The 67,791-nt window shown below is 39.8% G+C and overlaps 1 pseudogene; it reads right to left on the bottom strand.

Annotated features, from left to right (window-relative positions):
* Positions 1-28,624: 28,624 nt before the first annotated feature.
* Positions 28,625-40,638, bottom strand: LOC101545778 (PHD finger protein 23-like; annotated as a pseudogene).
* Positions 40,639-67,791: the final 27,153 nt, after the last annotated feature.

The following is a 67,791-nucleotide window of genomic DNA, read 5'->3' as shown; positions in this document are numbered from 1 at the left end:
AAAAGTGAGTGAGAGAGAGAGAGTGGGAGTAAGAGAGAGCACTCTGCCTTGCTAATTACTAAACAAGTAGAGACCAATAGTAGTGATATAGGGAACAAAGTGAATAAGGAGCTTGTAAATATGGCCAACTTAATTTTAAAAGTTACCAAGTGCATATATATGCCAAGAAGGTATTGGTTTGGGTATTTCAGGGGTTTTAAGGATGACATAATAAGAGTTGTTCATTTATGAAGTTTATTGCTTGAGTGTGGGAAATTTCTGACCTTGTCTAGCTCTAGCTATCTGGCAGCCTCAGCCACCAGGACTTAACCCATCACAGGAAGCCTGATGGCAAACGTACTTGAAATCCACAGGTACACTGGAGAGTGAAGCATGACTCTCCAAGAAAGAATCTCATTGTAGAACACCAAATTGAAATTGGAAAGAGATTACTAATCCCCTGCACAACACCAGATATACTGAGAATTGGAGGAATTCGTCTGCTGGGAAGAACCCCAAACAAATCAGAGCTTTTTCAAATTTCTGGTGAAGACTTCAAAAGATCTATCATAATGATGTTTACTGAAATGAGGAAATCAGTTGAAGAGAACGTCAACAAGGGCAAAGAAAGTATGAGAAATATTCAAACAGAAAGAATGTAGTTAAAGAATATAGTTGTTGAACTATAAATTACAACAACATCCATTAAAAAGGATGAAGAGAAGAAGAAAAATTTAGAAATGAAGACAATATAAGAGATCTGTGCGTGGGACAACACCAAGAGGAACAATATTCACTTTATAGGAGTTTCAGAAAGATAAGAAAGCAAGAGGAAGAATTCTTAGTTGTACTCAATAATAATGCAGATCTTCTCGCAAACTAACAGAGACCTTGATCTAGGAAGCTCAAAGAGTTCTAAATAAAACAATCCCAAGCATATTCAAACTAAGACATATTGTCATAAAGTAAAAACCAACTAGCCAACTAACCAACCAACCAACCAAAAACAAAATCTTAAAAGCAGTAAGAGAAAAGCAGGGATTTAATCACATATTAGAGAAACTCCATAAAATTCAATGTAAAACACAGTAAACTGGTAGTCTACAAAATCATTACACAAAAATTCGGTACATTTCCGTATACAAAGAATGACTAGAAGGGAAAGAAATTGAGCAAATCATCCCAATTTCTATCTGCATCAAAAAGAATCAAGTCACTAGGAATAAAAAGTAGAGGTGAAAGATATGTATATCAAAAACAGTAAGTTATTAGAAAACAAGAAATTAAAAAATATTTCATATTCACTAGCTAATTTGGAAACTGATGCTGCTACTGTGTATCAGAGCACTTATGTTGCAGTCTAAGGCAATAGGTTTGATCCCTGGTACTAAAGAAAACAAAATAAGACAAAGCAGAAATATGCTCATAGATTGGAAAAATTAGCATTGTTGTAAGGGTATTCTTACCCAAAACATTATGCAAATTTAGTAGAATCCTTGTCAAAATTCCAAGGGCATTCTAAACGAATTTAGGACATACATTACTAAAATTTAGAAAACTACACAATTCTCTGAATAGGCAAAACAATTTTGAGAAAAGAGTATGGGAGATATCATGTTCTTAAACTATACTATAAAGTTTATGGTTTATAAACTGACTTAAACTATATTATAAAGCTATTTTAATATAAGCAGTATGGTATAGAAGTAAATGCAAAGACTCAGACCAATGGATTAGAACTGAGAGTCTAGAAATACACCCTCACATGTGAGGGTGGTAAAATTGTGACAAAGGAGTCAAGAGTTATGAAATAGAAGATGGAAAGCCTCTTTAGACAAATGGTGTTTGGAAACTGGATAACCACTTCAAAAAAATTTAAATTGGATCACTATCTCACACCAAGCACAAAAGTTAACTCACGGGTCAAAGACTTAGATATTGAACCTCAATCCATAAAATATATGAAAGAAAATATAGGAAAAACACTTTATGATATTGACTTCAGTAGTATACTTAGAGATTCCATTCCAATGGCAAGAGAAACAAAAGCAAAAATAGACAAACAAAAATAGCGATTACACCAAACATCTGACAAAAGACTAATATACAGATATAAAAGGAACTCACAAATCATAGCAACCATAAACCAAACTATTCCAACAAAGAACGAGGTGAGGAGCTGACATATACTTCTCCAAAGATAGATAGTGGACATGTGCATGAAAAACTTCATCATCGCAGATGATTAGAGAAATGTAAGTAAAAAAAGACAAGATAGCACTGACACCACTAAGAATGGTGTGAGTTTCAAAATGTCCAGAAACAGCAAAATCTTGTGGGTTTATGGAGAAAAAGGTCCCCCCATTCACTGTTGGAAGAAATATAAACTGGTTCAGTCTTTGTGTGTGTGTGTGTGATTTTTTTTGACATTACTTACTTTATTTGCTAATGTTTGTGAACAATTTCAATTATTAGGAGGAATATCACTGGTCATTGTACTTCCTTATAAGCTTTGATATTTGAAATCATATTTATATAAATTTATTTATTGAGCCAGCGTGAAAACAGTTACAAAGCTTTTGGGTTTAAGTCTCAGTCACACAATTACCCATCCCTTCACCAGTTCACACTTTCCACTACCAAAAACCCCAGTATCCCCCGTTCTACCCCCTTCCCCTACCTTTGTAGCAGATAATTTCCACATTACTCTTTCTCTACTTTGCTTACATTCAATATTTTGACACCAGTCCCACCATTATTATTTGTAATTTTCCCCCAACAGACCTGCTGAAAAGGCAACATTAGACAAATTGTTTTCTATTGCTGATTATGAATAGCATATGATGTTGTGTAGCCATGATAGTTATGTGCGATCTTGGAATTCTGAAATTTTAACAACTAAGTCTAGAGAGATTTCTGCCAAAAGCTGCTGGGTTTTGAGATTCGTTTGTTTGTCTCTGGGATCATGACCATTAAGGATCTTAAGAAGCAGCCAGCCAGAGGGGCCATCATAGGCAGCGTCTCGGGGTCTTGTTGGGGCAGGGGAGGAGAAGGAGCGGCTCCACCCCTATCCCCCTGAGAACCTGCATGTCTTGTCACTGCTCGTCCATACCTGGCTGTCCAATGGGCTCTGAAAGATGGTGGTCACCAGGCCGCAAACGAGAATAGGCAGAGGGATGGCACCTTTTCCCACCTGGGGTGGCCAGGCACCGGTAGCCTAATGCAAAATCTGGTTGCATTTCTGCCAAAAGCCGCTGGGTTCCGAGATTTATTTGTGTGTCTCTGGGATCATGACCATTAAGAAGCTTAAGAAGCAGCCAGAGGGGCTGTTCATAGGTGGCGTCTCACTGGTTCAGTCTTAATGAAAAACAGTAAGATTTCTCAAAAATTAAAACAACCATATAACCCAGGAATCCTATATAACTCCTAGAGTTATAATACCATATAACTCCTAGATATCTTATGGACATGAAACCACATCGATATTTTTTACAGCACAATTTTAATTGCCAAGATCTATAAACAGCCCAAGTTTCTAATAGACAATTGAATAAAGTGTTTTGTGTGTGTGTGTGTGTGTGTGTGTGTGTGAAGGCTATCCATCCATTTGGAATAATGAAGTATTCAATTTTGCTACTACATGGTTGGGACTTTTTTGGTCGGGAGGTCACACCAAGTGAAGTAAGTTAGAAAGAGAATAAGTACAGGATGATCTCAGTCATGTGTGGGAAAGAAGCTAAGGAAAAGGACAATGTCCAAGTAAACTAGAGTTTAACCATAGAATTGAGGTTATCAGTGAGTGAGAGTGGAATGATTGGGGCCACATGACTGTGATGGAGGGATACTAGCACTTTGTCGGTGGATGTAATGGTATGGTATGGTAATTAGTGCTTGTACAGCAAGTTAAGTTATAATAAGCTAAATGGGAACCAAGGAGATTATTAAAACACTTGATGTGCTGATCCATAAATAACATAAAGTATATTTGCAGGAGCAACCAAAAGAAGTAGTGTTTTAAGTGAGTGATTTTGTGGAAATATTGTTGAAGCAAGTGATGTCTAGCTAGCAAACATATTATAGAGCAAAGTCAAGGAATTTCAATTTAATCAAATTGATGATGAGAGGTTTCTAAAGAGTTAAATAGTATAATTATAAACTCAAGATTATCCTTTAGAAAGATCTCTCTGACTGCATGAAGGTAGAAGCAAAAACAATGTTAGGTTGACCAGTAGTAAGATTGTTGCAATAGTTTGGGATGTGATGGTATCAATAAAAATGGGGAGAATTAAGTATTCTCAATTATTATATACTGAATAAAGCTGACAATTCTTTTTTATTTATTTTTTTATTAATTTATTCTTTTATTGAAGCACCATGTGGAAAGTTACAAAGCTTTCAGGTTTAAGTCTCATTTATACAGTGCTCGAACACCCATCCCTTCACCAGTGCACATATTCCACCACCAAGAATCACAGTATACCTCCCCCCACCTCCCCAGACCCCCACCCCGCATGTGTGACTGGTAAATTTCACTTTACTTTCACTTTACTTTGATTACATTCAATATTTCAACAAAAAACTCACTATTATTGATTTGGAGTTTTTCCCCCCTAAAGTCGACTTGCTGAAAAGAAAGAATTTAATAATTTGTTTTCCATTGCTGAGAATGAAGAGATATGAGGTCGAGGGGTCACACTAGCAGCCGCACGGTTTTGGATTTCTGTATTTTAGTATTTTAGTAACTAAGTCTAGAGAAATATCTTCCAGAAATTGCATCATTGTAAGCTTGTACCTCTCAGCTACTTTATATTCTACATATGAGTACAATCTTTCTATGTCTGAAAACTGACAATTCTTGATAATTAGTTGGTAACAGGGAGTTTGGGAGAGAGGAGTCAAGAATACCACCAAGATTCTTTTCCTTGGATAGTAGAGTGCTGATGATCTAGGAAACATTCGTTGAGGAATAGTTTGAGATATAACAAGTTCAGTTTTGTGCATGTTGATTTTGAGTTATCTACTGAAATCCCTGGGGGAGGTATGTGGTTGGCAGTTGGATAAATTTATGATAAAATTGGAGAGAGTCTCTTGCCCTCTCGCCTGACTGTTTTCACCAGGGCCCCTCAGAGGATGTGGGCTTCAGATTCCCTCCCCACCCCGAACAGAGCCCCCGCAGCCGAAGACCTCCAGAGCCCTGCCACAGCCATGTTCAAGCCCCCTCTCCACACATTCGGATGAGCCTCACGCATGAAGGAATGGGCAGAGGAACACAGGTGTGTTGGAACCGGGGCTGAGATCTCCAAGCCTGCTCGAATCGGGACTGGGCCTTTTCCGCCCAGATCCCCCATTTTCTAGTAGCTAGATGATCACACCCAGAAACTGCCCCTGGTGCCGTGTAATCCCACCAACGGCCAACATCCAGAGACTATAAAACCAAGCCCAGGGAAGCAACATCGTATAGCTTAGTTCTCCCTCCGGAAGAACCTGGCAAGCTACCGAGAGTTTCCTGCCCGCATGGGAGAGCCTGGAAAACTCCCTATAGAGTATTCATATGCCAAAACCAGTAACACTGATAGGTCTCATTCTCCTGACACTGAAAGAGCCTCCAATGTGGCACCATTGGAAAGGACGAGTAAAGAGAGGCTTCTAAAATCTCAGGACTAGGACAAATGGAGACATTACTGAGACCACTCGAAAAATTCGACGATCAACATCAACATCATCAATGGGATGATGATGATGATGAACATTTAATTTGGAGATAATGATTTTGGAGACAATAGGTGGCAATTTAATTCATGAAAAAAAAGAGATTTCCCTGGATAAAGTGAGTTGGTGTTGAGTGAGGAGAGATGTCTGAAGATAGGACATGAAGCAATGCAAGCATTTAAAGTCTGGGCAAATAGGCTTCCTCTTCAAGCCCATGTTCTCCATTGAATACATATCTTTCACGATTGTCTCTATGTGTCTTTGCTTGCTGCTTTTTCCCATTTTGGAGAAGACCTAAAGAAACACATGTAGGAATGATATCTGCACATGTATGTTCATTGCAGCACTGTTCATAATAGCCAGAATCTGGAAACAACCTGAGTGCCCAAGAACAGATGAGTCATTGAAGAAACTACAGTACATCTACACAATGAAAAACTATTCAACTGTTAGGAAAGATGAAATCATGAAATTTGCCTATCAGTGGAGGGACACGGAGAGTGTCATGACAAGTGAAATGAGTCAAAAAGAGAAGGACAGACATAGAATGACTGCACTCATTTGTGGAATATAAAAATGACATAATATGAGACTAACACGCAAGGACAGTAGAAACAAGGGCCAAGAAGATTGCTCCACATTTGGAAGCCTGTCTCACAAGCTGGGGAGAGGGCAGCTGGGAGAGGGATCACTAAGTCAATGATGGTTGGAGGGATCGCTCGGGATGGGAGATGTGTGCTGTAAGTATATAAAGGACCAAACATGATGGCCTCTCAGTATCTGTATTGCAAACCATAATGCCCCAAAGTAGAGAGTAAGAAGGAAATTATGTGCCATAGAGGCAAGGGGTGGGGTGGGGGTAGTAGGAGGGATAGTGGGACATTGGTGGTGGAACGTGTGCACTGGTGGAGGGATGAGTGTTTGATCATTGTATGACTGAAACTCAATCATGAAAGCTCTGTAACTATATCTCACGGTAATTCATTAAAAATTTTAAAAAGAAGCTCATGTTTTCCCTTGAATGTGTGTTTTCTCTTTTTCTTTCCTCTTGCAAGTTTTGTTCAATAAAATATTGCTTCACTAAAAGAATTAAAAAATAAGCCTGGTGCTGGAGTGATAGTACAGCAGGTAGGGTGTTTGTCTTGCATGCGGCTGACCTGGGTTCAATTCCCAGCATCCCATATGGTCCCCTGAGCACTGCCATGGGTAATTCCTGAGTGCAGAGCCAGGAGTAACCTGTGTACATAGGAGGTGTGACCCAAAAAGCAAAAAAAAAAATTAAGCCTGGGCAAATAAAAGGATCTGACAAAATAAAATGAAAAGAAAGTTGGCTGTGGGAAATAGAGTTCAAGAAAAATATTACACAACAATTTCAGAAGTCATTTTAAAAGGAATTTTCCAAATGGAAAAAAATTGCCATATTTATATAACAAGAATGAGAGAAGAACGAGTTGAAAAAGGAGAAGAACTGTTGATAGCAGAGCAAGGTCATCCTGGATTGTTATTACATACCAGAGAGATGGGAATTGATGTCTTTACAGCACATGCATGTCAGGAGCATAAAAATAAATTTCATTGAATAAAAAATTGGACTTTGAGACCAGAGAAATAGTACAGTGGTCAAGCTGCTTGCCTTGCACATAGCGGGCCCTGATTCAGAACTTGGCACTGCATATTGTTCATGAGAATCACCATGTATAATCCTTGAACACAAATCCAGAGTAAGCTTGGAGCACTCTTGGGTGTGGCCAAACCAAGCAAAGATACTGTGCTTAAATTCCTTAAATTTTAGGTTACAGCATCCCTGATAGTCATGTTTAATTTAGTTTTTAAGCAATTTATTTATATTTATGATTGAATAATACATCAATAAAATTAAAATATGGTAGATTTTCCTTTCTAGTTGTTTCTGGAGATATGAGGAATGAAAGGGATATTTTTTACTAATTCTCTTAGCACAATAAGCTGAGAAGCTAGACTTAAGTAAAACTGAATATACTAACACATGAGTGATGCCTCTCAAGCAGTGCACAAAGGGCCCAAATGTTATTACCAGTGATTCTCAGCCACCCAGGACAGTAGTTCAATGCTATCAGAGAATGCGGAGTTGCTTGGTTTCCAGGAAATGCCAGACCAACAACTGGCAGTGCTCAGGAGCCTCCAGAGCTATACCTGGGAGTGCTGTGAGGGACAGGTGGTGCCAGGGATGGAAATCAGGTTATGGCACATGTGAGGCATAAGTAGACTGGGGCCAGAGAGATCTGATAGAATGTAGGGCACCTGCCTTGCAGTGGCCGACCTGTATTTGATTACCCCTAGCACAGCCAGCAGTGATTCCTAAACACAGTCAAGAGTAGCCCTGAACACAGGGTTAAAGAAAAAAAATCATAAGAAGGCAAATGAGCAACTAAAAGCTTCAGTTATGTCGCAGAGTGATTAAAAGGTAAAATTTTGCAGACTGGGGAAGACCAATGGCCATATGAACTCACTCATATGAAATCTAAAGATTAAAATAATTAAAGTTCTGCTCTCCAGAGTTGGGGTTGGGAATGGGTAAGTAAAATGGGTGAAGGAGCTCAAGGGAACAAACAAAAAGTTATTAAATAAGTATCCTATGGATGTACTTTATAACAAGATGACTATAGTTTTTTTTAATAAAATTTTTGTTAGTGAATCATCATGAGGTACAGTTACAGACTTAAAAACTTTCATGGTTGCCTTTCAGTCATACAATGATTGAGGACCCATCCATCCACCAGTGCCCGTTTTCTACCACCAATGGTCCCAGCATCCCTCCCACCACCCCCACCCCATCTCCTCCACCCATGGGTTCTTCCCATTTGCTCCATCTCTCCTTTTGGGTGTTGCGGTTTGCAATAAAGGTATTAAGTGGCCATCATGTTCGGTCTATAGTCTACTATCAGCCCGCATCTCCCATCCTGAGCAGACCCTCCTAGCACCCATTACTTGGTGGTCCTTTCTCTATCTGAGCTGCCTTTTCCCCCAGCATGTGAGGCGGACTTCTAAGCTGTGGAGTAATCCTTCTGGTACTTATCTCTACTATTCTTGGATGTTAGTCTCCCATTCTGTTATTTTATATTCCACAAATGAGTGCAATCTTTCTATGTCTGTCCCTCTTTTTCTGACTCCTTTCACTTAACATGATACTTTCCATGTTGATCCACTTATATTCAAACTTCATGACTTCATATTTTCTAAAAGCTGCATAGTATTCCATTGTGCAGATGTACCAAAGTTTCTTTAACCAGTCATCTGTTCTCTAGCACTCGGAGTTTTTTCCAGATTCTGGCTATTGTAAAAAGTGCTGCAATGAACACATAAGTTCAGAAGTCATTTCTACTATACATTTTTGCATCCCTGGGATATATTCCCAGAACTGGTATCTCTGTGTCAAATTGGAGCTCAGTTTCTAATTTTTTGAGAAACATCCATACTGTTTTCCCAAAGGGCTGAACCAGTCGCCATTCTCACCAGCAGTGAAGGAGAATTCCTTTCTCCTACATCTGCGCCAACACCGGTAGCTTTTGTTCTTTTGGATGTGGGCCAAGGATGACTATAGTTAATGATACTGCATTGCATATTTAGAAGTTTCTAAGAGAGTAACTCTTTCTCATCAAAGAGAAAATAATAACTATTTATGGCAATGAATCTTGCTTACATTGATTTTGCTAATGGTTTCACAATATATTCAAGTATTAAGTCATTGTATTTTGCACCTGAAATTAATTTTGTTTTATATCAGCTATACCTCAATTTTCAGAAAGAACATATACTTCAACTGGTTTCAGATTTAATAATTCTACACTTTCATCACAGTGAAATATAAGAAAAGCACTCTTTTCCTGACTGGAGGTTCTTACATACTTGCTTGACAGAATTCTTGCCCATTCCATACATATATGACCTTGCTTGGGGGGAAAAAGATAAAAAATAAGAATGATGTAGGCCACAAACATCATTTGAAAGATTCAGCTGCTTTTCTAGAAAAGTCTGGCAAATATTCTTCATTGACCCATGTGGATATGTAAAAATAGGTTTGTATGTACTTTATGTTATAGGTGTTCAGTAGCATTACAAAGTGGAACTGGGACATGTAGGAAGACTCAAAAATTTCATGAAACAAGTCATATTAACTTGTTGGAATCATAGTAGGACAAGAAACAGTTTCCCACCCTTTGACCCTCTAATTCAGGTCTTAGTAATGATTAAATCTAGGGTTTCTGCTTAGTCCTTCACAGATGACACCGCCAAGATAATCACTCTGCCTCCAACACCATTGACAAACCATCTTCCTCAGCAATTGTCAAGATGCCTGAAATCCTGCCTTGAGGAAAATATTCCATCAAGTATTGAAACTCAACCGCTGATTTTCTTCAAGTATTAAAAACTTGCAGTTTTAAAAACTAAGCAAGTTTTGTTAACTATGCTGGGTAACACCATAGCCTAAAAATTCCTAGCCAGAAAACAATATTCTAGCTTCCTTTTAGATCTCTAAGACAGTAACTGCAGTCACGCTTCATTATTTTCCACTTTCTGGGATATTGCTTACTTTTCTCAATCTCATTTCCTTTCCTTCTTCTGTCTCTCTTTGTTTCTCTGTTTTGGGACTCTGCCTATGTGTTTCTGTCAGTAACTCTCTTATACACACATACATACACACACACACTTGTTAGAAACCCTTGATTCAAGCTTCATCATCCAAGACCTCAATCAAGAGCTGTCAGTGATTATTTGTCAGTTTAGCTGAGCATATAGTAAATATTAAGGAGGACAATGCAGAAACTCTAAGAAACTTGAGGGGATGGTAGTAAATAAAATTGTATCTTGGGTCCAGTGTAAGACATATATTCAGAATCAAGGGTTGTGTATACAAGTAATGATAAGTCAGGCAGTCATATAACCTTTGATTTCAAAACTGAAGTATTTGAATTTCTTGTGTGTGTAGCGTGCTGTGGGGCGGGGTGTCATCTGAAGTGTATAGTGTAACTGAGCTGTTCCATACTGCTTTACCCAAGGGAAAATAATCAGATCTCAAGAATACCACTGAATTGTCTGTGTTTTTAGATTAAAGGAAAATTCCATTTTTATCACTGCTGATGGATAAAGCTCAACATTCCTAAAATAGATACTTTAAGCTGCAAAATTCTAAATCTTTCTCAAATTCATAAAAACAGATAAAATTGGAAACACATAAAGTAGGATTTGAGCATTTTGATGGATTTGAAGCTATGCAAGATATAATCCAGGAAGAGTTAAAAGACAAAAGTTAGACTTTAAAGTGGTTTCTTTTTATGGGGAACTTATGATAACAGGCCTACCATTAAATATGGCACATCCATTTTTTAAAATAAAATGGGAAAACAGGGAATCTAGATAGTGGTTATTTTTTAATATTGGTAGTTTTACGGGAAATTAATTAAAAATTGTGTGCTGGATAAAATAGGAAGTTAGGGGAAAGACCAACTTTGTATCTAGCTTGAAATAATTTATTTGGTTTTATCTTATTTTTTTGGTAAACCATTATAGTAGGTATGCTGAAAGTGAATATTTGGAGAAAACATGTGGTGTGTTTATACAAAGTGAAATGCTGAGTGCCTTTGATTAAAAATTAAACACGGGCCAGGAAAAAGGTTTTACCAAACTCTGGTCTGTGTTGTTCACATATGGCCTAGGCTGTGTGTAATCCTCACATTCAATAGCTACTTTTGGTTTTCAAAGAACAGGGTCATTTTCTCAGCCTACACTTCTCATTAAGTTCCAAACACTTCCCTAGGATATGAAACCTCCCCTTTGTCTTTCACCACTCCTAGTAAAGCCAGCTTGTTCAGACAATACTGAAAGGGGTTCCTCTTTGGTACTCAGACAGGATGTTCCATTGATGTATTTTGCTGGGACAGACCATAAGCATTTGCCTGTTGGTGTCTCATACAAATGTCAACTGTTTCTACCCAGACTGAATTAAATGTTTCATATCAAATCCGTGTGATTTTTTTCAGCATTCTGAAAGAATTTATTGAATATTTAGTTTGTGCAAGGTGCTGGGCTAAGCTCTAGGAGAGGAAGAATGTTGGAGGGAGAGGAGAAATGTCACAGATATATAAAGATAGAAAAATGGTAGCATCTGTCTTTAGCAATAATAACTATTATTTATTATAATGTTGGGCAGTGAGATGAAGCAACAAAAACCCCATAACTACTGGAAAACTTCACTGGGGACTGAGTTTCTCGAATTGTCACAACAGGTGCACTGTATCCAGTAGAAACTTCACTGAGGCCTGAGTTTTCTGGAACTGTTACAACAGGTACACCATATCCGGTAAAACAGGATCTGACAACCATCAATGGCCCAAGAAACCCAACTGAAACAGTGCCCACTTCTTGGCTTCCCCAACCCCTGCTTTTTTTTACTCTATAAATCTTACGCAGTTTTTGCCCACAGCTTGACTTTGTTGGCTCTATGAGAGAACTGCAAACCTTGCCTGGGAACTCTTAATAAACTCTTTTGCGAAATTTTATTCATCTCCTCTCCTCTTATTGGCTCTCTGTCAGGTTTTGCATTTATTGCATATTTTTTTTCTTTTTGGGTCACACCCGGCGATGCACAGGGGTTACTCCTGGTTCTACACTCAGGAATTACTCCTGGTGGTGCTCAGGGGACCATATGGGATGCTGGGAATCTGAACCCGGGTTGGCCACGTGCAAGGCAAACGCCCTACCCGCTGTGCTATCCCTCCAGCCCCCCAGGTTTTGCATTTATTAATAGTTACTCTCTGCCAGGTACTGTGATGATGGCTTTATATTACTGATAAAACTTCAATCTTACCATACGACTATATTCCCTACCTCGACTTTTATGCCTCGAAGACAGGCAACATTGGAAAGAAACAGAATTTGGGACGTTGCAGGGTGGAGAACACCATGAAATAGGTGATTCACATGGGACTATGCAGCAGGGAGTTGTTAGTCTTATCTGAAGCTCAGAGGATATTATAGATTGAAAGTCACCCCGAAGGAAAATTTAGTCTAAAGCAGCATTTCTTACTTGGAGGAGGAGTCTATATGGGTCTTTGTGGGTCCCCATATATTGTAATGGGGCCATAAGTAAAAGTAACTTAAATGGGGGTTGCTGCGTGAGATTAGCAAGCAACTGATGGGGTGGTGGCATTCAAAGAAAGGAAACAGATAGAAGGGCCACCATCAGGAAAATTGTTGAGAACACCTTTCTAAAATGAAAATTGGACTATCTGGGAAGAAAAATATAAGAGAATCTTTTTGTGTGTATCTGACAATGAGGCAATCGTATGGAAAAATCCATTCCAATAAAGCCTAAACTTTTGGATGAATTGGTGAGGGGACGATGGTGCAAGGGTTTGCTTACGGAATCACTCAGAGAATCTCAGGCTTCTACACACAAAATGTGTACTTCAGCTCATACAGATACCTTTCCAGTCCTTAAAAGTTGCTTGTAAAGTTAAGCTGAGGGGCCAGAGAGGTAGTGCAGCATGTAAAGCTGCTTTAAAGGCAAATGAACTGGGTTCAATCTTGGCACAGCATACAGTCCCCTGGTCATGGCCAGGAGTGATCTTTGAGCACAGTGTCAGAAGTAAATTTTGAAGGCTGTAGGATATAAGTAAAAATAAATTTTTAAAAAAAAATTAAAGGGGGCTGGTGCGACAGCACAGTGGGTAGGGTGTTTGCCTTGCACGCGGCCGACCCAGTTTCGATTCCCAGCATCCCATATGGTCCCCTGAGCACCCCCAGGAGTGATTCCTGAGCAGAGCCAGGAGTCAGCCCTGAACATCGCCAGGTGTGACCGAAAAAGCCTAAATAAATAAATAAAATTAAGTGGATCTCAGCTAAAGCCAAAGGAAGAATCAGAGGAAACAAGAAAGCTTGATTTTCCAAGTCAAGTTTGTTTGGTGACTATCTGCTTATACTTGGTGACTTAGAGTAGGTATTAAAGGACTGTGTGGTGAGACCAGAAACAGGACATGAAGCCTAAGATCAAACCAAGGTAGTCCGTCTGACTGGAAATCAATGCAGCTAAAACTTTCTAAGGGTGACTTCCTTAGTGAGTGACTTAGATTATTCTCCATGTTAAGCTTAGTACTACCACCAAGGGAAGTTTAGGCAGATTAGTTCTTTCTCTGCGAATTCCTAAGCTGCATATCTGTACTCAAGAACTTTGGGGAACATCTACTCTGCCTGTTTCTCCAAAACCACCACGCAGAAACGATTGTCGTGCTCTTTGGACTATAATATCTCTAGGCATGTTGCAGTATTACATACAAAATTTCTCTGGGAGAATTTTAAAGTGATCTCAAAGGATTTCCACAGAAAAAATGCTGAAGATCATGAGCTCAGATTTTAAAAAGTCCCTAAAGCAACAAAGAAGTGAGCCTTTATGAGTAGGAGCCTGCAAAAACATACAAAATGTGTAATAAATAAAAATAATACATTAAATACAAGAATAATACGCTTCATTAAAGAAAAGGGAATTTTTGGTGGAAGAAGACCATACCAGGGTACCATATCAGGTCTACTCCTAACTCAGTGCTTGTGTTCACTCCTGGTGGTGCTATTGGTGACTATGTGACTGTGGGGGTTGAATCTGGGTCTTTTGCATGAAGACCATGTACTAAGTCTGCTGAGATTGCTTTCTTGCCCCAGGAAAGGTAATTCAGAGTTGATTAAGAAATAAACTCTGTAGGTGGAGAAATAGAATGGGGTTAAGTTGCTTTCCTTGCATGTGGTTCGAACCCCAGCACTGTATATGGTACCCAAGCACTGCCATTAGTAGTCTCTGCACACTATGGGGTCTGAATCCCACATACAAAATAAAATATAAAATTGAGCAGCAGGTTTTAAATTTTTATTGAATATTTGGTCTTGGCCCTTACCAGTGGTGCTCAGGAGCTATTCCTTGATCAATGCTTAGGTGATTCCTGGTGGTTTTCAGGAGAACATGCAGTGCTGGGATCAACCCCCTTCCCAATGTATCAATAATTTTTGTACTATTCGTATATTTGCATCTTGTACAACTTACTGAGTAATATCATCAACCTGCTTTACAATTCACAAATTATTTTTAGCTGTCTTGTCAAATTCATCAAATAAGATTTTATATTGTACTTAAATAAGCACATTTTTCAATGCTGTATGTGTTAGTTGTTGTTATTGTTGATGTTGGTTGTGGTGTTGGTGATGATGATGCTGGTGCTGGTGGTGGTGGTGGTGGGGTGTGTGTGTGTGTGTATGTGTGTGTGTGTGTGTGTGTGATTTGGACCAAACCAAACAGTACTCAGAAGTTGCTTCTCGTAGTGCCCAGGGAACTATGTGATGTTGGAAATTGAACATGAGTCTTAGATAAGCCTGCTGCTTGGGGATATCTCAGTGGCTAGAGTACATGCTGTGCATACCAAAGGTCTAGTTTCAATTTCTCAAGCACCATCAGGTGTAAACGCAGAGTAGTGAGTTGGCAGTAACTCCTGAGCATCACTGGGTATGGACCAAAAACCAATATATATATATATATATATACATATATATATATTATTAAAGAACTAAGTCTGACAACCAACCTAAGCTATCTCAGCATGTCCACCTTCACATCTCCATCTCTTGCACAACTTAGCCACGTATGCAGTGGCACAACAGCTCAATTTACTGCACCTCCCAACAAATATAATTATACCTCCCATCAGTGGGTGAAGACCAACAGGGAAGGAAAATAGAAACACCCAGAAAAATACCTCAGAGATTCCCAGTAAAGTTAACTACAAAGATTATGGGACTGGAAGATAGTACAGTGAGTAGGGCACTTGCCTTGCACATGGCACACCTGTGTTTGATCTCTGGCATCCCATATGATCCCCTAAGTCTGCCTAGAGTAATTCCTGAGTACATAGCCAAGAGTAAGCCCTGAGTACCAGTGATATGAACCTCAACCAAACCAAATCAAAACAAAGGATTCACTCTCAGCACAGCAGGAACACAGCAAACACAATGAGGAATGTCATGTAGAAATCCACCAAGTTCAAAGAGTAATAGTAGCATGGAAGTACCAAACAACTGTGTAATCTCTCAGAGAATGACTTTAATGACACCATGTTGAGGATGTTTAATAAGCTCAAAAGAATGATGGCACAGTTAGTCATCAAAGTATAAGAAAGTATGAGAGTAGAAATGAGGAAATCATAAATTAAAAGTATAGTAGGTGGTATAAAATTCAAAAGAAGGTCCAAGCCGTAAAATAGAAGCTAAAGATCAGAGAACTCTAAGATGTGATGTATAAAACCTTTAAAAAACAACAGAAAATGGAAAAATAGTGTAAAAGAAATGGGCATCACACCAGAAAACTATGGCATAAGTTTAAGAGGAATAATACAAGTGTTTTCAGTCCCCCTGAAGAACAAGAAAGAAAATTCAACGAAGAATCACTAAAGAAATAATAGACATGAATTTTCCAGAGTTGAGGAGTGCAGGCACCCAAGTCCAAGAGGTCCCATAGAAAATAGACCCAAATAGAAATACACTAAGACATATTGTAATAAGAATGACAAAAGTCAAGGACCAAGGTACTATTGAAAACATCAATACCAAAAATGGAATTTGCCTACAAAGGAAATTCTCTAAGACAAATAGTAGATCTATCAAATGAGACTTTACAAAACTGGATAGAATGGTGGGATATAGTAAAGAGACAAACAAACTCACTGAAATAAACACCTCTCCAAGAACACTTTAGTCAGTTGATTGTCATTCAAATTTGAGGGAACATCTAAGGCTTCAGAAAGATGCAAAATGTAGAGAATTCATAATTCTGAAACCAGTGTTACAAGAATGTAAAAATCAGGGGGAGAAGAAAACAAGAAGTAATGGGTGAACAGGCATCAGGACTTCAGTTATACCAGTGATATGGGTGGTAATATACTATATATCCAATACACAGGCTCAACAAAACCGATAACATGAGATCAAAGCTGCAACCACTGAAACTTTGTAATGTGCCTGTCAAGTAGAAAGATGGGGGATGGGATAGGAGTAAGGGGTGAGAATAGAATATGGGAACACTGGTGCAGGGAAGTTGACACTGTTGGAAGTATGCCTAAAACTCAACTATCAATAACTTTGCAAATCACACTTTTTAAAACATTTTCTTGAATCACCATGAGATAGTTACAAGCTTTCATATTTGGGTTACAATCACACAATGATCAAACACCCATCCCTCCACCAGTGCACATTCCCTACCACCAATATCCCCGGTATACCCCCCTCCCCAACCCTCCCCCTGCCTCCATGGCAGACAATATTCCCCATAGTCTCTCTCTCCTTTTGGTCATTATGGCTTGCAACACAGACACTGAGAGGCCATCATGTTAGGTTCATTATCTACTTTTGGCACGCATCTCGCATCCCGACTGATTCCTCCAGCCATCATTTTCTTAGTGATCCATTCTCTATTCCATCTGCCTTCTCCCCTCTGCTCATGAAGCAGGCTTCCAGATATGGGACAATTCCCCTGGCCATTGTATCTACTGTCTTTGAGTGTCAGGTAAATCACACTTTTTAAATAAAATTTTTTAAAGCCTTCTGATTCTATTGGGGAATAAAGAGCTTCTTTAAAAAACAAGACAAAATTCTTAGCACCTTGTCACTGAGTATAGCATTCACTCATAACACTTATAGTTTCCCTCTACTAGATTAAGATAGACCTGCTTATTTCTAACTTGCCACAGGTTTTTATACTTGACAATAATGAATTAATGTTTCATTTATATTGCAGGTTCTTTGTTCAGGTGAGCTTGTTATGTATTTATAGAGATTTTTATTACAATCTTTTTCTTACTATTGCAGACACAGCATTATATATGATAATATTTTAAACTTAAAACCAATATTTTCTTTTTAGAATAAAACACTTTTTGGGGTGGCCACACCCAGAAGTGCTCAGGGCTTACGTGTGGCTCTGAGTTCAGGGACCACTCCTGGTGATGCTTGGGAGACCCTATGGAGTGATCGGGATAGAACCTGGGTTGGCTGTGTACAAGGCAAATGCCCTGCCCCCTTGTACTATTGCTCTGGCCCCTAGGATAAAACATTTTTTAGCTTTTATAGGACTATTCATATATATATATATATACACACACATATATGCTTTTGGTAAACTTTCTATTGAACACCTATTAATTTTAATTTATATATTTATATATGTAATTTTACATTATATATGTATGTATATATATGTGCGTATAAATATATATACATATATATATATATATATATACACTGATGGACAACCGCCTGAGCAAGCCTTGTCACTGAGCACCTTGTCATTGAGTACAGCATTCACTCATAACACTTATAGTTTCCCTCTACTAGATTAAGAAAGACCTGCTTATTTCTAACTTGCCACAGGTTTTTATACTTGACAATAATGAATTAATGAATATATGTATATATATACATATATATATATATATACATACATACATACACACACACACTGATGGACAACCGTGCGAGCAAGCCTGGTTCCAAAAAGGATTCAGCATGATCGACCATATCCACACAGTGACCAAACTCATTGAAGTTTTGTAAGAGTTCAAGATGCCGCTCTGTCTAACGTTCATCGATTTAAAGAAGGCCTTTGATTCTGTTGAGACTGAAGCAGTCATCAAAGTCCTAGCCAAACAGGGTGTTCAAACTCAGTACATGAGAGCTGTATTGCGGATTCACCACCAGGATCTCACCATTCTAAAAGGAAGTGATCATTGAAGTAAAGAGAGGGGTTTGGCAGGGTGATACCATTTCACCAAAAATCTTCTGTGCCACCCTCGAGAACATCATGCGACAACTGGAATGGAAAGGAATGGGAGTGAAGATAGACGGTCGGCAACTACACCACCTCGCTTCGCTGATGACATCGTTCTAACAACACCAAACGTTAGCCAAGTGGCACAAATGCTGGCAGACTTCGGCTGCGAGTGTGGAAAAGTCGGACTACAGCTGAATCTCAGCAAAACAATGTTCATGAAAAAGAACTAATCGCTGACGTTCCATTTGCTCTCAATGGAACGAACATCTCCAAATGCAGCAGCTATGTGAAGCTGGGTCAAGAACTCAACATGAAGAACAACTTGGCTTCAGAACTGGGTAGGAAAAAGAGAGCAGTGTGGGACACCTTCAAGAGCATCAAAGAAGTGGTTAAGAGGACAAAGAAACTCCGGCTCCAGGCACATCCTTTCGACTCCACCGTTCTTCCTGCACTAACATACGCTTCAGAGACCTGGGCCCTACGAAAACAGGATGAGAACCCTATCCAGGTATCCCAAAGATGAATCGAAAGAGCTATGCTTGGAGTATCACGTTTCACTCAAGTGAGAGAAGGAATCCGGAGTTCCAACCTCCATTGACAATCAAGAATCAGGGATGCTGTCTCATTTGCCAAGGTGTCAAAAATCAGATGGGCCGGACACGTAATGTGATTCAGAGAGGACTGCTGGACTAGAGCTGCTACCGACTGGATTCCATGGGACGTCAAAAGACCTCGTGGCCATCCATCTACGAGATAGTCAGACTTCTTTGTCAAAACCCTGAACGAATGGTTTGAGGCTCTTCGTTTTCCTGGAGTGAGCAGATACCATTGGGCTACACTAGCACGTGACATGGATGAACGGAGATGTTTCTGGCGCCTGCTCAAGCAAATTGAAGATGAACGGGATGACAAGTGATACAAGTGATATATATATATATATATATATATATATATGTATAGATGTGTGTGTATATATATATATGTATGAAAAAATTGGCCACACATGGTAATGTTCATGAGTTTCTCCTAGTTCTCCTAACTCAGAGTCACAACTAGCAGTGCTCAGAGGGTTATATGGGGTGCCAGGGATTAAACCTGGGTCAGCTGCATGCAAAGCAATCACATTACTCACTGTGCTGCCTGTTCAACCCCATATTTTCTTTCAACTTTTAAGAAATTCTCCTCTCTTCACTCTTACTGAATTGTATATTTGTGGGATTTATTTCCTGTAAATTTTAAATGTGTTAGCATATTTAATTATACTATAGTTTTTAAAATTTATGTACCTGTCAAAAAGTAAAAATAAAGATTTTGAAAAACGTTTTTATCAACTTATTGATTCATAATTCTTGGAACTTTAGGAGTTCAGCTTTATTCACCTATATGTGTACAGGTGTTACCACCTCCACAATAAAATTAAGGATGTCACTCATATGTGAGATATTAAGAAAAAAAGTAAGGGAACAACAAATAGTCAAAGGCATCAGAATTGCAGATTTGGTCTACAGAATTATGCTTACCTGGCTGGGGTTGGGGTTTAGAGGTGGGCGTACTAGGAGGGGCCCTTGGGACTCTGGCGGAATGAAGCAGACATTCTAGTGATGGATGTGGTGTTGACAAAGTATTATTAACATTATTGTAAACCACAGCATTGCAATAAAAAAGAAACAAGGTTAATCTCAATAGTTAAAGTACAAAGGAATAAGTATTTCCAGAAGAGAAACTGCATACTACATCCCCATTTTTCAACCCATGGTCTGTGGACTAACGCTGGTCTGTGTTAATTTTCTGGCAGTCTGCCAAAAACTTCTCTTCAACCAAAGCAGTAGCTGATGGAGCACTCGTTAAAAACATTAATTCTATAACATTGGATTTAGTAAAGAAAATACCATCTACATTAGAAAATAAAAATAAATCCTCCTCCTCAATTGTCATAGTTTATTTTTAATGATCTTAGAATTCTCTTTCCTGAAGCTGGAGAGAGCTCAGCAGGCTGAGTACATCTTTTGTATGTAGAAGGCCCCATAAAATCCCCAGCACTGCATTGTCCCTAAGGCAGTTATTAATTTTCATCTTTCATTAAAATATTTTCTTTAGGGGCCAGAAGGTACAGCTGGTAGGGCCATTTGCCTTGCACGCAGACAACCCAATTTTGACCACCAGCACCCCATATGGTGCCCAAAGAACTGTCTGAAGTAACTCCTGTGCAGCACCAGCAGTAACCTTTAGCAGCACCAGAGTGTCACTGTATGTGGCCCCAAAACCAAGAAATAAAAATTGTCTTTCAACACAGCAGTCTGTCTCTCTGTCTCTCTCTCTTTTTTGCTCCTTGGGTCACAACCAGCGATGCACAGGCATTACTCCTGGCTCTACACTCAGGAATTACCCCTTGTGGTGCTCGGGGGACCATATGGGAGGCTGGGAATTGAACCCGGGTTGGCCGCATGCAAGGCAAACGCCCTACCTGCTGTGCTATTGCCCCAGCCCCAGCCTCTTTCTTTCACGTTATCTCTCTCTCACAATTTATTCACTCTCTCTTTCTCTCCATATCTATCTATTTTTACTAAATACCCTTATTCAGGGAATGCATTAGTAAAAAATTTCCAATATCTGACATGAGCTGGAATAGCAGACCTTTCAGAAAGTTTACTTACCTGCTCTCATAGTCTGGGCCAAATAGTACAAGCTTATTTCTCCTTTCCTTTCTCCTACCCTCAATTTACCTGAGAATTTCATCAATTTCATCTGGGTTTTTCATATTTTTCAAGTTTCATCTCTGATTATGATATTCCCACCTCAAGCCCTCATTCATCTTAATACAACTCTATTTACACACTACGAGTTCATTGCGTTCATTGTGGAGACACTGAATAAAAATTAAAATCAAAAGGTGTTCAATAGAAAGTTTAACAAAAGCATATCTCTCATTGTCATGTGAATAATTTTATCATCCATATTAAATAAATGACACCACTGGAAGTCATAGTCTATATTTTATACTTATGCTCTATCAAACCTGATTCCACAAATACTACATACAATGTTTGTGTGTATGTGTATATGTGTTTGTGTTTATGTGTAAAGAGAAGTTTGTTCTTGTTACAAGTTGATATGTAATCGACAAGGATTTGCTGAATGTTTACTATATTTATCTTCTATTCATTGTAGAGAATCCAAAAAAGTACACACAAGGGCTGGAGAGATAGTACAGCAGGTAAGGTGCTTGCCTTGCCAAAAGCTGACATGGGTTTGGTCCCTGTCATCATATGTTCCCCACTGAGGCCACCAAGAGTAATCCATTAGTGTAGAACTATAGGAAAGTCCTGAGCACAGCTGGATATGGCCCCAAACAAACAAACAAAAAACAAACAACAACAACAACAAGACCAAACAGCACAAATAAAAGCATTAAGTAGGGGCTGGAGCAATAGCACAGCGGGTAGGGCGTTTGCCTTGCACGCGGCCGACCCGGGTTCGATTCCCAGCATCCCATATGGTCCCCTGAGTACTGCCAGGAGTGATTCCTGAGTGCAGAGCCAGGAGTAACCCCTGTGCATCGCCAGGTGTGACGCAAAAAAAAAGCATTAAGTAATGCCTATCACAGATTATTATACAGATGCTCATCAATTTACAGTGGGGTCATGTCCTTATGCAAACATCAAAAGAAAATATGGTAAATAGTCAAAAGTACTTTTAATGCCTTTAACCTACCAACATTATTGCTTAGTCCAAACTACCTTTAATGTGCTCAAAGTACATATTAGCATACACACATGTGTATGTGTGCATGTGTGTGTGTGCATGTGTGCCTTTTTTTCCACTGAAAATTCCAGATAAAATTCAATAGGGATGAGTCAAATGAAGGAAATAGCATATTTACATTTGGAGAAGATAAGATAAAATTCCATTAGATGGGTGTTGAACTGGGTCTTCAATATTAGCAGGATTTGACAAGCAGAGATTTAGGGGAAGGGCTAGTGGAAAGTTCCAGATTCCAGGCATGAATGAGTATAGCTAAGGCCTAGGGAACAGAACTTGCTGAGATGCATCAATTTCAGATTTTCATTGATCTTGAAGTAAGAACCAAGTTTAATCAGAGTGACTGAAACACACGAGGGCTTATTTATCTTACGTAATAAACAAGATAGGTGGTAGCTGGTCATTGTTAAACTGCTCAGGAATGCCAACTGATTGTAATTCTCATCACCTTTTCCTCAAAATATCAGAATATCTGCTGAAATATTAAGCTTGGACACAAATCCTAGGGAGTGAGGAAGTGGCTCAAAAGTAAAATGCACACCATCCATACATGAGACCTGGGTTCTGTCCCTGGCACTGCAAACAAATGAACAAACAGCAAAGCATCAACAAAAAACAAATTCCGGGTAATGGGTTGAGGGAAGGTCAAAGACAAAAATAGATTTCCTCAAAGTCTCTCTCTCTGTGACTTCTGCTTATATCCTATTGTCTACCTCTATTTTCAAGACTAGGAAAAGTCGATAATTTTTATCAGGATACATTATTATAATGAAGAAGGAGTGGAGAAGAGACACTGGGGAGGTGGTAATCTCTGCAAAAAAAGAAACTAGTTTGATTTGAGCATTAAGAGTGGGTGTACAAAAGGAAAGAGAGAACAAAAGGGAATGCCCTGCCACAGAGGCGGGGTGGGGATGGGGCAGAGGTGGGGGTGGTGGGAGGGATATTGGGATCATTGGTGGTGGAGAATGGGCATTAGTAGAGGGATGAATACTCAATTATTGTATGACTGAAACGCAAGCTAGAAATTTTTTGAGTCTGTAACTGTACCCCACGGTGATTCACTAATAAAAATTTTTTTAAGAAAAGAGTGGGTGTAAATTAACTAAGCCAGCAAGGGGGGGGAGCTGTGAATTCACTACGGCAGGCCTCAGCACTCTAACTCTTTTGCCATCTGCGTTCCGTAGTCCCACACTGCTTCTCTCAACCGGGGAGGCTGATGGTGAAGGGCGGATGAAGGAAGGAATGACGGCCAAACTGGTTGATCTCAATTGCAGTGTATTCCAATCTCATCTCTCCCAGCTTTTGTCTCCCCCCAGTATTTCTTCTCTCGCAGTCTCTTGTATTTTCTCGTCTAGTATTTCCCCTTTTCTTCTTCCCTGTATTCATCTCCCTGTCTCCTCTATCTCTCTCTCTCTGCTGTCTCTCTGCTGTCTCCATAACTGTCCCTCCTACTGACTCTGAATCTCTTTGCTTCTGCCTGTCTTCCTCCTGCTTATGGTTCCAACTATTCCCTGACTCTCTTTCTCTGTTTTTCTTGATTGAATCCTTTCTATCTTACCCACCCCCACACTCCGATCTACAGTCTTAGTTTATATAGTAATCACGTAGGGTGATGATACAAAGGTGGGGTTGAACATTAACAAATCAACAAAGAGAGGTAAGGCCACTCTTCCAGGAGATTAACTCAAGGACAAAATCTCATCTAAAGAGAGTACTCCAGGTTAGTAGGAGATCCACTCAAGGGCAGGATTCCATCTAGGATGTGTCGCTTTCTTCTTTCCTCAGCTAGTAATCCACTTAAATAGTTGTAGTAAATTTACTTCTAATATTTCTAACAATGTCATTCTGTATGAGCACAGTAAGAGATATATCAAGCTTAAAGTTTGATTCTTCCTGAGGACATCTCACTATATATTCCAGACCACAGTCCTCAGGCCAGGTTAGTCTTCCTAACCACAGCAGGGTACTTACCCAGTTACCTCTTTTAGGTCATGACAGAGTTTGTCTATGATCGTGCTCTTAACTTATACTTAAGTATTATGGCGCTTGTCCTGGCCCATTTTGATGTCAGGGTAGCTCACAGCTTGCTCTGGGTCCATTCAGTCCCTCGTTGGGAGCCTGCTTTTGGGGTGCTAGGGACTAAGGGCAACTGAGTTGAGAAAGCAGATGTGAAGGAGTGAATATTATTCAGAGTCAATTAACTCCCAAATTACAAAAGCATAATATTAGCTGTCTTCCTTTGTCCATACAAAAAGGACATTGCCTTAAGTTTACCTACACAAAAGACATAATTTACAATACAAGTTCAGTGTCCTTAGAAGGATCTGATTTTACAAATTAACAGAATCTGATTAGGGAAAAAGGTGATGAACTGGTTGAGGAGGAGAGCAGAGAAGAGTTTACAGATAAACAAAGGAAAGGGAGTGACTCAGGGGCACTGTGATGGGTGTAACCTGATAAACCGAAGTTCCCTGTGGCAAAGCTGAAAGACAAACCAATGTTATCCTACAAGTGGAGATACTTTTTATTAAATCAAAATTAATTTTAAAAGGAGTATGAATGTCTTGTGTCTGCCATCATTTTTGCTTTCCTATAATTTTCCACTTACTTGGCTATAATGCTATCAATGATAAGGGTGGCAGATAAAATGGGAACACAAAAGTTACTCAGAGTTTTCCCAGAATAGTGAGTGATGCCTGAAGTAAGCCTATGGAGAACTATGTGCTAAGGTGAAGGGTGGCTTGGACAAATGTCCGCAGGTAAGAGGAGGGGAATTCTGGGAATTTCAAGCATTTTCATGCTAGTTGGTGCAAAGTGCAATATGTATAAGGCAACAAAATAAGAGAGGTTGATAGAGATCAGAATGATAAAATGTTGTAAGCAGTGCTCAGGCATTTGGGCTACAACACTAGTATTTTAAAGGTATAACTGACATAATATCAGATTTGAATTGCAACTTAATGAATATCTACTTGTATAGATTGTAAAATGTTCACTATGACATATCACCATACATAGCAACAAATCATTAGCTTTTAAATAAAAAATACCAACACAATATTTTCTTGATTACTTGCTTTAATATCTGCTGCTTCTCCCTATAAGTTTTATAATGGCATCTATAAAACTTATTTATCATATCCATTAATAGTATTCTGGGAACCTAGCACTATGCCAAGTCTTTGAAGTTTATGTAATAAATTTACGTTCTTCATGGAATAAAATGTGGAAACTAAATATCCAAAGGAAAATTTTGATTACAATTCTCTATAATTTAAGAAGAATTTCTTTAAACTATAGCTGCCAGTGATTAAATAACAAGATATTTATTAGGGGAGAAAAGAAAGAAAGAAGGAAGGAAGGAAGGAAGGAAGGTAGGAAGGAAGGAAGGAAGGAAGGAAGGAAGGAAGGAAGGAAGGAAGGAAGGAAGGAAGGAAGGAAGGAAGGAAGGAGAAGGAAGGAAGGAAGGAAGGAAGGAAGGAAGGAAGGAAGGAAGGAAGGAAGGAAGGAAGGAAGGAAGGAAGGAAGGGAGAGAGGGAGGGAGGGAGAGGGAGGGAAGGGAGGAAGAGAGAGAGAAAGAGAGAGAAAGAAAAAGAAAGAAAGAGAGAGAAAGAAAGAGAAAGAAAGAAAGAAAGAAAGAAAGAGAAAGAAAGAAAGAAAGAAAGAAAGAAAGAAAGAAAGAAAGAAAGAAAGAAAGAAAGAAAGAAAGAAAGAAAGAAAGAAAGAAAGAAAGAAAGAAAGAAAGAAAGAAAGAAAGAAAGAAAGAGAAGCAGCAATATACATGTAGTGCTCATTCATAGACAAGGAATTGTGACTGATGCAAGTGCAGCGATGATTTCAGCCGTGTGATTGGAACAGTAGCAACCAGATCTGGAAGGCATACTTTTCCATATTTTAATTTTTGAGATCTGTTTTTGTTTAAATTCATTTGCTCTCCACAGTCCTTCTATAGATTATGAATCTGACTATAATCCAGGACGCTTACAGGTAGCTTTTCAGTCCCAAATGTGCAAACATCACTTACCCTAGTTATCTACCTGCCTGTTCCCTGCCCTTACTGTTTCCCCTTATCCTCTTCCCTGCATTGCTGTTGTTGACAGTGGTGTGATGACCAGGAATCACACATACCTCGCAGAGGTGCTTACACATTAATCTGTGATGCTCACACACAGTCTGGTTGCAGGCTTACTGGGGGGTTGCTGTGTTGCTCACACATATCCTCATGTGGGGTCACGCTTTCTGTACTTAAATTTTGTTTACAGTGCTCTTGGGGGTGAGGGGTCATACTCCTTTAGTTCTGCCTTTAGTTGTGCTATCCATACTCACCACCCGGCTGTGGTGTGGCCAGTAACTATTTGCAGCACTGGCAGTCAGAGAGAGTAAAGCTGCGAGGCTCAAACAGCACCAGGCAGCCCTGGGGATTGAATTCATGGCCTTCTGCTCGGAATGCAGTTGCTCTAAGCCGTTTAGTTATCCCTTAGCTTGCTCACTTAATAGTTTCAAGGATACAATTCTAGCTAGTTGTGTTATCAGAAACTTCTGACTTTCTAGCACATATAAAATCAGATATTCTGTGAGCTATCTGTGCTGTTCTATTCGGGGTAGACAAATAATGTTCTCTGTGCTCTTGAGTTAATTTAGGCGGCTTCATCACCTGTCATGGAGACACAACAAATAAGTGCCAAGGCTTTAAGCCTGGATGATCTGTTGTTTTACATTTTTTTCCTAGAGAACTACATGACACTGCCATTCCATCTTTGAACTGACCATGCTTTTTATAAGGGTCTTCTTAATTCTCCAACCACCCATGGACACAGATGAGAGCTTCCTTGGGGTGAGGTTGATGTGATATTAAATAGGAATTGAAGAAGTATTCCTGGTATAAGTGTAAAGGAAGGATAATCATTCACAATTTTAGAATTTCAGGACCACGCGGCCACTTGGCATCTCATGATATTCATAATAAGCAATAGAAAATAAATCATCTCGCATCTGGCTGTGGCAGGCAGGCTTGAGTGGTGGTGGGAAAATTCGAAATAATGGTGGTAGGAAGGTCTAATGATGGTGCGATTGGTGTTGAAAAATGGAATGCAATCAATAAGATGAACAGCCTTAAGAAAATAAAATTTTAAAAAAAAGAGTAAAGGGAGGAATAAATGAACCTTTTATAACCGAGTTGTAGTCATTCCCAGTCTACTTCTCAGTCTTGCAGTTTCTGAGGCTTTGTCACTCTAAGAGGTCCTGATTGTGAATTCTTGTGTATCCTCACATAAGCACTTACAAGTGATACCAGAAGTGCCAGGACCGGCCTTGTCATCTATCCCAATGCCTGAATTCCTTGCTGAACCAATAGAGAATCTGAATAGTCGAAGCTTTAGAAATGTGAGAAATATGATGCTTTCTACTCAACAAGGAAGACAAAGTCAAAAGGGGGGGAAACTCTAAGATAATGTTTCGTTTCAGCGATTTGGGGGTTGTGCAAGGAACCGGCCCAGTCATATTGCCTGGGGCGGCTCCCAGTGTCTCCAGACAGAAAAGGAAATGACAGCAGCTCTTGAGGAGAATAGAAGGGCAAATAAAGATCTTATTGAGAAGCAGGTAACTTGGCTGAGTTCAAGAAGCCTGTAATGATTCAGAGCTGGCAAGGGTGCTGTCTGGCAGCCCACCTCTCCCTTACAGCTGAGCTCCATGGAATCCACATTGTTCCTTACTCCGAATCTTCAGATGAGGCTTCAGCTTGTGATTGAGCATAAACATGAAGGGCCTCTTTGTTTTTACTTTCTTCTCTTCACAGGCCACATAGCCTTAAGCAACATTGATGATTTGACAATAATATAAGACTACAGTTCTTTCTTTTTAAAGTTCCAGAAAACAACATGGAAACCACTCCTGACGCCCGCCCCCCACCACCGCTGCATATTTGAGCTGCTTTTTTATTCACATGTTGGAGCTTTAACAACATAAATGAGCCATAGTTAAAAGAAACCTTTGAAAAAATTTTTTTTATATTTACACTAGTTTTATAGACAACTGTTTCATTCCATCCCAATTCCAACCTTGGCCCAGAGAGTGAGGGGTGGCAGATATGAGGGACAGATATTAAGTGTGTAGGGACCCAAATAGCCTTCCACCTCCAACTGGAATGGATCCGAGTTCAAGTAGTGAGTCCACAAGGTGGGAAGGGAGGGTAGAAAAGGAACATGAAATACTCATTTCCAAACGAGTCTTCCTTGGGAATTCTTGCCTTGAAATGGAACAAGATCCAAACTCTAGGGGATAAGCCTGAGGACCCCGAGGAACATTTCCCAAGTTACGTTGTCATCTGGACGTTGTGGTCTAGAGATGGCAAGGCCAGGGTTCTCCTGATTTGGGAAGCCCTCCTAACCGCCGGACCTCTGGCCGTAGTTCCTTGCATCTCTTGGCAGTAAAAGAAATCAGGGACATTGGTCTTCTTAATCTTAGCACCGGAGAGGTGGATCCACGTTCCACAAAGGCTGCACTCAATCATTGGCCTCCCTGTAAAGGGCTTTCGGCAGTAACACGTGATGAGATCCCATGAGTCATCACCTGATTCTACCATGATGTCCTCATCCATTACCCGCATCTCTCCTTCACTGGAGCTGGCATCTCCATCTTGGCTTGTTTCAGTGCTGCCTACCTCCTTGTTTTCACCGTTAGTGGGAGGGACTCCTTCAGGGTGGACGGTGGCAGCGATTCTAGGAGCCTCAGGTGGTAAAGGCAGCACAGGGACTGGGGCTTCACTGCCTACGACTGCTGCCATTTCTTCCTCCTCGTCCTCCTCCTCCTCCTCTTCCTCCTCCTCCTCTTCAGAGTCTGTATCACTGGAAGGTGCCCATGGAGGCCCAGGAGGTGGCAGTCTATCTCTCCGATCTGCCTTTTTCAACTTCCGCTTCTTGCTCTTCTTGATTCGAGACCTCTTTTCCCCATCCCCAGGGGCTGGTCAAGGCCTCCGAAGAACCCCAAAGCCAGCTCCCCCTCCTGGCCCCAACTTTCGGTTCTTTTGGTCCTTCTTTCGAGGAGGCTGGGAGAGGTCCCCCTGGGAAAGGGGCACTGGGGTAAGAGAAGCAGGGGGACGGGACGCATGTGTCAGAGATGAGGGGGATAGTGGAGATGTCATTTTAGGTCCATCTAGATCAAAGAGAGAGTCTTTGAGCTTCATGTTCTCAAGTAGGGTAGCACTGTCAGGTGTCTGCAGGTGTGAGAAAGTGGACCTTGGGGGTCCTGGCTGGGTGGGACCAGTCTGAGCTGCCCTTCTCTTAGATGACTTTGCTTTCTTAACAAAGGTCTGGATGGTTGGGAGATCTGAAGGGGCTGAATCCCAGCCATCACTGCAGCACTCTCACCGCGCAATGGAGAGCTGAGGCCAGAGGCTGGCCAGTCACTTTCCTCTTTGCTAAGGGAGATATGACCAGCATACGCCAGGACAAAACTGCAGAATTTGTTGAAATCCTTAATTGCTCTCCTATGTTTCTCTGGTGGCTGAGTCTCTGGCTTAAGGGTCGGAGGTAGATCTCGCTCCACAGAGATCCTGCCTGGGCCCGGTGGTGACTCCAGTCCGCTAGTCGCTGCCACCTCCTCCCTCTCTACCACAGCCTCCCCGAAACCTTTGAAATATTAATGAGGCTCATGGAGAGACAAAATATTATCTTGAACTGTCTCATTCCCACTCCTCATTATGATAAAAGTAGCAAATTATATTTTATTGCAGTTTTAGGGAAATATTATTTCTTCATTATTATTTTTTTGTAGGAGGGAAGACCCAGCAATGTTCTAGGATCCCTAGGGCCACTCCAGGATTTATTTTGTTTCGAGGGATTGAGCCCAAAACCTTGAACAAGTCATTTGTAATACCACTTGAATCACATCCCAACACAAGTAGAGAGAATGACATGCTGATAGATTTGTTTTTGGTTTTTAAGCCACACGTGGCAGTGTTCAGGGGCTTCTTCCAGCTCTGTGCTAGAGGTTTGCTCTGGTGGTGGTTCAGGGGACCGGGTAGTGTGGCAAATCACACTTGGGTCTCCTGCACGTGAAGCATACTCTCAACTGGTTAAACTATCTCTACAGTCCTCAAGGATGCAAAACTGGAAAGCAAGACTTTTCTATTTCTCAGGAATGACTGAGTATTTATTATTATTTATTTTTTGTGCTCTAGAGCCTCTCTTCCCTAAATGCATTCTCTCGCTAGAAAAGAGTAGTCAGCAACTTGTGTTTTACAAAACTATTCTACTTTAGCAGAACTTTTTAGGGTATAAATGATCTCAGTAGGTGAAAAATTATAGGTTTAGAGAAGTGAACAGAAATGGACTCAGATAAGATTTACTATTTATTAATATTTGTTGACTTATTTTAAATTGATTTATTATTTAATTAATTTGTTTAATTGTTTAGTAAAATTAATTTATTATAACAAATAAATTTATTATTAATTAATATTTGTTGACTAAGTATGAAGGTAACTGCTAATCGTTATCAAGTAATTATGATGTGCAAAAATCAGTAATGCTTAACTGATCCTATGAAAAAGATAGAATTGTTATTTTTATTTTTTATTACTGGAGAGATGGAAGAGTCTGGGAAGCTCCCCATGGTGTATTCGATATGCCAAATACAATAATAATAACAAGCCTCATTCCCCTGACCCTGAAAAGAGCCTCCAATCCTTGGGGAAAATGAGTAAGGAGAGGCTGCTAAAATCTAGGGCTGGGACGAATGGAGACATTACTGGTGCCCGCTCAAGTAAATCAATGAACAATGGGATGACAGTGATGACAGTGATACAGTGACTGCTTTCAATGTATATACTCCATACAAGTTATTTACATATATTATTTAATAAGCTATCAGCACTTTTGGCTTAGACATATAACATTTTTAAAGTCATCACTTGGGTAGCAAGTGAAATCAGGTTTCTTGTTGACCTCATATTCTATATTTTAACTTTATCTCATTGTGATTCAATAAAAATGTCCTTGTTGGGGGAATATTAAATAGATAACATTGGTAAAGACATAATGCAAAAATACACAGATACTCGGAATTATGGGTTGGAGCTATAGCACAGTGGTTGGGTTTTTGCCTTTCACAAGACCGACCCGTGTTCGATTCCTCCGCCCTGTCGGAGAGCCCAGCAAGCTACTGAGAGTATGGAGCCTGCACGGCAAAGCCTGGCATATTGGATATGTCAAAAACAGTAACAATAAGTTTCTCAATGAGAGATGTTACTGGTGCCCGCTCGAACAAATCGATGAGCAATGGGATGACAGTGACAGTGATTCTATTGAAATTAAATTTTAACAAAGTTCCTGTGTTGCAAAGAAATCCACAAAGTGTTCAGACAAATACAAGACAATATAATGAATCCCCATGTAGCCATTTTCCAATCTTATCAATTATCAATTCATGGTCAATATTGTTTTATCTAGACTCGAACCAGATGGCATATAACATCAATATACCGTACACATATACTCAATTTTATTTTAAAAATACATTTGTAATTTATCACCGGTTTATAATATTTTAGAATTTTAAAGATATAACTTTACCCTTCCTTCTGTGTATCAGGCTTACTACACACACCACCAAATTTCCAGTGACATCCCACATTCAAAAGAAATCTTTGTATTTCTTCCAAACTTTCATTTTCATTTGTAAAGATTACAATATATATCTTTAAAACATATGCAATTAAGAAAACATGTATAACTATAATACCTCTAACCACTACTTTTATCATCATCAATGTTTGATCCATGTTTATATCCCCCATTAGCTCATAATTTTTTCCTAGATTACTTGAACCATAATCCAAACAATGTCAATATTATATGATAGCACTGTAATATCATTGGAATTTCTTATAATCTGTTTATTTTATCTTTTTTCATTTCACTTATAGAAAGAAATTTAAAAACAATACTCTTAAGCTCATAGATATGCCATGTTAAGTACATCCTAAAAGCTATGTTTTTGGAGGGAATGCACTGTCTCAAATATATTTGTCTTTAGATATAACTCCCTGTTTTTCTGTAGCATAAAAGGCAATCAAACATTAAGAACGGTCTTACAAATGTTTTGCTATTCTTTGAAAACACTGAACAATAAACCATTTTGATTAGCTTGTATTTATTAAATAATAATACTGCAGAAGTCAGCTTTCAAAAACAATCTCCTTACCATCAATGTCTAGAGTTCTAATCAGTAGAGAAGTCTTTTAAGACCTGGTATCTTTAAACATCATAAGTAACCCTTGCCAATCACCAACACTTTATAAAGTCACATTCAGACAACTTAGATGTGTAGATAAGTGCCAGGACAAGCAGAAGAGCCCAAGAAGATCTAGCTCACATATCAGCCTGAACAGAAGTAAAGCAGACTCAGGGAGCAGAGAGAAATCCGAGGAAGCAGACGCTGTCGTGGACCACCTACTGGGGAAAAAAGGCATGTCATAGGGACTTACTTCACAATTTTGCTGTTGACTTGTTTAAGGTAAGCCTGGATGCTTTAAAAATATTTATGAACCAGAATATGTTGCTGAGGCTGACTTTCTCATCAGTGACTGAAGGAAAACACTCAAGGAGCATGTAGACTAACAGTAACGAAAAACAGCTGGTAAGAAGGGCTCAGATTAAGACTCCACATCTGCACTCCAGGTGCCAGAGCTGATGCTAGGGGTGATGTTTCTCCTTTAAATGGTGCTATCTCAGGTCTAGTCATCTGACTGTGTAAAAACAGGAGCTGACACAAGGGAGCTGGAAGGCCCCAAAGCAGCTTATCCCCAAGGGACTCCTCTGTGCAACCTGGGCAACCATTGGAAGAGGTTACCCAGGAAACCACAGAAAGAGGTTCTTTACTCTCCAATGTATGTGTATTTCATACTTCACACAACCACTCTTGCTTACAGGCTGAATCTATTTTGTCATAAGCAACATCTCTGCATTTCTAAAAACATGAGGAGGTGATGGCAGTATGACTCTCTGCAACAACAACAACAACAACAAAACCCCCCTCAGAAACAGACAAAAAAACCTCCCCAAAACCTGTTGGGTTTTAGCTTTACCATCAAGCTAGGCAAATCATTTAACTTCTTGGACATCAGATTTATCAATGGTTAAATGGGGATAAATATTACTCATTCGATGTCATATGATTTGTTATTTACAAGTAAATAATGTACAAGTACATAAAACAGAATGTATAAACAAATCTATGCACTAGTATACATGACCAAAGCATACTTGAGACCTATAAAGCATTATGAATGGATTAGTATAATAGCAATTATATTGCTATTATTAAAGCCCTGACCTCAGCATGACAGTAAATGTATAAAGGGAGCCAATGAGTTTTTAATTTACATTTCCTCATAGAAAAAATACATCACAGTTATTAAATCACCTCAGGAAAATTTCTGAGCAAAGATGAGGCTAAGGAAACAACCAGACCCAGAAAGAAATAAAGATAGAAGCAGAGAAAGGTATTTACTTTGGAAAATCTAAACTTGGTTCTTGAATCTTGAAGTTCATGTTTTTCTACCACATTGTGTTTAAGTTGAACAATGTGACTGAACTTTCTCACTCTGACTAGTGCAGGCTTGGCCTGGAAACAAAGGCAAGTCAGTTCTGAGGCTGAGATTCAAATAAACAAATCACAGGACAGCTGCAAACTGGAAAGCAAATGAGACAGCTACTGGAGTAATCCAACTAATAAAGGCTTCTCTCGCAGCAACACCCCAGAGGCCAAAGAGCTAGAAAGTCTCTTCCTTTTTGGAAAGCAGAGCCTGGAGAACAACTGGAAGGAGTAAGCTCTGTTTATGACTTCCTTTGAACTGATTTTTCCTGGGTAGGCACTGAGTCGAGGAGCAAGTTTTTCAAAGTCAAAAGAATGCTATTTTACCCCAAAGACAGTAGAAACAAGATCCAGGATGACAGGCCCATAGTTCCAACTTGTCTCAAATGATTAGGGGAGAGGGCAGTTAGGATAGAGAAGGGACCACTTTGACAATGATACTTGGAAATGATCACTCTGGGCGCCCCAGAGTGGGGCGGGTGAGAACCCTCCCCACCCCAAGGGACCCAACCCTGGCAGCCGACCTCCACTATCCAACCTCTGCCACGCTACAGACCGCTTTCCACATGCTCGACCGAGCCTCACACATGAGTGAACATATTCCTGGACGGGGCAGCTGCGTCATAAGACACTCTCTACCCATTTTCCATAAAATCATAGAGGGAAATATATTGATATCAATATCAATATCGATATCTATATGCCTCTCGGAGAGTCGGCAAGCTATCAAGATTATTGACCCCACACAGCAGAGCCTAGCAAGCTCCCTGGGGCATATTCGATATGCCAAAAACAGTAACAATAACAGGCCTCATTCTCCTGACCCTGAAAGAGCCTCCAATCGTTGTCAAAGACAAGTAAGGAGAGGCTGCTAAAATCTCAGGGCTGATATGTATGTTACTGGCCTCCGCTCGAGTGAATCGTTGAACAATTGGATGACAGTGATACAGTGATACAGTGATAACTCTGGAGAAGAACTCTGTGTTGAAAGTAGGTAAAGGAACAAAAATGATATCTTTTAGTACCTGTATTGTTGCAAACCATAATGCCAAAAAGGAAAGAGAGAGAGAAGGAGGGGGGGCGAGAGAGAGAGAGATAGAGGAGAGAGAGAGAGAAGAAAATTACCTGCTATAGATGCAGGTTTGGGGATAGGGATGGGAGGGAAACTGGAGACATTGGTGTGATGGGAAATGTACACTGGTGAAGGGATGGGTATTGGAACATTGTATGACTGAAAGGCAATCATGAATAGCTTTCTGTGTACACACAGTTTATCTTCAATGAAAAAGAATGATATTTTTGAAAAAACTATTACGTATAATGGTGAGCTCCCTAAATTAACACAGAGATTTGCTTTCTTTTCCTAAGTGAGCCCATTCACCAGACATTCTTGCCGAAGAACTGAAAGAGATTTGAGAGATTTTAGAGGTTTTCAACAGGAGGACATAGAAGAAATGGGACTGAGGGTGGAGTTAACAATGGTTCCCAATTACCTTTGCCGTGGGTAGCTTTACAAAACTGCTCAAATTCCATTTGGGAAGTGAAAATCAAAACCACAATGAAATTTCAGGTAACACAGGTAAAAATGACCTAAAATAATGAAAGAACTCTATAGAAATATCACAATGCTTAAAGCCTTCCATACAGTTAACCGAAGTTCAATCTCTGGCACTACTTATATTTTCCTAAAAATAACCAGGAGTGATCCCTGATCACTTTTCTTGTTCCTGATCTTAAACAAAAGCTTTAAGCTTTTCCTGTTGACTGCATTAGTTTTGTGTATATGGATTTTACTATGTGTTTATGGGTTGTGTGTATGGCCTTTACTATATTAAGCTCCTATTTCTATTGTGTTGAACATTTATTATAAAATAATAAGCAGATATTGAATCTTGTTAAGCTTTCTTTGCAACTACTGAAATGATCATATATGTTTAGCTTTTCATTTTTGTTTATGTGGCATGTCAAATTAATTGATTTGTGCATGCTCAACCAATCTGTAATCCCTGGAATAAATCCCATTTGGTCATGATATGCCGTTTTAGTGTACTGTTGATTTATTTCAGTTCAGTTTTGTTGGGTATTTTGATATTTATCAGCGGTATTACTCTGTAGTTTACTTTTGTGTATGATGTCACTATTTTTGTTATCATGGTAATAGTGGCCTCACATATATTGTTTGGAGAGATTGTATAGCAGGTGAGGGATCTGCCTTTCACGTGGCCCACCTAGGTTTGATGCCTGCACTCAATATTATACCTTGAGTCCTGTCAGAGTGATCTCTGAGAAGCGCTGAGCAATGCTAAGTGTGACCCAGAAACAAAAAATTAGAAGAAATCAAATATGGCATCTCCCAGGAAACTTTCAAGGGGCTACCTGTATCAGATTCAGATGTGCATATATTTTCTAGTTCTCTTTCTTTCTATTCCATTTTAGGAGTAGAATTGTTGGGTTTTTGTTTTGTTTTGTTTTGTTTTGTTTTGCTTTTTGGGTCACACCCAGCAATGCGCAGGGGTTACTCCTGGCTCTGCACTCAGGAATTACTCCTGGCGGTGCTCAGAGGACCATATGGGATGCTGGGAGTTGAACCCGAGTCGGCCACGTGCAAGGCAAACGCCCTACCCGCTGTGCTATCGCTCCAGCCCTAGGACTAGAATTTTAAGATTGGTGCTGGATTTCAACCTAACACCCCCTCTTTCCCTGGGACAAATTCCATGCACCTTATTATGTTGTAGATATCTGACAGGCTATATCTCCAAACTGTCCAGACTTACAAGGGAAAGATTGAATATTGCAGACTTCTCTTCTAGGCTGCTGTTTGGCAATCCTGTGATTTTTTTTTATTGAATCACAATTACAAAGTTTTCAGTCTAAGTCTCCATTATACAATGCTCAACACCCATCCCATCCCCAGTGGACATTTTCCACCAACAGGAGCTCCCGTATACCTCCTTCCACCCCACCCCCACCCCCTGCCTGTGTAGCTGATAGTTTTCACTTTACTTTGATTACCTTCAATATTTCACAAAAAACTCACTATTATTGTTTGGAGTTTCCCCCCAAAGTCAGACCTGCTAAAAGGAACCATTTCACATTGCTGACAATTAAGAGATATGAGGTCGCACGGCAGCTGTTGCGGCTGCGCGGTTTTGGATTTCTGTATAAAGTCCAGGGAAAATTCTGCCTGAAATTCATCACTGCAAGCTTTTACTTCCCTTTTGTGGAGCTCATAAAATGGAAAAGCCGAGAGAGAGAGAAACCCTTCCCCCCTGGCTCCGCATGGGGCAGTGGCTCAGTTCGCAGTCTAGAGGCATTTCTGCAAGCTGCTGGTGTCCAAAGTAGTTTAGTTGGCCTCTGGGATCATGCTTGTGCAGCAGCGGAAAGCTCCTGTGATCTTTTTAAATGGAGACTCAGACAGGATTATTTATTGAATCCAATTTCCATCTAGACTTTGCTTTGATTATGGAGAATTCTGAACAAATTTTTCTTATGTTCCAGGCAGAGAGATGCGAAGCCTGAGTAATGATCTTTTGAAAAATACAAAACTTAAGAAGAAATTGCCTTTATCCTCAGTTCCCAAAGGCATCAGGAGCACTTTAATTTGAGATGCAAATCCTGAGCTTATTGGAGAAAATGAGTCACTAACTAAATAGACAAATGGAGGCACCATCAGAGAAGGGAAGATTCAGAAAAGGAGAAGCTTACAGAAGAATCTAAAGGTCCTGTTAATAACGTGAAAGTACTAACAAGATTCTAAAGCTTTCCCTGTGGTTACTCCCAGACTAATTTTTATGCATGGAGAAAAATCCAGCCCAAGACATTTTGGAGAAATTGAATGTAAATCCCAGAAGCCATTCTCTGCCTGTTACCTTGGGAGAAGCCCATGTTCTCTCTTGACCACAAGTCTCTCTCTCCTCTCATATCTCTCTAACTATCTTTCAATAAAACTATTTTGACAATATGGACATTCCTCAAAAAATTAGAAATATGACCCATCAATATGATTTATGGAAATATATCCCAGGGATGCAAAAAAGCACAGTAGAAATGACATCTGCATTTGTCTGTTTATTGCAGCACTGTTCACAATAGCCAGAATCTGGAAAAAACCTGAGTACCTGAGAACATATGACTGGTTAAAGAAGCTATGGTACATCTACACAATGGAATACTATGCAGCTGTTAGAAAAGATGGTCATGAAATTTGCTTAAAAGTGGATGGACATAAGTGAAATGAGTCCGAAAGAGAGGGACATACATAGAATTACTGCACTCATTTGTGGAACGTATAATGAAATAATATGAGACTAACACCCAACAACAATAGAGACAAGGGTCAGAAGGATCCCTTCATGGTTTGAAAGCCTGCCTCTTGTGCTAGGGGAGAAGGCAATTGGGATGGAGAAGGGACCACTAAATCAATGATGGTTGGAAGGATCACTCAGGATGGGATATTTGTGCTGTAAGTAGACAAAGGACCAAACATGATGGCCTCTCAGTATCTGTATTGCAAACCATGATGCCCAAAAGTTGAGAGAGAGTAACGAAGGTGTCTGCCACAGAGGCAGGGGATGAGAGGGGTTGGAGGTGGCAGGAGGGATACTGGGGACGCTGTTGGTGGAAACTACATGCTGGCGTTGGGATGGGTATTCAATCATTGTATGACTGAAGCTCAGTCATGAAAGCTTTGTAACTGTATCTCAAGGTGATTCAATAAAAAAAGAAAACTCTTTTGTTTTATTATTTTAGCTGAAATTCATTTTTGTGAGGGAAGGCAATCTGGAACACTTGTGCCAATGTTAATATTGACTTTCACTTTCCTGTAAAGAACAATTTCTTGCTTCAGGCTGAATCTATAGCTTCCTGAGGACTCAGATTGCAGGGTCCAGTTCCACTGCCATGTAGAATAAGTGAAATTCAGGCACAGGTTGATGTTGCCTCATGGTGCTGGTGGGATGGGAGCTTTCTGTGCCATGTGTGCTAGTTGCAGACTTTACCAGTCCTAACCATATCAGGAATTTCCACAAGGTGATTGAGGCGGGTCAACCAAGAGGCAGAAGTACTGCTTAATATCTTCCCACTTCATTCCTGCCACATGCAATTTTAATTTTCTTATCTTCTTCCTATCACCCCAGTTACTTTTGTTTTTGGAGTTCTTTACATAATTTGAATGTCAATATTCATAATTTATTCAATAAATCTATTGCATAAGAGGTTAATTTTTCAGTATCTGACATATAAATACTTTCTCCCATTCCCATTCTATAAAATTGCAGTTAAAGAGATAGATAGGGACCTGGTTATGTATATTAGGAGTAAAATACTGCCTGGAATCTAAACTAGCCCAAAGGCATGATGAACTTTGAAACATAGCACCCATCTGAGGGTAGGAAGATGGGAAATCCATTGAGATGCAGATTTCCAAGCCTCCAGCATCACTGACTCCCCCCTTTTTATTTGCTCTTTTGGGTCACACCCGGTGATGCACAGGTTCTACTCCTGGCTCATGCACTCAGGAATCACTCCTGGGGGTGCTCAGGGGACCATATGGAATGCTGGGAATTGAACCTGGGTCTGCCGCGTGCAAGAAAAACGCCATACACGCTGTGCTGTCGCAACAGTTCCAATTACTGACTCCCTTGATGAGAGGTTCCACCCATGCTAAGAATAAAGACCATGCTAAGAATATGAAAAAAGGATCAACAGCTCCAAGCTCACCTCTTGGAAGCCATCCTAGCAACAGACTTTGGGAGGCAGTTTGGCTAAAATGAGCATAAAAAGATGCCGATTTCCCCATTCTAGGGAAGTGGCCTGCATTTCAGGGAGATAAGTACTTACTTTATGACATGCATTGTCCATCGATTTGGGAAGTGTTCTTGACTCTCTTCACTCTGGAGAAATCCATACCCTATCTTGAGCCCCAAGCTTTTCCATCTCCCTCAGATTTCACTAAGTCAATGTATTTAGATAAGCCTGTATTACTTCACTGACTTGTAACCTGAAATTCTTTATTGTAAGGGTAGGGAACATTTCTGGAAAACCTGGGCAGAGGTTAGGAGTGACTTTCCTCCAAAGAACAATTTCTCACTTCAGCCTGAGTTCATTGCTCCCTGAGAACTTGGAAGCTACCTTGTGGGACTGGTGAACTGGTGGGACACTAGCATTCATGCCATATAGGTGTTCATAGTAGACCTTTACAGTCTTATCCCACCCAAGATGCATTCCCCAGATGGTTAAGTGGCAAGATGGATAATGAGGTGGAAGCACTGTTTTCTTGAGGCTACCTCTCTTACTTCCCACTTCACCCAAGTCACCTATAACAATAGGCTCTTTCACATTAGTTTGTTTTGATGCATGGAAATTTTTTAGTTTAAATGTGTAGTTACATTCTTTGTGGGTAGAAAGATGATGTTCACCAGAATTAGGGTTTCCTAAGTGCCTTATGGATGTGGGCAGGGAAGGGATGACAGCCTCAAAAAGGAACAAACAGGACTCCAGGCTGCTTCATTCGGGGCATCCCAGAAAGGGGGGAATGTGAGGCCTCTCCCTGCCCCAAGGTCCCAGCCCCAGCAGCCAAAAGTCTTCAGAAATCAACGGCTGTCATACTCACTGCCGCTCTCCACACACTCTGGCTGAGCCTCGCCCACAAGTGAATCCACAGAAAACCCAGGTATGTGGGACTTGTGACTGAAAACAAAGGAACCTGGAATAAATGACCTCCCCCCAGGTCCCCCTTTTTCTGGCATCTTGGCAGTCATGCCCACAAGCCACCTCTGGCTGGTGCCAGATAATCTCATCAGCGATCATGATCCAGAGACTCTTTGTCCTTCTCTCTCTAAAGAGAGCATAAAACGACGTACCATAGCTATGCCACCAGACTCTACTTTAGGCTGCTTGATTCAGGGCATCCTGGAGGGTGGCGGGTGAGGCCACTCCCTGCCTCAAGGGACCCAGGCCTGGCAGCTGAAAACCTCCAGAACTCAACTGCTGCCATGCTCACAGCTGTTCTCCACAAGCTTGGGCCGAGCCTCACCCATGAGTGAACCTATTCCTGAACTGCGTGTCTGCGACATATCATATGTCACACCATTTATACTCCAAGAGTAGCGCACCACATTTGATGGGGTTTGAAATAGAAGGTAACAAATCTTAGGGGGAAATATATTTTTACAGATACATGTATGTGTATATACGTATATATACATATATATATATATATACGTACACAAGGCTCAATTCTTAACAAGATATGAGTAATCTCTTATAGAAGGGCTTAATAGCCCCTGGGTGAAATACAACAATCTTTACACACTCTCCTCTAAGGAAAGTTTTTTGGAGCATTTTCAGTGGTTTATTCACAATAAACAGTACAAAATAAATTATTTTGAGTCTGCTTTGGGGCAGGGTTTGGGAGGATGGAAACACCCAAAATATGATGGTGAGAATGTGTAATGGTGGTGGGATTGGTATCTGAATATTAAATGCAATCCAATGCTGTGAACTACTTTATAAAAATAAAATAATTCTTTTAAAAAACAAATAACAAACATGTAATCTCTCAGTACCTGTATTGAAAACCGTAATGCCCAAAAGGAGAGAGAAAAAGAAGGAAAGTGCCTCCCATAGAGGCAACCTGGGGGTAAGGGGAGGAAGGTGGCAGTAGGAAAACTTGAGACATTGGTTGTGGTAAATGTGCAATGGTGGAGACATAGGTGTTGGGACATGATATGACTGAAACCCAACCATGAACAGCTTTGTAATTGTGTATCTCACAGTGATGCAATAATAAAAATTGAGTCTATTACTTTGGCTCAACTGTTACTACTTCCCTTCATATCCACTTCAGTCATTTGGGGAAATTCCTAGGTAATTTTAGGATTGATGAAAATCTGTTATGACCTAGTGCACAGTGTGGACTTTATATGTCACCAGCCTCACAAGGCAGTTGTGATAATGCACAATTGTTCTACTTGGCATGATAAATAATTTCTGGCACCCAATTTCATGGGGAGCCATGGAACACAAGATGAAGAGAGAAATTGCACTTAGCAGGAAAGTCATTCAGTCCTAAATTCTATCTAAGCTTTTCCAGTTCCATTACTTTACCTCACAAAAAAAGAATTAAAGAAGGAGAAAAACAATGAAGTAAAATAATTTTGTTTAAAGAAATTCGTTTTTCTAAACGAGAAATAGTACAGTAATAGGCCAGAGAAATAGTACATGGGGTGGGATGCTTGCTTTGCATGCAGCCGACCCAATTTTGATCCTCAGCCTCCCATATGGTCTGCCAAGCACTGCCAGGATTAATTCCTGAGCACAGAGCCAGGAATAATCCCTGAGAACTGCCAGATGTCGCCCCAACTGCCCTCCCCGCAAAAAAAAGAAAAAAATGTACTTAGAGAAATATGAGGGGAGAGAAAGAAAGGGAGATAGACAGGAAGAGAAACCTAGAGTACACTTTCAGGTGGAGATAAGACTTATCTCCAGAGTGGTAAATGAGCCCACATGCCTTTACAAAGTTAGTTTTATTGTAGGGCTTCTTCCAAACTGCTCAGAGTTCTCTGCATACAGAAAAGTTAATCTGGGTTTTCTAGCAGGGAAAAATGTTTTGGATTCTTCATAGCTCTTCCATATTCTTATCATGACATAAAATTCTCATGTAGTTTCTCCTTTTATGAGAGGGCTCACCCTTGTCTATATGGGTGATTAGCTATCTGGCTCATTTTCAATATCTCCAAATAGCTCAGGATTTGTATCTCAAAGAGTTGGACAATTTCTTCTGAGTTTTATTATATCCCAGCACCACACTCCATCTATCTGCCAGCAACACATTTGTCTACTCTTTGTTTTGCTTGAAAATATATATTATGATACAGAAAATATTATTTTCAGAATACAGTATAGCAGGGAAAAGATGCTTGCCTTACATGTGACTGACTTGGGTTCAACCCCCAGCACCCATATGGTCCCTTGAATTCCAATAGCAGTGACACCTGAACATAGAGTGAGGAGTAAGCCCTGAGTATCTGGGTATGGCCCTCAAACAAACAAACAAACAAAACCCCCAGAAAATGTCATCTTCAACTCTGATGTCATGAAGCTTAATGCCTTATTCTTGTTTTAATGTTTTGAATTGTTTTGAAACATTAAAAAATTGAAAAGAATAAAAATAAGTTCTGACATGAAATTCAAATTCCAATGCTTGCAGTTTTATTAGAACACAGCTGTACTCATTAATTTTTGTACCATATATAGTTGCTTTTGAGCTCTAAGATTAGAATTGAATAGATGCATAGGGATTGAATTGGTTCTCACATCGATTCACATTCTTGCTTAGTGCTCAATAAATTTCAATGAGACATTTTAACTGTACTTCACTTAAGGTGTCATGTCATGCATATCTCCACATTGCAAAATTTTCTTTAATGGAATCAACAGTGCATCTTATTATGTCAAGAACAGAAAATGGACTTTGAAGAAACTGTAGGATGAATGACTTGGTTATCTAATTAGGTGGTTTATTAGTTCATTTGGGCTGCTATAATGAATTACCATACACTATGTGACTTAAACAATAAAAATTAATTTCTGGAGCTGGAGACTGCAACTCAAGTTAAAGGTGAAAACAGGCTAAGTGTCTGGGCAAACTCTCTCCTTGGGTTACAGATAGCTGTCCTTTCAATAAGTACTCGCAAGGCCTCTCCTCTATGCATGCAGATGGAGAGAGATAAGTCTTGCTCTTTCTTCATATAAGGCCACCAATCTTGTTTTTTTTAGCGTTGGTGTAAATTCTTTTTATTTTTTTCTTTTTTAAAAAAATTTTAATGAACCATCGTGAGATACAGTTACAGACTTACACACTTTTGTGATTACATTTCACTCATCTAGTGCCCATCCCTCCACCAGTAGCCATTCTCCACCACCAATGTTCCCAGTATCCCTCCAGACACCCTAGTCCATCTCCTCCAACTCTGTGGTAGCACATTCCCTTTTACTCTCTCTCTCCTTTTGGGTGTTATGGCATCCAATAAAGGTACTAAGTGGCCATCATGTTTGGTCCATAGTCTACTTTCTGCATACATCTCCCATCCTGATGGATCCCTCCAGCCATCATTTATTTAGTGGTTCCTTCTCTATCCCAGCTACCTTTTCCCCCAGCATGTGAGGCCAGATTCCAAGCTGTGTAGCGATGCTCCTGTCCCTTATCTCTACTATCCTTAGGTGTTAGTTTCCCAGTATGTTTCTTTATATTCCACAAATGATTGCAGTCATTCTGTGTCTGTCCCTCTCTTTCTGACTCATTTCACTTAGCATGATACTTAGCATATCGATCCACTTATATGTATTTTCATGATTTTATCTTTTCTAGCACCTACATAGTATTCCATTGTGTATATGTACCAAAGTTTCTTTAACCAGTCATCTGTTCTTTTTTTTTCCAGATTCTGGCTATTGTAAATAATGCTGCAATAAACATACAAGTGCAGATGTCATCTCTACTGTATTTTTCTTTTGCGTCTTCGGGATATATTCCTAGAAGTGGTATTGCTGGGTCAAATGGGAGTTCAATTTCTAGTTTTTTGAGAAATGTGCATATCATTTTCCCAAAAGGCTGGACCTGTCAGCATTCCCAACAGCAGTGAAGAAGAGTCCCTTTCTCCTCACATCCATGCCAACACTGGTTGCTTTTGTTCTTTTGGATATGTGCCAGTCTCTGTGGTGTGAGATGATATCTCATTTTTGTTTTGATATGCATCTCCCTGATGATTAGTGATGAAAAGCATTTTTTCATATGCCTTTTGGCCATTTGGAATTATTCTTTGAGAAAGTTTCTGTTCATTCCATCGCCACATTTTCTGATGGGATTGGATGTTTTCTTCTTGTAGGGTTCAACCAGTACTTTGTATATATTTGATATGAACCCCTTATTAGAATCATATTGGGTGTACATCTTTTCTCATTCTGTAGACTATTTTTGTGTTTTGATTACTGTTTCTCTTGAGGTGCAGAAACTTCTTAGTTTAAGATAGTCCCATTTGTTTATTTCTGTTTCCACTTGCTTCCTTAGTGGTGTATCATCTTTGAAAATTCCTTTAGCTTCGATGTTGTGAAGGGTTTTGCTGACCTTTACTTCAGTGTACCTTATGGATCCTGGTCTTATGTTGAGGTCTTTAATCCATTTTGATCTGTCTTTTGTGCATGGTGTTAGGTAGAAGTCTGAGCCATATTTTTGCAAGTAGCTGTACAGTTTTGCCAGTATCATTTGTTAAAGAGGTTTTCCTTGCTCCACTTTATATTTCTTGCTCCCTTATCAAAGATTAGATGATCATATATATGAGGGTGTGTGTAAGGATATTCAACCCTATTACATTGGTCTGTGGATCTGTCTTTGTTCCAATACCGTGCTATTTTAATTATTACCACTTTGTAGTACAATTTGAGGTTGGGGAAGGTGATACTTCCCATCTTTTTTCCCCCAAAGAATTGTTTTAGATATTCATGGGGACTTGTTGTTTCATATGAATTTATCTTCCTGATTCTATTGAGGTATATTTTGTGGCCTAGCACATGGTCTATCTTTGAAAATGTTCCATGTGCACTGGAAAATAATATATATTTGGGTTTGGGGGGATGAAAAGCCTTGTGTAAATCCATTAGCTCTCTCTCTTCAATTTCTTCCTTCAAAGCCTGACTTCCTTGCTGAATTTTAGTCTTGTTTATCAAGAGGTGATAAGGCAGTGTTGAAGTCTCTGACTACTATTGTATTGCTACCAATGTCTTTCTTGAAGTCTATTAACAGTTGTTTTGAGTATTTTGCTGGTCCCTCATTGGGTTCCTATATGTTTAGGAATGTGATTTCTTTCAGCTGTACATATTCCTTGATTATCAAAAAATGGTCTTTGCTGTCCTTTCTAATCTTTTTCTGCCTGAAATCTATTTTGTTGGATACTAGTTTGGCCACCTCAGCTTTTTTGAGGGAGTTGTTTGCTTGAAGGATTGTTTTCCATCCTTTGACTTTGAGTCTGTGTTTTCTCTGACTGTTCAGTTGTGTTTCTTGAAGGCAGAAGAATGTTGGATTCAGTTTTTTAATCTATTTTGCCACTCTGTGTCTTTAATGGTGCATTTAGACCATTGAAATTGAGAGAGATTACTGTCACGGGGTTTTGTCTAATTGCAATAAGACTATTGTCATTGCCATTTTTCTGTAGAAGTTTGTCTTGCTTGTAGGGGTTTGTCTGGTCTTACAGTAGGCCCTTTAGTTCTTCTTTTGAGGTTGGTTTTGTGTCTATGAAGATCCAAAAATAATGTATCATTCCTTTGAGTTTGTGTGAGAGTCTAGCCAGATAGAAGTATTCTTGGTGAGGTATTCATTTCATTGAGTTTTTCACTATATCCCACCATTGGCTTTGAGCTTGGATGGTTTCCTCTGATAAGCCTGCTGTAAATATAAGGGATGTTCCTTTGTATATGATTTCCTTCTTTGACCTTGCTGCTTGCAGTATTGTGTCACTATCTGTGGTATTCGTGTTTCTGATTATGATATGTCTTGGAGTCTTTTTATTAGGGTCTCTTAGCTGGCACCCTTCAGGCTCCTCTGATCTGGAGGCCTGCATACTCCAGCTCTGGGAACTTCTCACCAATGATATGTTTAACTGTTGCTACTTCATTTGGGTTGCCTCCCTATCCTTCTGGTACTCTGATAATTCTTATATTGTTCATCTTGAATTTATCCCCTAGGTCTCTTATTCATTCCAGTGCCATTTTGAGATCTTTTTCCATTATATGTTGTTGCCTCTATGCTTTCTGCAGCTCATCTTCAAGCTCACTGATTCTGTCTTCAGAAGTTGTCATTCTATTGTTGAGGGCACCCTCTAAGTTTTTAATTTAATCTAACAAGTCCTTTATTAGTGATACTTCTGTTAGTAGCTTTCTTATTCTGCTCGCATTTCTTCCTGTATTTTTGTTGGCTGTCTGTTTCACTGTTTCTTTCATGTCCTCTTTTAATTTACTGGATGTTTGTTATACCATTTCTTTGAGCTCTGTTGAACATCCTGAACATTTCATCTCTGAATTCTTTATCAGAGAGATTGTATTTGTGGGTATTCCTTGTTGAGGCCTCAGGGCTCTTTTCTTCATCCACTCCTCATAGTGGGGGTCTGTTGCTGTGGTATTATGGAGGTGGATCTCTCCAGTTCACTATCAGTGACTCCCTCTCGCGGCAAGGGAAGATTCTAGATGGGTCGTTTGATGGTGGTCTCCTTTTTCCCCTTTAAGAATACTACCTCTTGCGGGTATGAGGCTGCCAACAGGTCAACCAGTACCTGCGAGGCGAGTGCATCAGTAGCCTGATGATTTTTCACTATATTTTTGCCGCTGTGCCTTTGGCCAGACCCCAACAACTTGGGACCAAGTTAACCAAGAAATAAAACAGCCAAAAATTAGGTACGTAGGAGCCACACCCACAAACCACCTCCGGCTCAGCTACACAAGCTCATGGCTTTCTCAGAGTTGGAATCAGCTACCTCCCCACTTCCCAATATACATGGAAGTACTGGCAGTCACTCCCAAGAACCAACTCCAGTGCCAACCTATAAGCTCTACTACTGACCTTGCTTCAGAGACCCCTAAATAAATCTCGAAAGAGATCAAAAGCTGCAGTTAAGCTTGGACCCATGCATTGCTGAACAGACCGAAGTAAATTGGAGAAGGCGGGTTGGTCTGTTCCACCCAAGCAGAGTCCCTGGCAGCCATTTGCTTTCATAATCCAAAATCGCTGCCATACCCCTAGCCTGACTCCACCGTCTGTAGGATGGACCTCACCAAGGTATAATCTGCTGAAAATTTTGTAATGTGTATCTTTGTGCACCAAAACCCCTGGCTCAGAGACACAGAGGCAAGTCCTGGAAAACACTACCACGCCAGAGATCTCTCTGGGTCCCATAAGGAGCCAATATCACCGGGCACCCCAGATGGAGCAGATGCAGTCTCCCTGCCTACTCCAGATAGAATTCCGGTGACTAAGAGCTTTCACAAACAAGGCCCAAGTATGCAGCTTCCAGGACTAAATCTCCAGGCCGCATGGTGACAGGGGACTAGGGCTGTCCCTCCCTGGGTCCCCGCCCACTGAGCAGACTGGCTGTCATGCCCACAATTCACCTCCAGGCACCATCTTTATTTTATTTTATTTTGCTTTTTGGATCACACCTGGCAATGCACAGGGGTTACTCCTGGCTGCGCACTCAGGAACTACCCCTGGTGGTGCTCAGGGGACCATATGGGATGCTGGGATTCAAACCCGGGTCGGCCACTTGCAAGGCAAATGCCCTACCCGCTGTGTTATCACACCAGCCCCTCCAGGCACCATCTTAATGCACCAATATACCTGGCCCAGAGACTCCCAGTTGAATCCCAAAATGGATTAGTGCCATACAACGATGTCTCTGGAACCCAACCATTTACGTCTAGAAATTTACATTTACAATCATGCCATGAAAGTTCTCATGATATTCAAAATGAGCAATGGAAAATAAATTATCTAGCTTCTGCCCCTGGCAGGTAGGCTTGAATGGTGGTGGGAAAATTCGAGCAAAACATATTGCTCAAAATTAAAGAAAGAGTATTGGGGAAATTGTCTGCCATAGAGGCAAGGTGAGGACTAGGATGTGTGTGTGTGTGTGTGTGTGTGTGTGTGTGTGTGTGTGTGTGTGGAGAGGGGCGCGGATACTGGGAAACATTTGGTGGTGGAAAATGTGCACTGGTGGAGGGATATGTGTTCCATCATTGGATGGCTGAATCTCAGACATGAAAACTTTGTAACTCTATCTCACGGTTATACAATAAAATAAAAAATTAATGTGGAACAGCTAATTAGAGAGAGAAAACAGAAGGGAATGCCTTGCCACAGTGGCAGGGTGGGGTGGGGGGGAGATGGGATTGGGGAGGGTGGGAGGGACACTGGGTTTACGGGTGGTGGAGAATGGGCACTGGTGAAGGGATGGGTTCCCAAACTTTGTATGAGGGAAGTATAAGCACAAAAGTGTATAAATCTGTAACTGTACCCTCACGGTGATTCTCTAATTAAAAATAAATAAATTTTAAAAAAAATTAATGTGGAGTTCATGCCTAATTCAATCAGATTAATCAATGGCTGAACAAATGGCAGTGCTCCTACATTTTTACAAAGAGAATACTACCTCTTTGATGCTCCTCTATTCCTTAAGTGAGGTCTCTGGTGCAGCTTCAGAGGGTATGTTCCTTTACATTAGATTTTGTTCAGATTCTTGTGTTCATTGTTGTTTTGGTGAGTTTTGGGAGTATTTTGATTGGAATAAACTATTGGATTATTGGCCTAATTTGTTTGGTATAGCCAGGATGTCCTCATCAGAACTAGGTAATGGAGTCTGAGATGCGAATCCAAAGCACTGGGAATGGCAAAAATATATGTTGCCGCCGACACAGAAAAGGCCACAAATCTTATAGGATTAAGACCTCATCTTTATGACCATGTTTAATATAAATTGCTTCCTAAACCACTTTCTCCAAAAAGAGTTACATTAGGAGTTAAAGCTTTAACATATGAGTTTGATATAATATAGTATATAGAAAGATATTCTACATTGAAACTAGGTAACTGTGCTGAAAGAATATAACCTTTGTAGCATTCCCAGGCCTTGTTTTTGGTTTTGGAGCCAAAACTCAAGATCTCTCCTGACAGGCTTCAGGGACCATATTGGGTGCCAGGGATCGAACCTGGGATGTTCGCATACAAAGCTCACACCGTACCCACTATGCTTTTGCTCCAGCCCCACGTTGCTAGTCTTATGTCTCAAAACAAAAACAAAATATCCAACTTGCAGGAAGACAGGAACCTCACGGTCTCTGCAGTTAACACAGTGCTATCTCTGGACTTCTCCTAGGTCTGTTCTGCATTCTTAGAAACACAGACACTGTTTATTAATTAGAGCTCTGTCCGCAATGGTAGTCCAAAGCTTGTCCTTAAACTCACCACATCACACATTTCCTAGCCATTGCCCAGATATTTGAAACCATAACAGTCTAGTGGCTGAAGGACACTCATTGCCTAGAATCCCCCAATCACAACCCATTCCCTTACAAATTTTGTACTTAAAAATTACAAGGAAATCATGAGCATAGTCACCTAATTGCTGCTCAGGCACACTCTAAGATGGTATCACATGGTCTCAAGTACTTGTGACAATGAACCCATGGTTTTTGCCATATCTATTGTGCTCACTTGGTATTAAAAGGCAGGTCAACTCACTTTTATACTTATCCTAAGCATGTACTACACTTCAAACTTGGGCTGAGACCCGGACCTACTTTTAGATGATACATGCTAATGTTGGCTTGAAATGGCCACTTAGGTTTTTGCAAACACTACACTTTAATAACAGACAAATACTTGTGCGTGGATGTTTCCTAATCAATGTAAAAGGCCTGCTTGAATTTGGCAATAAAGTGGTGCCAGAAGCTCACAACCGCAAACTCCTTGTTGTTTACTTGACCTGCTGTCAGTGCCTCAGCAGGTGACAACCACATAATGACCAAATTTCACAGTGACTGCATAGCTTCTTTTAATCCAGCATCAGAACTGGTGTCAGGTACTAAGGTTTAGTTCTAGAGGCAGTGCCTGGCACCATGACTGTGAATAACCCAGTAACTTGTAGACCTCTTCACATCTGATGACACATTTGAAGGCCAATACTGATAACTGTTAATCAGCCAGTTACCCTCAGGTTCACTAAATTTGTACCATAGACACTCACGACTGGAAACCATGGCTATTGTCCAGACCTACAGGACTTCATGGAGTTACAAATATGATGAGGAGATAGGTGAACTAGCCTACAAGTTTGGAAAGAAGTAATACTATCATAAACCTATACAAGATATCCGAGGAAGACTTCAAAGCATCATACTGCATGATGTATAGTGAAATGGAAAAAAATATCAATAAAGGAAATCTTCAACCAATGCGGAGAAAGTATTAAGGAAAGTACAAGAAAACATTAAACAATTGAGCTAAATAATAGTGACTGAAAAAAAGTACAGTAGAAGGACTCAACAGCAGAATGTAAAAATAAAAAAAAAAATCAGTGAACTTGAAGATAATGAAGTGAAGAGAAGCCATCCATAATGACCAGTAAAAGAATCACTGTATCACTATATCACTGTCATTCTGTTGCTCATCGATTTGCTCGAGCGGGCACCAGTAAAATCTTCATTTTGAGACTTGTTGTTACTGTTTTTGGCATATTGAATATGCCACGGATAGCTTGCCAGGCTCTGCCGTGAGGGCAAGATACTCTTGGTAGCTTGACAGGCTCTCTGAGAGGAACAGAGGAATTGAACCTAGGTTGGCCACATGCAAGGCGAATGCTCTACCCGCTGTGCTATCGCTCCAGCTCAATAAAAGAAAAAATTTTTTTAAATAAATGAATACTCAAGAGCTGTAATAGGACAGAAACAATAGTGACAATATTTGCATCAGAGAGGTCTCAGAAAAAGAGAGACAGAAAGGCTCAGAATATGTGAATAGGTGGAAACTAAGGACTTTCAAAAACTGAGAAAAGAATTAAATGCCCAATTCCAGGAAGAGTTCCAAACAAAATAAACCTAAGCAAATGCACACTGAAATTATACTTAAAATAACAAAACTGAACAATATACTGGTTTCTAAAAGAAGCAAGAGTAAGGCCTCCAAAAACACCAACCATGAGTAGAATCCCCATGGGGTTTAAAATAATTTTAATCAAAAATAACCCCAAAAAACAAAAACAAAATTTTGAATGTACATCCAAGAATCCATATTGGATATGCCAAAAACAGTAACAGTAAGTCACTCAATGAGAGATGTTACTGGTGCCCGCTCGAACAAATCTATGAGCAACGGGATGACAGTGATACAGTGATACAGTGATCCAAGAATACTCTACCAAGCTACTTTATAACTCATATTTGAAAGAGGTACACGTGGCAAAAGTAATAAATTTCAACTAGGCTGGCCCTAAAATAAATATGCAAGGGATTTCTTTACTAGGAAAAGAAATGCTGCCTGAAAATATCAAGATTCCTGAAAAAAAATAAAATGTGAAATAGAAGGATAATAATATGGAGAAGGTGTAGAATGAAGCCAACATTGCTTTTTTTAAAAAAAATCTCTTTGGGACAAGGGTTGGGTGATACATGGCAGTTTTCAGGGACTATTTCTTGCTCTGTGCTCAGGAATGGTCCCTAAAGGTGCTCTGAGGACCATCCGGTGGTGCCGGGTATTTGAACTAGGTTTTTCCATGTGCAAAGTAAGTGATTTATCTCCTGTACTATCTCTCTATTTCACACAGGCTATATAAGCTTATAATATTAGTTGTAAACCTCATGATAACCTCAAGACAAAATACTTAGAGGCAAAAAACAAAAATTAGCAAATGAGACCAGAGTGCTATAAAAAGAACAGATATCAAAGTACAAGAGAAAGGAATAGAGAAGAATGAAACAACAGAGACATACTATAATAACATCCAGAATGCACATACAAAAAGGCAATAAATTCTTTCATCTCAGTGCTTCCATTAAGTGTCAGTGGCCTAAATCTGCCAATCAGAACTACACAATCATAAGATGGATCAGAAAACAAAAGTGAACCTTCAATTATCTAGTGGGAACAGACTTGATCTTCAAAAACAATATTGTTTCAAAGTAAGAGGTTAGAGAGCAAACATAAAATTAAAAGGTGGCCAAGACAGATGGAATAGAGAAGGGATCACTAAGAAAATGATGGCTGGATGAATCAGTCGGGATGGGAGATGCATGCCGAAAGTAGATAATGGATCAAACATGATGACCTCTCAGTGTCTGTGCTGCAAGCCATAATGCCCCAAATTAGAGAGAGAGTATGGGGGATATTGTCTGCCATGGAGGCAGGGGGAGGGTGGGAAAGGGAAGGGTATACTGGGGATATTGGTGGTGGTGAGTGTGCACTGGTGGAGGGATGGGTGTTTGATCATTGTGTGATTAGAACCCAAACATGAAAGCTTGTAACTATCTCACGGTAATTCAATAAATTTTTTTAAAAAGGTGGCCAAAAATATGAAGGGTCTAGTGAAATTTATATCACACAAAATAGATTTCCATCTTAGAAAAAGCAAGAGGGGCTAGCGTGATAGTGAAGTCAGTAACCTTGCACATGGCTGACATGATGGGCTCTGTCTCCACAACCACATATGGTTCCTTGATCTCTGAGCACAGAACAAGGAGTAAGTTCTGAACACAGATGTGTGTGGCACAAAAAAATGAAAGAAAATAGAAATAAAACAGGAAGATAAAGGGATGGACAGTAACAAATAAGGGCTCAATCACAAAGTGAACCCAATAACTACCAACAAATGAGCATAAAATGAAATATTATGAAAATATATGAAGCAGTTTATTATTTTTTTTAAGAATGGTAAGTGGAAATAGGCATGAATGTAACCGGTGATGATTTGGTAGTGCCTAGAAAGCATTTATTTATCTATTTTTGTTTGGGACTATACTCAGTAGAGTTCAGGGACTACCCTTGACTTCTTTCCCCTGGGGATTTCTCCTGGATGTGCTCACGGGGCTATGTAATGCCAGGTATTAAATCAGGGCCTCCTGGATACAAAACGTGGACACATCCTATTGAGATATGTCTCTGGCCCTAATGCAATTTCTAATAGACCTAAAACAATATTATGGACTAAAGCACAGTATCAGTTGGGGTGTTTCAACAATACACAGATCAACCAGAGAATAAATAAAAACACAGTGTTAAATGAGGAATCCGGCCAGATAAACTTGGTAGACGTTTACAGGGATTTTCAGTTCTCCCATCCCAAGTCAAACATACACTATACTCTAGTGCACATAGAACTTTCTTAAGGACAGACCACAGATTAAGACATAAAACAAATGTAAATAAAGTAATAGCGATAGAAATCTTATCAATTATTCTTTAAGATCACAATGGAAGAAAACAATTCTGAAAGGAAATTTGGAAAAAATCTCACATTTTTTTAATTTGTGTTTGAGCCACACCTGGCAATGCTCAGGGGTTACTCCTGGCTCTTCATTCAGGAAAAGAAGACTCAAATTTATGGGTACTAAAAACATGCTAGTGAATAACTATTCAATCAATGAATAAGCAAAGGAGAAAACTAAATATTATTGGAAACAAAAATGAGGCATGAGCTATCAGAAAATACAGACACAGAAAAAGCAGTGCTAAGAAGGATGTTCATAGCAGTAGATGCTTGCATTAAGAATAAGTTCAAATAGATGATCTAAACTCACATCTTAAGCAACTAACAATGAAGAGAAAATAAAATCCAAAGTTTTTGGAAGACATGAATTAATAAACACTGGAGTGCACGTGTCTCAGTGGTATAATGCAGAGCTTGCATGTGAAAGTTCTGGATTCAACCCCCAGCACAGCAGATGAATATGTAAAACAATACAAATGATCAATCATACGTTGAATGCAATACAATTAACCAGACAAGAGCTGGTTATTTAAAAAACAAACAAGATTGGCAAGGTCTTAGCTAGATTCTCAAAGAAAATATATATAGAATCAGAAACTAAAGGGGAGATATGACATAAAATTAGGATCATACAACTATAAAATCAGTACACCACTCAGTTATGTTACAGATAGTTTTAGAATTCATAAACTTTTGATGATTGAACTAAATAAAATAGAAACTCTGTGCAAACCAATTATAAGCAAGAAAATAGAAATAGCAATCAACAGTAACTCCAAACTAAACTCAGGTCCAGGCAGCTTTACTAGTGAATTCTGCAAAACCTTCAAAAATGTCCTCAACTTCTCAAGTTCTTCCAAAGATTTGAAAAAAAAATTATTTCAAAAATTATTTTTGAAACCAACATTATCCTGATAGCAAAACTCAATAAGCATATCACAAAAAGGAAAGAAAAGAAGAAAAAAAAGAACAGACCAGTATCCCTGACGAACTTAGATTTAATGCTTGTCAACAAAAAGTTTGGAAAGGAAACTCAACAAATGTTAAAAAGAAGACTAAAATCTTTAAATAATAAATCTTGATAAGAAATTCTTTATTAAAAACCTTAAAATAGATTATACATGATCAAAAAATGTTAAATTAAACAAAGTAACTATTAGTTTTAAGGAACTATCATCAAATAGCCTATTAAGCAAACCAAAAGCAAAGCTTTACATGATTCAAGGTTCAGAAAATGAAATATTCAGGATAACCAATAACAGTCACCTAGACTTTTCCAAATAAGGCAAAAATTAAGCTATTACTGATCAACTCTTTCCCTAGTTTGTTTCCAGTTTCTCTCTGTAGAAGTCTTTCCCTTGCTCTTGTTGGGGGAGTGCTCTTAACCACTGCGAATTTGGTTAATTTCAATTAGTTTTGAACAATTTCAATCTAGCTCTGCATTATACCACTGAGCCATATGCACTCTAGTGTTTATTATGTCATGTCTTCCGAAAACTTTGGATTTCAATCTATTTTTGCTAAAATTAATTTAAAATATTTTATTTGTTTTTGGGCCACGCCTGATAATGCGCAGGGATTGCTTCTGGTTCTACACTCAGGAGTTATTCCTGGTGATTCTGGGAGACAGTATCTGATACCAGGTATTGAACCCATGTTGGCTTGAAGCAAGGCAAGCATTCTTCCACTATACTATCACTATGGCCCCAAACTTAATTTTTTTGTTTCTTTATCAGGAATTAAGAGTTTAGTAGCTCAGAATTTCATCAGATTAATAATTCCATTAAGGATTTGTCTTGGCTACCGAGGATGTAGCTCAATGGTCAAACACATGCCCATGAGGCCTGGATTTCCTCAGTAACAAAGCACACACAACAAAAGGAATTTGGATCCCCCCCACACACACACACATACACACACAAGATGGTGTCTAAAAAAGCGAAAAATCAGACTTGCACCCTGGTAATGACCAGATGGCTCAATCATCACATATACATATTCATTTAAATATTCTGGAAGATAACTCACTTTATCTAGACGTCAACATAGGTGTTGGTGGGTTGTTTGTAATTTAAAATGGGGGAGATTCCATATAAAGAATATAAAAATAAAACACCAATTTAATGAAACAGGTGGTCCCTGTAGAAGGATTGTAGGGGTTGGGATGGGAGTGAACCTTTATTTTTCAAAAAGCCTGGGTAATACAAAAATGACTGACCGCATTAAGGTCAACATTGAAGGCTAATAAAAATAAACAGATACCCAGTCAAGAACCAAATTATAAATTCTGTATCAGTGAGTATGCTTTTTAAAAAGAAGAAAAGTCTGAATATTTGCTTTGAATGTCTTCATTTCCTTCCTTCCTTCCTTCCTTCCTTCCTTCCTTCCTTCCTTCCTTCCTTCCTTCCTTCCTTCCTTCCTTCCTTTCTTTCTTTCTTTCTTTCTTTCTTTCTTTCTTTCTTTCTTTCTTTCTTTCTTTCTTTCTTTCTTTCTTTCTTTCTTTCTTTCTTTCTTTCTCTCCTTCTTTCTCTCTTTCTTTCTCTCTTTCTTTCTCTCCTTTCTCTCCTTCATCCTCTCCTTCTTCCTCTCTCTTTCTCTTTCTCTCTTTCTTTCTCCCTTTCTCCTTTCTTTTTCTTTCTTTTTCTTTCTTTCTCTTTCTTCCTTCCTTCCTTCCTTCCTTCCTTCCTTCCTTCCTTCCTTCCTTCCTTCCTTCCTTCCTTCCTTCCTTCCTTCCTTCCTTTCTTTCTTTCTTTCTTTCTTTCTTTCTTTCTTTCTTTCTTTCTTTCTTTCTTTCTTTCTTTCTTTCTTTCTTTCTTTCTTTCTTTCTCCCTTCCTTCCTCCCTTCCTTCCTTCCTTCCTTCCTTCCTTCCTTCCTTCCTTCCTTCCTTCCTTCCTTCCTTCCTTCCTTCCTTCCTTCCTTCCTTCCTTCCTTCCTTCCTTCCTTCCTTCCTTCCTTCCTTCTCTCCACTTCCTTTCACCAATGACATCAATTTCCTTTTTGCACTCCAGTCTGCCTCTATGGAGACATCTTTAAATTCTTTTTCTTTTTTCCCCCTTAAGCAAGGTGGTTTACAATACTGTTACTGATACAGTATCATGCATATCACATTATCTTTTCTCAGCATCCAGTCCTGGTCCAGAGTCACCACTTCCCCTTACCATTGTCATGATTGTCCCTTCCCCACCGCACCCCAACCCCCAGTGGCAAGGTTCTATTAAGTATCAGTTCTGCTTTTGTTTCTATTGCCATTGAGAATTAGTTATTCCCCTCCTACATTTCTTTATATCCTGTAAATGAGTGCAGTCGTTCTGTGTCTGCCCCTTTCCCTCTGACTCATTTCACTCAGCATGATCAACAAATTTCATGACTTCATCTTTACTTACAATCAAGTAGTATTCCATTGTGCATACGTACCATAGCTTCTTTATCCAGTCATCAGTTCTTGGGCACTTGGGTTGTTTCCAGATTTTACCTATTGTGAATAGTGCTGCAATGAACATAGGAGTGCAGTTTATTTTTCTTCTGATTTGTGCTTTTGGGCCCTTGGGTTATATTTCCAGGAGAGGAATTGCTGATTGTATGGAAAATACAATTCCTAGTTTTTTGAGATATGTCCATATTGTTTTCAAAAAAGGCTGGGCTGGTTGACATTCCGACATGCAGTAAATGAGCGTTCTTTGCCTCTCTGCCCACCCCTGTATCCATGCCAACATAGGTTGTTGTTCTTTTTGATGTGTGTCAGTCTCTGTGGTGTGAGGTAATACATCTTGAAGTTTTGATTTGTATCATCTCCCTGATGATTAGTGATAGAATATTTTTTATGCCTTTTTGCCATTAGTATTTCTTTGAGCAAGTTTCTATTTATCTCTTCTCTATTCTTTTTATAGTGTTGGATATTTTTCCTGTAAAGTTCGATCTGTGCTTTATAAATCTTGGATGTTAACCCTTTATCAAGTGGGCAAATGATTTCTCCCAATCTGTAGGCTGTCTTTGTATTCTGATCATCATTTCCTTTGGTATGCAGACACTTCATAATTTAATATAGTTACAATGTTTATCTTTGCTTCCACTTGCCTGGCCAGTGGTGTTTCATCCTTAAAGATACCTCTAGATTCAGTGTCATGGAGGGTTCTGCCTATGTTTTACTCTATAAATCTTATTGATTAAGGTCTGATATAGAGGTCTTTAATCCACTTTGATTTTACTTTTGTGCATGGGTTAGGAAGATATCTAAGTTCATTTATTTTTGCTTGTGGGTTTTATTTCAAAAACAATAATGTGCACCCAGGAGAATAGTGATCTCTTTCAAGTCAGAAATAACTTCTAGCCCTTTGGATCCGGCTGCGGAGCGAGCATGATGGAAAGGCCCAAGGGAGCGCCCTTGGACTCCAGGCAGCCCACTGAACTAATTCCGGCATGGGACCAGAGACCCCACGGTGCGCTGAAACAGTGGGACCTGGGCATCCCCCAATTCTTTTAACCTGTCTCTCTCTCTCAACTCCTCCCTCCTGAGCACAGCGCAGGATCTGCGGCTTTCCGGAGCGCAAAATGGAGCCGGCGATCCAGCTGAAACAGGACGCTTTCGCGCGCTTGCGGGAGACCCCAGGGGGCGGGGGCGGTGACCCCCGCCCACAGCAGATAGATATTTAAACCCACCTCCCCCACGTGTGCTTCCCTTTGGATCCGGCTGCGGAGCGAGCATGATGGAAGAGCCCAAGGGAGCGCCCTTGGACTCCAGGCAGCCCACTGAACTAATTCCGGCATGGGACCAGAGACCCCACGGTGCGCTGAAACAGTGGGACCCGGGCATCCCCCAATTCTTTTAACCTGTCTCTCTCTCTCAACTCCTCCCTCCTGAGCACAGCGCAGGACTTCTCCATCTTATGAGCACCATAAAAGGGTAAAAGTTTGTAGTGATGTTATTTCTGGTTGTACTTTCCCTAGACTTTATACAGAAACCCAAAACCGCGCGGCCGCAACAGCGGCCGCGTGACCTAATGTCATCTTAGCATCAGCAATATGTAATGGTTCGCTTTTAATGGGTCGGACTTTTGTGGGAGATCCTAACAAGAATAGTAAGTCTGTTGCTGAAATATTGAAGGCAATCAAAACGGTAGCCATCTCTCTAGACTAAACTAAGCTATATCCCCACGCCAGCTGAGAAGAAATTTTCTTCTTTCTCGGGAAGAAACGCGGCGTATCGTCAACTACAGTGTGATGTCCATTAAGCAAACAGACCTGGTGGCGTGGGAATGGGATATAAGGGGAAAAATTATGTACATGGAACAGTGGGACGCTGGTGGAATCTCGAGCCGGAGCCGATACCAGCGCAAGACCTTCGGTTCCAGAAACTGCTTCCAGACACTCTACTAGTCTATCAACTAAGCCAGAGCCCCACGTCTGCTGATGACGGGAAATAACCATCCTTTTCGTTTTTTTTTTTGTTTGTTTGTTTTTGTTTTTCCCTTGTCAGGCAGCGTGGCGATTACTAAACAGGCGTGAACTCGGTGGCGTGGGGCAAGGGGGAAAAAGAAAAGTTATGTAACAAACAGCGGGACTTAATATCTCTATATTCTTAGCAGTGGAGAACTATCAAATGCCTCCTTGGCAATAGGACTGCTTTTCTTTTTTGGGGGAAACCCCAACAACGGTAGTGAGTTGTGTGTTGAAACATGGAATGTAATCGAGATAAGGCATAAACGAAGTGAAACTTATCAAGTACAAGGGTGGGGACTGGGGAGGTGGGAGGGGGCGGCAGGTATACTGGGGGGGTTGGTGATGGAGGATGGGCACTGGTGAAGGGAAGGGTGTTTGAGAATTGTATAACCGACATAATCCTGAGAACTATGTAACCCTCCACATGGTGATTCAATAAAATTAAAAAAATAAATAAATAAAATAAAATAAAATATTCAAGAACTCAAAAAAAAAAGAAATAACTTCTAAATTTATTTTTGCTTTTAGTATTTTTCCATAGCTTTTATATCTTTTGGTCATGAATCAAAATATTATAGTAAGTATATCTAAGTATAACATTATAGCAGCCATAAGGAGGCAAAGCAACTGTTATACAGGCAGTCAATGTTTAAGCAATTATAAGCCACTAAGTTTTATAAAAGCAAATTATTTGCTTTTTCCAAGTCCACTAAAAATTCACTTTCACCAAAGCAGTATTAGAGTAGCATAGTTGCTGAATTAGATATTGCTGAATTAGTAAGTTTATACTCCCCCAAAGAGTATTTAGTAACTCAGCACATCTGCAATTTCTAAATTACTGCTTCTAACAAACAAAGACAGAGATAACTGTAGGTTACAATCTAATAGCTCTCCAGACAATTGCCTACTCCAGTTCATCAAGGAGAGATAATTTCAGGGGGTTTCTTTTATGCAATATAGTAATCAAAATGTGTGAGCATCAGAAGTAGTAGCAAGGTCTCATACTTGTAATACAGGACATGTGGGCTATATCTACAAAAAATCCTGAACTACAGATATAGCCTAAAAAAATCTGAATTATTCTTGCTGATAACTAAAAATACTAATTCAATCAGTTGCTATTAAACAAAGGGATAGAAAATTAGTTGCTACTACCTTTGGCAAGGTGGATACTAGTGCAGAGAATGCCCATGAGCCCCAAAGTAGAATAGGGTTGAAGAATTTTGTCACATTGCTTTTTGTTTGCAAAGCTAAATGTTTTCCAGTAAGACCTAGATGGCTATCTCCCAATGCCAATGGTAGGGAAGGTGACATTTTGATATAAATTGTCATATAGTAAGTTTTAATTTATTTTGTTTTGGGACAACATATGCAATGTTCACGGTATATAATACATCTAGATCTGTGCTCAGGGGTCACTTTGGGTGGTTCTCTCGGCACCATGGGGTGCCAAAGAATAAACCCAATGATTACGCATGCAGAGCATGTGCTACAGCCCATTGAACTACCACTCCTGAGTAAAGTTGAAGTATGTACATGCTTATATATCAAATGTAAAAAATTCTCCAAATGTTCTACCTTATCCTTGAGTTCATAGTTTGATTTTTGATCATCTGCCACTCTTTTCTTGAACACTTTTATTAGATTTTTTAAAAAATTGGCTATTATATTCTTATACCAATTTTTTTCTCTCTTCATATTTTACCTTTCCATGTTAAAATTCTCCTCCTTTGATTTCTTCATTTCAATGACCATTGCTAGGATTTCTGTTTTGATGTCTTCATCAGGGACTTTAAATATCTCTGATACACAGAGTATTTCTTTGGCTTGTCTCATCCATCAATGTACTTCCTCTATCTCTACACTATGTATGATACTAGATGAATGTCTGTGGCAGGTTTAGGCAATGACTGGGTGTTTCTGAGTATAAGTGCCAGATAGTAGCTATGACTCTGAGTTCCTGAAGGTCTGGGTGACCACTAGGAACAGTGACTATACATGAACGTGAGTATAGCATGAAGGTTGAGTGGACCCAGATAACAACTCAGGGTGCACAGTGGCTAATGCTAAGTAATAGCAAAGTCAAGTGAGACTGGAACTGACTTGGTGATCATAGTCATGAGTACCCATTAGGGATTCCAGCCCTGTGAAGTTCTGTGAGACAACTGAAATTTTTTGTTCTATAGTACTAAGTAACTATATGAAAATTCTAAATTACTATAGTGCTTGTATCAAGCTCGTTTACATTGTATACTGAGGTAATGAAAGTTGGAACCTATGACACCAAGTTTCATTGAATATGGAATATAAACTAAAATTCAAGGCTTTAAGACCCTAGAAGTACCTGTGCACCAACTTTGAGTGGGCCTAGACTGTTACCAGAGGTATGTAGTCATAATTGCCTGGTGACAATTGTGTTGCAGGAATGAACAGGTTTGGGAATGACCAAGGAATCAAGACGGTAATTTCCCAGATGTACCTATGAACCAAGTTTATACAAGCCCAGAATCCTCTGAGTACTTCGGAGCCCATGATGGAGTAGACAAGATGGTGACCAAAGATGCATAGTCACAGGTGTGTAGTGGCATAAGTACATGCAAAATTCCAGCATACTTGGACAAAAACGTATACTTTAAGATCACAAGTTTACAATGACATATAGGAATCGTGTTGGAAATGACCTAATGGCAACAGTTCAGAGTTTCTGGTGCTCAGCAGCCACCAGACTTCCATGGTCATGAACAATTGAGAGGTGGCCGGTGAATACACGTGTGGGTGGGCTAAGACGAATATGAGACCTAAAATCATAGAACATGTTCTTAATGGCTGTCAGGAAGCATAGCAGGTGGTTGGGCCCCTTGCAAACTGACTATGTTTTGGGTAGTCCACTGGCAATTTTTAGTCTGTACAATGTAACTGGTTTGCTAGCCATCAGATATGGACTAGGAGGATTCAGGTATGTTCGTTTGCTAGGCATAAACAATCTTGTTAATGTTTTTCAGTCCCAAGATAGCTCAACTGCTTACTAGTGGGGGTGGATTTTTCAGAAAATGTTCCTCAGAATTTGTTACAACAGACAGTGGGATTCAATGTGGCATCCATTAGTAAGATCGTGAGAGGCCAACAATATGGCACCTGACAGTGATTCCAGTGTCCTGACTCTTTCTATTAGTTTTAAGTATAAAATTTTAAGATGGGTGTACTTGATAGTGAGCACATTCCTCTACGCCTGCTCCTCACTGCAAAGTATGCACCTTAAAATTTCATCCTGGTTGCAGCTTGTTACCTTCTTGATAGGATATCTTTCTTGACAGAAACATCTCTTTACAATCTGACAATGTTCTCTCTTTTAATTCTACTTTGCTATGAAAGATTTGTCTGCATCAGAATAGTTTCTGTGTAGATTTTGTTCAATTTTTATGTGCATTCTGTCATGGTTAATAATGTAAACATAGGTTATCTCTATTCAGCAATCTTGACCCCACTCTGAATTTGCTTCATTAATGTATTCTGTGGAGAAAACACTACTACTTTTTTCTTTGTATCAACATATCTGTACATTGAAGATAAAATATTCGTGAATTTTTTATTTTCACTTTTAATTCACTTGAATTTATTTTGGCTTTTTGGGTCACACCCAGCGATGTATAGGGGTTACTTCTGGCTCATGCATTCAGGAATTAACTCCTGGCAGTGCTCAGGGGACCATATGGGATACTGGGAATTGAACCTGGGTAGGCTGCGTGGAAGGCAAACACCCTACCCGCTGTGCTATTGCTTCAGCACCTCACTTGAATATTTTTGCCACACCTGATGACCCTCAGGGGTCACTCCTGTTCTGCACTCAGGTATCACTCCTGGTTGGCTCTGGAGACTTTATGTGGTGCGAAGGATGAGATCTGCATCAGCCATGTGCAAGGCAGAGACCCTACGAGCTGTGTTATTGCTCAGGCCCCCAATTTTAATCATTTTAAATCAGAATAGTGTTATTTTGTACAGTCATGTATAGCCATTATGAAAGTCATTTATAACATGCATAGTTTTTTTTTGCTTCTTTTGGGTTACACCTGGCGATGCACAGGGGTTACACCTGGCTTATGCATTCAGGAATCACTCCTGAGTGCTCAGGGGACCATATGGGATGCTGGGAGTTGAACCCGGGTGACCGCGTGCAAAGCAAATGCCCTACCCACTGTGCTATCGCTCCAGCACCAAACGTGCATAGTTTTTTAAATTGAATCACCATGAGATTCATTTACAAAGCTTTCATGATTGAGTTTCAGTCTATCCCTCCACTAGTATGCATTTTCCATTACTAATGTCCCCAGTACCTCTCCCATGAGCCCCATCCCAACTCACCCCTTGCTTCTCTAGCAGGCACTTTCCTTCTTACTTTCTACTTTGTGGCATCATGCTTTGCAATACAGATAATAAGAGACCATCATGTCTGGTCCTTTGTCTACTTTCAGAACTACTTTCAGCACACATCTCAAATCCTGAGCGATCCCTCCAACCATCATTGACAGCGATCCCTTCTCTATCCCAATTGCCTTCTCCCCCAGCACATGAGGCAGGCTTCCAAACCATAACATGCATAGTTTTATGTTTTTAGTCATTATTTTAATAGTCAAATTTGCCATGACTATAGGTTATAGATCTATATTTTGTAAGATTTCCTACCCTATTCAAGTTGGAGTTCTTTACATATATTTCTCTTTTAAAAATTTTTAATTGAGTCATCATGAAATACAGAGTTACAAAAATGGTCATGGTTGGGTTTTAGTCATAATGTTCCAACACCCATCCCTTCATCAGTGTACATTTCCCGTCACCAGTGTCGTCAGTTTCCCTCCTGCCACCCTCCCCCTAATTTTCTGTCCTTCTTTTTCTGTCTCTCTGTCTCTCTTTTTCTTTGTCTCTGTCACTCTATCTCTCTATCTCTCTCTTTATGTGTGTGTGTTTGTGTGTATGTCTCCCCTTTGGGGCATTACGGTTTGCAATACAGGTGCTGATAGATTATCATGTTTTTCACTTTACCTGTTTTCAGCATGCACTATCTTATCCAGATTATCTGGATAAGATAGTGCATGCTGAAAACATTTCCAGCTATCCTTGTCATGGTGGTCCCTTTTCTATCCCAAATTCCTTCTCCCCCAGCATTTGAGGTAAGCTTCCAACCATGAACCAATCCACCAGACCCTTGTGTTTACTGGTACGAGACCTTAGGTATTGGTCTCATATTACGTTTGCTTTAGTATCCCACAAATCAGTCCAATCATTCTCTGTCTATCCCTCGACTTCTGACTCATTTCACTCAGAATGATACTCTCCATGTTCATCCACCGATAAGCAAATTTCATAACTTCATTTTTCCTAACAGTTGCATCGTATTCCACTGTGTAGATGTACCATAATTTCTTTAACCAGTAATTTATTCTTGGGCACTTGGGTTTTATCAGGTTCTAGCTATTGTGAATAGTGCTGAATTGAACATAGAAGTGCAGATAGCATTTCTTCTATGTATTTTGGGGTCCCCAAGGTGGTAATCCCAGAAGTGGTACTGCTGTGTTGTATGAAAACTCAATTTCTAGATTTTTGAGAAATGCCCATATTGTTTTCCAAAAAGGCTGGACCTGTCATTACATATATTTCTTAATGCATTTTATCCAGTGTAAAAAATACAAACACACACGGGAGGGTGCCATATGATGTGTGTGTGTTATTCTCGGGCTCTTGGGGCGGTGCTCTCTCTCTTTCACCTCTTGCACTTGGTGCTCTCTTTCACCTCTCTCTTTCACCTCTCACACTTGGTGCTCTTGGGCCACTGTGGGACGGCTCCTCCTTGTGCTCTGCTTCTGCGTGTGCCACGGTGCTCTCTTCTGTCTGTCTCTCTATCTCTGTCTCTTTCTCTAGAGTCTCTCCTCTGGTCTCTTCCGACCTCTCTCTGTCTCTGTCATCTCTGTGGCTTCTCTCTTGCTTCTGGGTCTTCTCCACTGTTTCTTCTCCTGTGTCTTCTCCTGTGTCTTGCCTCTGTCTTGCCTCCGTTTCTTCTCCCTTGCTTCTGTTATAGTCTTAGTTTGTATAGCAATCATATATGGTGGTAACACAAAGGTGAGTTGAACATTAAAAAATCAACAAAGAGAGGTAAGGCCACTCCTCCAGATTAACTCAAGGATAAAAATATCATCTAAGGAGATTCAGGAACAGAATCCTGAATCTAGGAAAAGAAAGAGCCTCTTTCTGTTCCTGGAGCGAGCAGGTATCATTGGGCTACACTAGCTCGCAACAGGGACAAATGGAGATGTTACTGGTGCCCGCTCAAGCAAATTGAAGATAAACGGGACTACAAGTGACAAGTGACAAGGAGATTACTCCAGATTATTAGGAGATCCACTTAAGGGCGGGATCCCATCCAGGGTGTGTTGCTTTCTTCTTTCCTAGGGTAGTAATCCACTTAATTAGTTGTAGTAAATCTACTTCTAATATTTCTAGCAATGTCATTCTGTATGAGCACAGAAAGAGATATATCAAACTTAAAGTTTGGTTCCTCCTGAGGAAATCTCACTATATATTCCAGACCACAGTCCTCAGGTCAGATTAGTCTTCCTAACGCTAGCAGGGTCCTAGTCTCGTCGTTACTTTTGTATCATGACAGCATTTGACTATGACCGTGCTCTCAACTTATAGTTGAGTATTATTGCGCTTTGGCCGGGCCCATTTTGATGCCAGGGTAGCTCACAACTTGCTCTGGGTCCACTCAGTCCCTCGTCGGGACCCTGATTTTGGGGTGCTAGGAACTAAGGGCAACTGAGTCGAGAAAGCAGATCCCCAGGAGGAAATATTATTGGAGTCAATCAACTCCCAAGTTACAAGGCATAATATTAACTGTCTTCCTGTGTTCATACAGAAAGGACATTGCTTTAAGTAAACTAAGTTTCCTGTGGCAAAGCTAAAAGGACAAGCCCAATGTTATCCTACAGTCCAGTTTCTATTTTCACCTATTTATTTATTTTTAATTGTATCATCATGAGATACACAGTTACAAAGTTATTCATAATTGGGTTCAGTCATACAATGTTCCACTACCTGTCCCTTCACCAGTGTACATTTCCCACCACCAATGACTCCAGTTTTCCTTCTGCCATGCCCTGCCTACCTCCAGCTTGCTTTTATGTCAGGCACTTTTCTTCTTTCTCTCTCTTTTAACCTCTCACTCTCTCTTTCCTTTTAGACATTATGGTTTGCAATACTGGCACTAAAAGTTACATGGATATATCCATTTACCTCCTTTCTGCACTCAGTTCTTGTCCAGAGCTATCATTTCTAACTTTTATTGTCAGAGGTCCCCTCTGTATCCTATCTGCCCTCCCCTTGCCACTTGTGGCAAACTTCCAACCGTGGACTAGTCCTCGTATCTTGAATTATTCCATGAATTCTAATTTATCAGGTAAATTTTTGTAATATTCTGCAAAGATGTAAAAAGACTAAAAATATGCAATTCTTAGTTTTTAGTATATACTAGTCTGTATTAGAATAATTAGCATCAACAATTTTTAGATTTAATTTGTGCTTGTTTTTGCAAATGGTATTTATTATAGTGGATATTAACAAGAATTATTTATATTTGGGATTTAATTAATGAGAATTTATGAATAAGAAATATTCCAGGACTACTGTAAGGAGTAGTATTTATTTACGGCTTCACTCTTATCAGGTGAGGCCCATATGGGAATGATGATGAATGTACAATGTTTATCTTTGGTAAAAAGAAGAATCATTATTTCATATTAAAGACATGCCTTAAAAACACAAAATAGAGAACATGAAACAAGTTGATATATATGCATTGTTGAGTCAAGGTTAGATATAGTGTGGTAATAAAATGTCTTTTGGAATGACTAATCTTGTTTACATTTTTTGGGGTGCAAATTTGGTGGTGCTTAGGGGCTACACCTGGCAGTAATCAGGAGATCACATGTGGTGCTGGAATTCAAATCATTGTCCTGGCTTCAGTCGAGTGCAGTGCAAGTGCCTTAACCTTTGTATTCTCTCCAACCCCTTCAATGATCATGCTAGACCAGTTATAACTGTGACCTTGGGCATATAACCTGTTTTCAAACTACAATGGATCCAGTTTTTAAATAAAACTGCTATTATTGTTTTTGCTATCTTATTAATTTTTATTCTTACTTTTTTATGGGGGCTGGAGCGATAGCACAGCGGGTAGGGCATTTGCCTTGCACACAGTCGACCTGGGTTCGATTCCTCCGCCCCTCTCGGAAAGCCCGGCAAGCTACCCAGAGTATCTCGCCCGCACGGCAGAGCCTGGCAACCTACCTGTGGCATTCGATATGCCAAAAACAGTAACAAGTCTCACAATGGAGACATTACTGGTCTCTGCTCACTATGGAGATGTTACTGGTGTCTGCTCGAGCAAACCGATGAACAACAGG

Source organism: Sorex araneus, chromosome X, assembly GCF_027595985.1.
Source record: "Sorex araneus isolate mSorAra2 chromosome X, mSorAra2.pri, whole genome shotgun sequence".
Taxonomy (NCBI): Eukaryota; Metazoa; Chordata; class Mammalia; order Eulipotyphla; family Soricidae; genus Sorex; species Sorex araneus.
This window is presented reverse-complemented; position numbering and strand designations above follow the sequence as displayed.